Genomic DNA, 72089 nt, shown 5'->3' on the forward strand with positions numbered 1-72089 from the left:
AAAGCATGACAAAAAAATGCAGGTGATGTGTGCGTTACACAGAAATCGATCTCGTGACCCCATATTAGGAAATGGCAGCTCCTACGCTCCAACCAACAACTGTTGTTAACAATTAGTAAACCGGAAACATTTAAGAACATAGCACATCGTCCAGATTAGAAAACATGTTTGAATATATTTTTGGAACTTTTTTTACAGTTTGCGATTCTTTTTTTGAAATGCCCCATATTTTTTAAAACACAAACAATTTTGAAATTTTGAAAATTTATTTTCAAATGTGAATAACTTTATAATTCAGTTTTTAAAATAAGAACAAAATTTGGTATTCCGAACAATTTCTTCTCAATTTTTTTTAAACATGCACAATTTTTTAAAATCCCCGAACATTTTTTAGAGTTTGGACATTTTTTGGAAGACACGGATAAATTTATTCTATTTTCATTTTAGCAATAAAATTTCAATAAAAAGTTTGTTTGTACAATTCTAAAGATGTTGAAATTTTGAAATGTTCATGCATTTCAAAAAGTTGGGTTGGACTATGTCACATTTAGATGTGAGATAATCTAACTATGACATCATCCCACATTAGCAGATAAATAAAGCCTCACCATTGTATTGTATTGTTTGTTTGTTTTGTTTCGTTTTCTTAGTGTTTTTTTGTTTGTCGCCCACGAAAATGTCACGCACCCACTCTGTCGCAACTCGGACAAAAAAGGTCAGACCCCACTTACGAGTTGAGGGTGGACTTGCAATTGGGACAAAAAAGTCGGGCCTAGGTTGCGAGTTGAGGACGGACTTGCAACTGGGACAAAGAAGGTCGGACCCTAGTTGCGAGTGCAGGCAGGGATTGCAACTTAGACAAAAAAATGTCGGGCCCCTGTTGCGAGTCGAGTGTGGACTTGCAACTGAAAATAAAAGGTCGGATTCCAGTTGCGAATCGAGGGTGGACTTGCAATTGGGACAAAAAAGAATGGGGCCCAGTTGTGAGTCAAGGATGGACTTGCAATTGGGACAAAAAATATCGCACTCCAGTTGCGAGTCGAGGGTGGACTTGCAACTAGGACAAAAAAATGTTAGACCCAGTGGCGAGTCAAGGGTGGACTTGCAATTGGGACAATAAGAGATCGGACCCCAGTTCCGAGTCAAGGGTAGACTTGCAAGTGGGACAAAAAAGGTTGGCCCAGTTGCGAGTCGACGGTAGACTTGCAACCGGGACATAATGTTGACCCAGTTGTGAGTCAAGGTTAGACTATCAACTAGGGAAAAAGGTCGAGTCCAGTTGTGAGCCGATGGTGGACTTGTAATCGGGACAACAAAATTCGGGTCCAGTTGCGAGTCGAGGATGGACTTGCAATTGGGACTAAAAAAGATCAGGCTCCAGTTGCGAGTTGAGGGTGACTTGCAACTCGGACAAAAAAAGTTGGGTCTCAGTTGCAAGTCGAGGGTGGACTTAAAACTGGAACAATTTTTTTTTGTGTCCAGTTGCAATTTAAGGATAGACTTGCAACTAAGACAAAAAATATCAAAGTCTAATTGCGAGTCAAGGGTGGGATTACAACTATGACAAAAGAAGGTCGAACCTGAGTTGCAAGTTCAGGGTAGACTTGCAACTAGGAAAAAAAGATAACCCATGATTGATGGTGGACAACCAACTAACAACAATGAAAAAATCATGAATTTTAAAAAATTTAAAAAAAAGAAAAAATAACAAATAACAAATCATGAATTTTAAAAGCTTACGAATTTGAAACAAAAATAAATGAAAAACGAAGAAAAAGGAAAAAATAAAAATAAAATTGTTCACTTCTGGCTACAACAGCCAACGAGGCAACGCACGAGAGACAAAATCAGTCCATAAAACAGCGGCCTACTGCCACGACGGGCGCCTCACTAGTGACGTGTACAGAAACACGATAAATTAATAAAAAAAGCAAAGAAAATCTTGATGTCTAAATCATGTGGTTAGAAAGTTAGATGTGAGATACTATTTCAGATTTAGATGTGAAATAGCAAATCTGTAACTTTATTAGTAGATCTTTGTAATGAATGATAATAACCTTTTTATTAAGGGCAGCACTCTGCGCCGGCGCACCGGCCGAAAGTTTCGGCCGGTCTGGCCAGATCCGTTTGATCTACACGCGCAACCGTTAGATCTCTCTCTCTCTCTCTCTCTCTCTCTCTCTCTCTCTCGTCTTCTCCAGCACCCATCATCAACCTCCCGCACGGGGGAAAAGGAGAAGGAAGGAGAGCGCCGCCCCCGCACCCGACAGCGAGCCACACCACTAGCCTTCCCGCGTTGCGCTTGCAACCTCGTCGCCGCCGTTCGCATCCCTCATCGCCGTCCGTCATGTTCTTTGCAGCTCCTCGCCATGGCGGGTCACCGCTTCGACATCACGCCTATGTAGCACCGGCCAACAGCGGTTGCACCTTGCCGCACCCATGGTTGCAACACGGCGCCCTCGCCGACCCTCGCCGCCAGGTGCATGCCGCTCGCATCGGCGCCGTATCCCTGGTCGCCACTTCCATCTGTCGCCATTGAAGCAAAAAAACTCACCGGTGGAAGCTTTGCCGGTTGCCGGTTGCAACAAAATCAGAGCTACAGGGGTTGGTTGAAGCAAAATCGACGAACGCTTCCAGCAAAATTGAACACCCGTTCCAGCTTTTGTTTGGTCGGTTGTAACATTTTACGGCGTCGCCGGTGAGGGTGTCAAGAGCTCCGGTAGGCGGTTCAAGCAAAATCGAAAAACGCTTCCAGCAAACGTGAATGCCCGTTCCAACTTTTGTTTTCGCCGGTTGCAACATTTTACACTTGAAAACATCTGGTTGTAGCAAAAGTCAGGCGCCATCGCCGCTGGCGACGCTCGCCGTCGTCCTGGTTGCAACAAAATCGAGCGTCGGTGCTAGCTTCCTCAAGACCAGTTGCAGCAAAAACGCAGCATCGTTGTCGGCGGATGAGCGGGGTGGGGGTGGGGACGGAGCGCGGGGAGGCGGCGGTGGAGGCACGCAACTTGGCAGCGGTGAACGGAGGGTGAGCTCGCGGCATTGAGGTGAAAAAAGGGGAGATTGGATCAGGGGAGGAGGAACGATGGTTACATGGGCCCACAAAAAAGGAGACGCGGCCCACTACGCTCGCGCTGAGCGCGTGATGAGGCGTGTCGGCCGGTCGCACTGTCTGGAAAGGTTTCCCTTTTATTAATTAATTAATGTAGGGTTTAAAAAAAGAATTGGGAGATAGATTTTGAGTTTCAGATAAAATATCTAAAAAGTATTGTCCTCAACTAGTTTCCAGTTGGGAACGTTTACCATTTAAAAATTACATGAATCACATCGCAAATCTCTACTACCTAAAAGAAACGTAAGGTTCCCTCTTCCCTCTTACGTTTCGTCCAACCTCCTCTGGTCGTACGTCGTCAGCAATTTTGCAGAAAAGCCCCTGAAGTTTTAAGTAATCAACCCGCAATCCTCAACATAAGTCAGCCCGAATCGGTTTGGAGAGTCTCTACTACCTAAAAGAAACGTAAGGTTCCCTCTCCCCTCTTACTTTTCGTCCAACCTCCTCTGGTCGTACGTCGTCAGCAATTTTGCAGAAAAGCCCCTGAAGTTTTAAGTAATCAACCCGCAATCCTCAACATAAGTCAGCCCGAATCGGTTTGGAGAGAGAAAGGAAAAAAAATAGCCCAACCACCGCACGGCCTGCCTCCTCGATCCCATCTCGACCTCCAGCCCCACCCCGCCTTGTCCTTCGCTGCCGCTCGCCCCCCACCCCCGCAGCCGCCACCTCCTGCCCCGCCCCGCCCCGCGCCGCCTCACCGCGCGCCGCCCGCCGCCATCGCGCGTTGCCCGCCCCCGCCGCCGCAGCGTGCCGCCGGTCGCGCTCGCAGCCGGCCCGCTCGGCGCACCCACCTCGCTCGAGGTTGGGCGAGCGCGGAAGTAGAGTTCGGGACGGCGGATCGGAATCCATCGACCGATTCTCTCTTTCTCTCCTCTCCCTTGGATTCCTGTAGGCGGTGGATCAATCTTGCCTTCGTGGTGGCGGCAGAACGAGCGTCGTGAGATCAGGTGGACCTGCTTCTGGTAATCTCAGTTTTGTTAGTAGCAAGTGGTCAATTTAGTATTCATTGGCAACAAAAAGAAGTGAATGATATCATGCCATAATTTAGTGTTGCTTCCCGGTCCTGGATAGATGATGTATTGTATTTCTGCATAAGCTAGGAAATCTACAAATTGATTATCTGTAAACTATTTGTCCATACTTCTCCAAGATCTGAACATATACCATCTTTGCTGATCGATTTTATTACTAAGTAGCAGATTCCTCCTGGTGCTTGGGACGTTTTCGGCTAGATTGATTTACTAGCTACGTCCAAGCAGGCCACTGGATTGATTTCATGAGGCTTACTAGCTACGTCCCAATCAAGATAGCTAGACTTACTAGCTACGTCCCAAGCAGGCCACTGGATTGATTTCATGAGGCTTACTAGCTACGTCCCAATCAAGATAGCTAGACTTACTAGCTACGTCCCAAGCAGGCCAATCCAATATGTTGATCAATTTGATTGTTCTGGCTGGAGGTCAGGAGGTCAGAAGGTGCGTCCTTCACACTAAATCGTACCCGAAGTTCTACAATTAGGTATGATTACAACTAGGAAGCTACCCTTCCTGGATAACTATTTTAGTACCTGTTTTTATTTACTAATGAGAACTAAATAAATTGGCTACTGTCATGTTTATCCCTTAAAAAAGGATTCTGGTAGATGTGCTTGACAATAATAATGGTAATACCTAAAGGAGTTCTCTTGCTCCAAGTTAGCGCCTATATATTCTTAGCTACCATGTACTTGGGTTACTGGTTTGTGTTAAGGATTCCGCTACTGTTGCCAAGGTATCTACAGAATTTTGTTATAGTACTAGCTGAACAAAAAAAGAAATCGGCTATTAATTTACTAGACTCTATTTCAGTCTAATTAGTGGAGACTTAGAGAGTGGAAGAAATGTTTTAAAAACCTAATATAAAAATATGAAATATTTAGTTATTCTCTATATCCGAGAAAGCAATAAAGAACTTTGTGTTAGGCAGTGCACTGCGGGAGCGTGTACTGCGACTATTTCTGCACTGCCGAGGAAGGCTTGATCTTTCCCACAGGTCCACCTTCTTTACCTTTCCGTTCTTTGAACTGGATAAGTTCTGATATTCTAACATTGATGGAAAATCATTATCTTCTGTAAAGCCACATTTCATTTTATGATTTTTAGCAGAAGCTCGCTTCGAGGTCTTGGTGTGGGGCTGCTGGGGAAGGGAATGTCCTTCTACTTAGTGAAAGTCGTTGTTGCTGAGGCTGATTTTACCTTCTTTCTAAGTGTTCTATTTTATTAGTGCAATTGGTTCGAGTTAAACTAACATCCATCGTACAAATATTTGTGGGACATATTCAGGTAAATTTACCATGTTCTGTTTTCATTACCCAGCGCTAAAATGTAGATGTTATGATGACCAATGACCATAAACTATACAGGATTGGGCAAAGAATCACTCTGGTGACCCAGAGATAGATGAAGCTTTAAAGAAGGGAGAAGATGCTGGGCTTGCCTTGGTTAGCAGCAATTATCATTTCATTTTTGTGTTTATCAGCATAAGCTAATATCTAGAAGTAGGGCTTCTTTACTCTGTACTCCTGCAATTTTTAATGTTCCTGGTGTCACTTTCCCCAGTACTCTTCTATAGTTGTGTTTTGTGCTAAAAAGTGAAAAATTCAAACGCTTTTGCAGTCACTACCAGCAAGTAATAGCACTGACTATTATTTTAAATAAAATATGGAATCGAGCTTTCAGCTGCATCTTTTAGCATCCTAGCGCACTCATCAACTTCAGAGTTACCACTGGGGTCACTTTTCTCAAGAAATCTGGAAAGAAGCGAGGATTCTCAAGTAAGATAAGTCTGCTTACAAAAATTTGCCTACTGGAAAGTAGATAAGAGACTCATGAAGTAAGAATACATTCCTACATATTATACATAGCAGGCTTCTGACTTCTCTGATTCTGCAAGCCTTGAGGCTGTGAAACATCTATGCTAGGTCGCCACACTTCTGCCACCTTCATTTGATGAGGTACATTCAGATTCGGTTTGTTTATATTACTTTATGGATGCTTCTCTTCTCATTACAGTGCTGGGCAATTTGATGAGAAATTATCTTCTCTTTGATGGTCCAGGTTCAGCGTTCACTACTATGAAAGAAGGAGGCATATATTTTCCTTGTGGAATTTCCAGTAGAATGGCAGTGAGAACGAGTAAAAATCTACAACAGGTAATACATTATTTTGAAGCTACATGGAAAGCAAAGTAAGCACATGGATCGCTCATTTGAGAGTGGGGGTTAAACTTCCCTGGACTTCTCCCTTAATTCTTACTGCAGTCTTTTTATTCACATTTCCTATTGTGTAGTTGGTGACAATGATGAATTGTTATCCACTTGAGAAAATAAAGATTAAATCGATGATGCTCTCAAAAGTAAAATGACTTTCTGAGCTGGATAGAGGCAACCTTTTTCCTTGTTTGTTATAATGATATTTTCATTTTCCTGTGTATATTAAACTTGAGAATATTATTCTGCATTACTTCAACCGTTACTTTTTATGTGTTTGCAGTATGACTGTATGGTTCTCACTCAAAGTAGAGGCCCAACAAACTTTTTTGAAGTAGGAGTCGAAAACTACAAATCCATCTATTCCTAGAATGGAGCTGGTTGGAGTTGAGCCTAAAATTGAGCGGGTAGTTCGGTGGCACCGACATCCAGCTGAAAGTTTTATAGGAGGGTTAGTAAAGCAAATTTGTTCATGAGCAAATGTGCCAGCAAAACATTGAGTCAGAGTGCAAGACAAATGCTCTTAACAGTTTTTTGGTCGCTTTTCTTTAATTACAATTCTTATTATTTTTAGTTGGCATTGATGTACAAAAGAAAATCCTGTGCCTTTTTTGTCCTCTCATTGGCCATTGTATTTTTGAGTCATATCAGTCTATGTAAAAGAATTCAGTACCTTATGTTTTGTATATTTGGAAATGTCTAAAGGCGTGGTGTTATATAATAACTGTATGATATGCTTTGTGTGCCTTTCCTGTAGCCTTAGTATGGTCATCGTTTTCTCTTTCATGTCCTTCATCTTAAACTAAAAAATATGAACCATTGCATTGTGCTAAAGTTTATCATTATTATTTAATTTATTTATAGGCAATATTTCTTCTAGAAAAAAAATGTAAATTTCGTGTATCAAGCTAAAATAGAATCTTCTCTGTTGCAATTGGGAACATGCCACATGACTACTGAGCTGGCATTATTTGCAAATTCTATTAGTTGACAATGTTGATGTGTATTTGACACCATTCATTTGAACCACCAAATAATAGAAGTTGTTTGATTGGTAAAATAATTTTCAGGTTTGTAACCACACGCTTATTTATTTTGTATTCGCTGTAACGCATGGTCTTTTATGCTATAACACAATGTCAAACCACTAAAATTTATATGCCCCGTTGCAACGCATGGGCCTTGTGCTAGTAAAATAAAATCACATAAGCAAGCAAAGACGCGCAGCCGCAGGATCTTAGCCCTCTAATCTTCCGCAGCTCCGAGCCGTCGAGGCCGTCGGCCTCGAGATCAGCTCCCCACCGTACATCCGCTAGAACGTTCCAGCACGCACTCTCAGCCCTCATGCCTCCTGAACGGCCCAGATCTTCTCTCCACACTCGCGACACATTTTTCTCCGTCCACGTGTAACCGCCACAGAACGGGGCCTCCGAGGCACGGACTGCCACTGCCAGGCTCCTCCAGCCTGGCACGCATCACGAGGGCGTCGTCCACGAAGCAAAACTCCCACATCACCACATCACCTCCATTTTCTATCACCAGCAAATCCCCCATTTATATTAATAAAACGAGCACTATTTTATTTTTCTACTGTATTTTACTCCTGGTGTAGTGCTGCCAGAAACCGCTGCAGGTGGTAGCAGTAAAAGATCCAGCAAATATCCGATGGTTTCAGAGCGCCAGTGCGGCGGCGCCCTGTCAAGCGCGAGATAAAATCCGCCGGACCCCCGCGATTTCCCCCACTCCGCGTTTCCTCTCTCGATTTGTCCAAATCTTTTGTTCTCCTTCTCCACCGGCGATTAGTTTGTTGTTTCCGGCATCACTCCGCACTAGGCCGCCCCTCGCCCGCGCTGGCCTCGTCGTTTCCTTCCCCAATTCCGCCGCCCCACCCCGCCCGATATTTATTTCCTGCCTCGGTATCCATTTCCGTTGATAGATTTTTCCAGCTTTCGCTGCCTCGCCGTTGCTGCTAATATCCGCGCTGGGATATTTCTTCTTTTGCTTTCTTGGCCGCGCGGCTCGGCCCGTCCCCCTGGAGGCCTCCGGATCTTTCGATCGCGGCGAGCAGGCGGCTCAAGGTACTTTCTTGTTTTCCCGATTCTGGCAGCGGCAGAGGAAGTTCTGCTGGGCGATGGAATGATTGCCTGGTTGGGATCTAACCGTTTGATTCTTTTTTCTTGTTTGGGATGCTCTGTGTCTCTTTCCCGTCTTTCAGATAGTTCGTGAATAGGAAGGCTGATAGGTAGGTTAGGGTTTTGGGAGTTGTTTTTGTCTCTGCTCCAGTACATAGATGATGAAATCCGGGGAGGAAGTTAGTCAGGGTCAGCAAATGAACGGTTTTGTGGAGGAGAAAGCTGCTGGGGAATCTGGGGATGGTCGGAAGATCGAGAGGAGCCCTTCCATCAATCTGAATTCCTTGCCTGCAATTGCCCCTGCCACTACGGAGATTGGTGTCTTGCACTGTGCAGTGGAGTCAGAGGCCAACGATGCAAGCACTCAGAAGGGAGATGAGTCCAGTGGCACTGATCAGAAGAAGGTCCCGAAGAATGAGGAGGTTGATGAAGGTGAAGTTCAGGCCTGTGCAGATGTGAAGAGCCACTCGGTTGACCCTTTGAATAGCGAGAACCATGCCGGGGAGAAGGATGCTTTGGTAACTGTGCCAGAAAATGAGGGTTGTGCGGATGGTGGCGATAATTATAAGGGAGTTCAAGTTCTCAGCATTGTCAAAAAGGACGAGTCTGAGGAAATTGTTGATTCTATTAATCCTGTGACGGTTGCGGAGTATAGAGAGGAGAAGGGCACCGCCGGTTCTACTTCTGCAATTACTGCGGTGCGAGCACCTGGCTCCCGCTCATCTTGTTTCCATGGTGTGACCAGGTAAGCTTGGTTTTGTGTTCCTGTAATTAGTATTTGATCAGTGGAAACACAACAATGTGTTTCACTATATTAACTAAACAAATCATAGATGGCGATGCTTACCAAACTTAATCAATTGTGCAGGCATAGGTGGAGTGGGAAATATGAAGCTCATTTGTGGGACAGTACTTGCAGAGTAGAAGGACGGAGAAGGAAAGGAAAGCAAGGTATGCCTCTTTTATTTGGAGCTTCTAAGGGGCAGTTATATACATTGTATGTCTGTGCCGTGATCTATTTGTGAAGGATACATTTGTGATATTTGGCGGTTTATGCTTATAGCCTCGTCGGCGGCGGTCCATTGTAGAATGTGGCTAGGTCTAGGGCAGCATGCATGCAGGAGAGAGCCACAGCCCACGCGTAGGCATAGAAACACTAGAGATAAATAGGTAGATAATTCTTACTTTCCCTATTGATGGAGACCTTGCTATATGGATCACAAAGAAAATTTATGATGTGCAATTCGGCTGGCTAATAGTTAAACAAATACAAGGACAGAGTAGGACGTATAGTTTGATTAGCTCCGGAAGTATCATAAATACTACCTCCATCCCATAATATAAGAGCATTTTTGACACTACACTAGTGTCAAGACGGAGGGAGTAGTAGGCAATATATATAGTTCAAAGGGAAAAATTATGGAAGATTGTGTCTCACGTGTTTATCATTTTCGTTAAAAGAAAATGCCAGTTTACTGGCGGTTTCTTTGTGACGTTATCTTTTTTCCCGTAGTTTCTGTGTCAGCAAGGTAGTACTGTATCGTTTCTGCATGTCACGAAATTTTCTGTTTGTCCAAGTTTATAATTTGTATCATCATGCCTTTTTGCGCCATCTGATTCACTACACTTGGTAGTTAGTAGTGCTGACATTACATTCTTGGGTTGCATTAATGTTATCCTTTATTTAACCAATCTCCAGCAAAAGCGTACCGACTCAACATAGGTCTCGTGCAACTTCGAACTCCACTCTTAATTTTTTTCCTCAATAAAAATAAACAAAGAGACATAGCTTTGCAAGGAATTGTATCCGTGCGTAGGTTTTCTTGTTTTGGTTTAAGTGAAGACTATATTTGGCATGCATTTAGTGGGGTGTGAGATCCTATCGCACTGTGCCATGCAGAGGTACCTATTGAATTTGACTTATCTTCTATTCGACATGAGGGTAGTACATTATGCATTGTGCCTTGTTTTAGAATCAGGAACTTATAGTGATAAGTTAGCAAGGTTAAATTCTTGCTGAGTACATGGTGCTAAGAAAGCTGGGGCCTGGGACGCCTAGACACAAACCGGACTAGAATGCGAAGAAAATTTAGCTGTCAGATGCGCTACCAAGTTGGCTTCTTGCTTTACAAAGATGATATCAAAATCACTAAACACCATAGTGAGCTCCTGAATTTGCATGAGGACAGGAAGAATAATGTCCTGTTTGTCAACCTGGACTTCCATAAGTTTACTGTAAGAATTTGCATTATGCGTTATGGCTTTAGGAGTGCTTGTTTTGCTAACATATCATTCTGGAGTTTTGTGTCCCATAAGGCCATACTTTTAAAACTCAAACCGAACAATTAGCCGGTCAAATGACCAATTCACTGATTTACTGGTCGAAGATCAATTTAGTGGTTGACCAATCGGGTATAAGAAAATTATTTAGCATCTTCTTTTAGTTAGGAAGCAATTGCTAAAAATGTCAAGTGGTAATAGTTGTAACAAGATAATATACAAACTATGTTGCCTCTTACATCCCGTCCAGGAGTGTAGGTAGGTTGGCAGTGTGTCTCCCTTCCGACCATGAGGTGGGGGGTTTGATACCAACTTCATGAACTTAACTGGTTCTGGCACTACCGTACTACCCTGTCCCTCCTGTTTTGGCTCTTAGAGGCTGTTTGGATCCCGCCCCCGCCCGCGCCCGCCCTGCCAATAGCTGGTGTGCCAATATATTGGCGAGGGAATCCGCCACCAGTGTTTTGCCCACTCGTGGGCGTAAAAGCTGAACTGCCAGCCAATATTTTGGCATGGCTTCAAATTTTTTGCTTCCAACCAAGTGGCCGATCGCCCTAGCAATCAACGCCAAATTTTTGGTGCGGCAGCTCAGGACTATGATCCAAACGACCCCTTAAATCTATGTCTTGGACGTTATCTCTTAGCAAGTATAACATACTAGCTTTTCTTGAATTGTTTCAAAATTAGGCATAACATTTAATTGTCATGAGTTTTAACATATATCATGTTAACCTTTTCTTGTAGCTTTGTTATTTCCTGTTTCTTTAAGATATACTGTTATATTAGATATATATTCTGATTGGTTACTGATGGTTTCTTGCAATGGTGTTCAAATACGGCGGTGCTTCAGTTTATTTAGGTAAGCATTATTTATTTCAGTCCTGACATTATGTCTTTTGTTATTCTCAAGGAAAAAAGCGCTAGGCATTAATTGTGCGTTTTGCCACCGCCTAGCGCCTATTCGCCTAAGCGCACGCCTAGCATTATTAAGCGCTAGGCGTTCTGTTGTGGCCTAGGGCCTAAGGATCTGTGCTTAGGATCTGATTGTTTTCTCTCCAAATTTTCTACCACGCAGGAAGTTATGATACTGAGCAAAAAGCTGCCAGGGCATATGATGTTGCAGCTCTTAAATTCTTTGGACTAAATACAAAGCTGAACTTCTCAGTATGTTTTTTTTTTCTTGTTTTTGCTTCCACCGATATAGTTATGGACAAGTGGATCTCATGAGTCAATACTATTCCAGATTTCGGAATATGAGAAGGAACTGGCGGACATACAAGACATGTCTCCAGAGGAATGTGTGACATACTTGAGAAGGTAAATCAAGGGTATATTAATTCAGACTCTTCAGATCAGTATTCCAGTGAGATGATGACTTTTATAACAAGTCGATTTGTCCTGCAGGAGGAGTAGTTGCTTCTCAAGAGGGGCGTCTATTTACAGAGGAGTTACAAGGTGGCCTCCTTTTCATTTTGTTTAGCTTGTTCAAAAACCTAGCTTTTCTTCTTCAAAACAGCTCAAAACTCACATGTAAGCATGTCCCTATGACAGGAGGCAGAAAGATGGTCGATGGCAGGCACGCATAGGACTGATTGCTGGAACTAGAGACATTTACCTTGGAACTTTCAGTACGATGCACATCCCTAATTCTTGCCCCCTTGAACTCTCATCAATAGTTCATTTTTTAACTGAAAGACAGCATCCCATTTCAATTTCCTGATGTTCTGTTTTCGTGTTTGAACTAGAAACTGAGGAAGAAGCCGCAGAAGCTTATGATATTGCTGCCATCGAGATACGCGGCAAAAATGCGGTGACCAACTTTGACAGAAGCAACTACATGGACAGGGGCATGCATTGTATAGAAGGCGCAGGGTTGAAGCTGCTTGCAACCAAGCCAGAATAGTACCTGATTTGGTATCGTATATTGAACAGATTTGGTTGGCCGTATTTTGGAGCCTAGTGGTACATACAGATAGAAGAACTGGTCGCAGCCTGTCATTATCCGCTGCTGTATGATTCTTCAGATTATATATAGTTCTTTCAGAGAGAATTTCAGTAATTTAGCATGCTTTGTGTCCAGACAAGATTTTGACCATGCATTACTGTTATAGTGTTTGTAGGCTAGAGTTGCAGTGGAAGATGTTGCTTCATTTCACATGTCTAAATCGGAGAATACGTTTTACTTCTAAGTTTTGATGCTTGGTTTAATGAAATATTCAAGTGTATGTTCCCATGAGCCAGCTTCTTCAATCCATTTGCCTTCATTTTTTCCGTTCATTTGCCAGTGCTGCAACACATGTTGCTTGGAGAAATATTCTGACTGCCAGAATGATGCATACACAAATTTCAGTCATCCATGAGAAAGTCATAACCATTACATGGTCCAGATTCATACAACCATCCAGCAAGAACCTATTTACAAGATTTCATAATTGTTCAGCTATGTAATATATCAAATCTAAATACGATCCTCTAGAATTCTCCCCTCGACCTGGTCTGATCAATTCCTACATTAAAGGCACTGAAGGAGAAATCACACAAAATGCAGGGCTAAATATAGTATATAAGCTAAAAAGAACTAGCAGCACATCAGGTGAACATACATTGTGTCACCTGATGCCTGAACAGAAGAGCTTTCCAGAATCAGTAATTCGGGTGGAAGAATGGATTCACATCCCTTGCTTCCAGTTCTCGTTCAGCCCTGGCTCTCCTTTCCGCCTCTACCTCCTCCAAAATTGAGCGCCTTGCGTTTGTAGTCTTAAACTGTGAGTGAAAATTAGGTAGTGCCAAAGATTAATCCGCATGAACATATTGCACTGTTGCATTGAACAACAAAAACGATGCTAAACACGAAATTGAAAACATCTCTGGTGTCAACAAAAAAGATGCTAAACGCGAAATTGAAAACATCTCTGGTGTGAACAAGAAGGATGTTAATTGTAAAAGAAAAGGGGACTGAGTTGGGGCACTTATTTCCACTTTGTTTATATTCGTCCCTGAAGACATGATACTCCAACAAAAACACATGTAGAAACTGCGTTACCTCCCTTAATCAGGTCATACCACAAAAACACTTGCTACCTTGGGAAGTTGTATTCTCTAGACCATACTAATAAATGGTTACTGGAAATAGACAAAGGGACGGGTATGCAAGGGAAAACTTAGTGTAGAAGTTATGTCACAATGGAATATGTATTTTATGAACAAATTTTGAATGTTCAGTTGTTCACTATACTCAGGATGGACGGAGTACATCTTCTAAGCAAAGGGATAAAACACTTGCCGCAAGTTTAGTGTTAACTGTTGAACTTAATAAGCCAACTTACTAGGGCGAGTGGACCTACATTCTAAACCCACGACAAGCCTATAAAACATTAAACCTACCAATGGTCACTTTTCTGTAAAGAGTACCTTAGTGTAGAAGTTATGTCACAATGGAATATGTATTTTATGAACAAATTTTGAATGTTCAGTTGTTCACTATACTCAGGATGGACGGAGTACATCTTCTAAGCAAAGGGATAAAACACTTGCCGCAAGTTTAGTGTTAACTGTTGAACTTAATAAGCCAACTTACTAGGGCGAGTGGACCTACATTCTAAACCCACGACAAGCCTATAAAACATTAAACCTACCAATGGTCACTTTTCTGTAAAGAGTAGCTTACGGTATTGACAAAAACAATCTATTGTTTAGATGTGACATAGTCATTTTGATAGTCATTCTATGATCCAAATCTGAAGGTTCATAGGATAACCATGACATCTAGTGAATCAGATAACCATGTAAGATGCAGCAGTATAGAACCCTCGACACTTAATGCTAAAATTCTGTAATCAGTAATCACATTATCATGCATTACAAAAGTCAACTTTAATCGCTGAGGAAGTATCAATGGTGACACTTCTTACTGCACAAAGAACTGCTGGCCACTTGCCACCATATTCATAAACGAGTACTGTAAAATTTACATAAGATAGACCATACCTTGTTAACGAGAGTCTCAAATGCTTTTGATCCATTTTGTTCAATGTATTTCTGTGCAGCTGAAATTACATCGTCAGGTTTATCCGAACCTTCCTTTTTTGGAAGATACCAGATGTTTACAACTTGCTGGTTCACAATCATTGGCCGCACAAAATGCTCATAAACATGCGCAGCACCGTTAAAGTAGGGCAAGACCAACCAGCAATTGAAAAACAGCTTTCCATAAGACCAGAAAGGGAGCCTGCAAAGCGCAAACATTAGTCTGTAGTAACTAGTAAGCATATCCATCCATCTCATGATGTACTTAACATAAATCTATCCCCAGCCATGAGGATAGTAGCAAATCACAAATTATATTTATACTACCAAAGCAGAGAAGGTACGGGGAAAGAAATTTATTTAAAGAAATTGCAGGTCACAAATAAGGTTCCCCAGGTGATCATTACAGTAAGACACGCGCTCTACTAATCCCACTATATTAGACAGTATCATAGTAACAAGGAAGTACTGAAGGATTTACAAAAAAGAAAAGTCCAATGAGATAGGGAACTGCCTTTTACCATTCAATTACTGCAGCAAAAGTGAGCTCAAACAGAGTGATAAACGAGTACAGCACCCAGTAAGTGAGCCATTGCTGATCATCTATAGGAGATTTTGTTTCTATTGCTCGAACAGACGCATACCTGCAAACGTGTCAATTCGAGTCTTAAATAAAAAAGGGGAAAAAAAGAAACAATTGTGGCAAAATGGAAGGACAAGGATAAGTTTGTATCTGCTTGACGAGAAAACATTTACTTACAGAGGATAAGCGAGTGAAACTATGGGCCTGGAAGAAAAATAAAAGCACCTCATCAGTACTAATACAGGATGAGAACTGTTCTAAAATCCACAAGTTGACTGCATTAGCTGTTTCCCCAATTTACAGCACCCAAGTAACTAGTAAGTGCAACTTAACTAATGGAAATAACGCTAACTGCAGCTAGAATGCCATATTCTGTAGATGGCATATATGACATAGCCATGTCACGAATGTCCCATATAAACATAAAGATGTGTTATCTTGACTATTATGGTAGTATAATGTGGGGATATCCCAGTCTTACGGAACATCGTCAGAGGGCACTGGTAAGTTATGCAAAAGATGTAAAACCATAAACTCTAAATAGCAAGCCCTACTGGTAAAATGCTAGGGATTTTTTTTATCGAAAGCACTAACTGTATGTGGGGTTTTCACTGTATGTTGATCCTTCTGTGGAACCATACACGACGACATGTCTTGCCAAAGAAGCCGAGGAACGAATCTACATAATTGACCCACAAAAAAGGAAAAAAAAAAAGAATCTACATAATCTAGGCCGGAAGACAGGTCACATATGATGAAGTCCTAAGCCAGAAGATTACTTCATTACATCAATGTTCTGTAGGAACTTTCAGAGCTTCGTTGGCAGTCAGTCGTCTGAATTCTGTTGGTGTGTCGTAATGTCTGACGAACCAAAAACCCTGAACCCTGCCATGAATTTATTTGCCCAAATCCAACCATATATGATAAATTTCCCCACTATAAACTCTAACAATCGAGGTTCCTACCACAAAACCACTGAACATTTGAAGATTCGGGGCGAGACTGTCAGCGACACTACAGCCCGCGGCCCAGAAACCACGGCCACGGCTCGCGCACGCTCCCCCTCAGCCAGCCGTCACGACACAGCGCGCAAAACGACCACCCCGACCCGAGCGAAACAGCACCGCCCGGCACGCCATTGCTACCAAGAACACGAAGCTAATCCGTCCAAGGATAGAGAGGAACATGGAGCAGATCAGGGAGAGAGGCGGTACTGACCCGGCGAGAACGTCCAGGTTGCTGACGAGCACCTTGAGGAAAGATCCGGACCCCATTTGCCCAGCAATCCGCTCCCCCGAAGCTGCGAATCTGAGGAGTTGAACCTTGAAGCGTCAGTAAATCGCAGGGGATTGCCGATTTATTTCCGCCGCCCGGGGTTGGTTGGGTTAGGAAGGAGGCCACCTACCTTTTCTTGGGTTCCTCTGGTTTCTTCACCCTTTCCTTCCGCCGACCCACGCTTTCTTGTTGCCTTGTGTGTTTCTTTTGCTTCGTGGACCTGACCACCGTGCTTCCGGTGAGCAGCGGGCGGGACGCGTGGACCCAGATCTCTCCGCGGGAACTTTTTTTTCTGCTTTTTTTTTTGAGAAATGTTTTGACGAGCCCGCCAGAGAAAAGAGGCTGGGACGTGATATCTCGCCCCCAAGCGGAAGTCTATTTCGGAAACCTTCCATCCAGTTTTTGAAAGGCTCCGAGCATATTTTTCCTTTTTCCTTTTTTTGTGTGTTACTTTGTGGATTATTATTATTTTTATTTGTTTTATTTTTTATTTACAAATACATGTTGAACATTTTTCGTATGCATGCTGAAATTTTAGATACACGTTGATTTTTTTAAAAATACACATTGATCATTTTGTTTGAATACATATTCAGCAAATGCACATGAAATATTATTTATATATACAGGTTGAACATTTTTCAGATATATATTGAACATTTTCTAAATAGACATTGAGCATTTTTCTGTGAATACATGTTCAACATTTTGTCAAATGCACATTGAACATGTTCAAAATACACGGGGAACATTTCCTAACACATGCATGAAAGTTCAATCACGTCCTTAATCATATTTTAATGTTGATGACAATGTACTTATAGAGGACTAATACGTTTGCTAAGTAATTTTATACGTGTTAGTCGCATGGATATATCGTGTTGTGGATCATAGACCCCCCCCCCCCCCCCCCAAAACTGCCAATATCTCAAAGACGTGTGCGATAACAAAGTGAAGCATAGCTTTACTCTTTTCATCTCTGAGTTATAGGGGTCCTACACTACTAAGCGAGGGTCAGAGGGGTTTGAAAATGACAAGCTCAGGTCACAATCATCACTACATGCATATTTTCCCAAAAGCCTAAACGCACTCCCATTGCAAAATACCACAGCCATATGTACTTCCACCTAGCGAGTTTGTCCAGGGTTTTCCGAGCGATGGTCGGACTATGTGGCTAATTGGCTCCAGGCAACATAACCTCAAAATCATAGCCGGAAAGCCCAAAAGTTCCAGGCTACATCCGCACATTGCCTCTCTAGGTGGCGGATTATCCAGGGAAAAGTTGTCGGAGTGTCCGGGCCACTATTCTTCTCCGTCTTTGGTTGCTGACTTAAACAAAGTTCAGTGATCAGACTGTCCAAATGTGTAATTCCCGTACTAAAATGACTAGTTTCTCTCCCACCTATATATACGCCTTCCGGTGAGCAGCAGACCTGAAGACTGTGCTTCTGGTGAGCAACGGGCGGGACGCGTGGACCCAGATCTCGTTGCGCGTCAGCGTGGAATTGTTCTTTTTTCCTGCTATAAAGCACGAGCTAGAGTTGGGTCCGGCCCGGGTGGGACGAGCCCACTAGAGAAAAGAGGCTGGGAGGTGATACCGCAAATGCTAGAAATCGCCTGTTGCGAGATGAAACAGTGTCTCGCCTGAAAGTGGAAGTCTATTTCGGAAACCTTCCATCCAGTTCTGGAAAGGCTCCGACAGTTTTTTTCCTTTTTCTGTGCATTAATTTGTTGATTATTACTCCCTCCATAAACTAATATAAGAGTGTTTAGAACACTACTTTAGTGATCTAAACGCTCTTATATTATTTTATAGAGGGAGTATTATTTTTATTTGTTTCTTTTTTTTCAAATACTATTGTTTTTTTAATACAAGTTGAAGATTTTTCGTATACACGCCAACATTTTTAGATACATGTTGATTTTTACAAATACACGTTGATCATTTTATTTGAATACATATTGAACAAATGCACATGAAACATTATTTATATACAGGTTGCGCATTTTTCATATATATATATATATATTGAACATTTTCTAAATAGACATTGAACATTTTTCTTTGAATACATGTTAAACATTTTGTCATATGCACATTGAACATGTTCAAAATAGACGGGGAACATTTCCTAACACACATTTGAAAGTTCAATCACGCCGCCCTTAATCATATTTTAATATTGATGATAATGTACTTATAGAGGACTAATACATTTGCTAAGTAATTTTATACGTGTTAGTCCCATGTATACATCGTGTCATGGATCATAGACCCCCAAAAGTGCTAATGACTCAAAGACGTATGCGATAACAAAGTAAGCATAGCTTTACTCTTTTCATTTCTGAGTTATAGGGGTTCTACACTACTAAGCGGGGGCCAGAGGGGTTTGAAAATGACAAGCATAGGTCACAATCATCACTACATGCATATTTTCCCAAAAGCCCAAAAGCCTAAACACACTCCTGTTGCAAAATACCAAAGCCATATGTACTTCCACCTAGCGAGTTTATCTGGGCAGTTTTTTGTCAAACTGTCCGGCTAACTCTTATCACACAAAAAAAGCCAAAGAAAACCTAGCAGGATTGTCCAGGGTTATTCATGCGATAGTCGGACTATCTTGCTAATTCGCTCCGGGTAACATAACCTCAGAATCGTAGTCGGGAAGTCTACCAGAAGGTCCAAGCTACGTCCGGACATTGCCTCTCTAGGTGGGCAGATTATTCGGTCAAAAGTTGTCGGACTGTCCGGGCCACTCTTCTTCTCCGCGTGTGGCTGCTGACTTAAGCAAAGTTTGGTGGCCGGACTATCCGACTGTGTATTCCCATACTAAAACGACTAGCTTCTCCCCCTCGCCCAATATATACCCCTTCACCACCTGCTAGGGAGATTGACCAACACATGTACATTTACTAGATCTAAGAAAGGCACCCTCTCATATCCCGACATCAAATCAAAGATTTCTAGATAGATTAACCCGAACATAGATCCATTCCCCCCTCTCTCTTTTGACCAAAGTAATTCGTGATTTGAGTTGGTTTTGAGCTTTTCCCCTTTGCTCTTGCTACTCTTGGAAATTGAAGACTCCTAGGTGGTAGGTGTTCTTCGGTGAGAAATCAACTAGTGTTTTACCCCTAAAACGACTTGCGAGTATTTGAAGGTCACCTCAAGGTCTACCACTAGTGATTGGGAATCGCCTTGGTGGTGATATATTAAGAAGAATATTGTGACCCTTTGTGGTGTTGGTGTGCCTCTGTAAAAATACTCATCCCTTCAACGGTGATCCTCCAAGGAAGTGAACATCAGAACACATCATCGTCTTAGGTGTCTTCGGTTACCCTAAACCTTAACTCCTTGTGGTTTATTTTGGTCATTTGACCTTGCAAGCATCACATAGATTGTTTATCTCACCATAATTGCTAGTACTAAATTAAAATTTGTAGTTGTCCCTATCCACCCCCTCTAGCTACATCTTGATATTTTTAGTAGTATACATCTTTCATAAATGACATGGACACATTTTAAGTGTTTAATGTCATAATATTTCTCTGAATGATACGAAACATTTTTCCAAATTTACGCAAACAGGATTTTACATTATATAAACATTTTTTAAAGCGAGGTCATTTTGGGAATGATATAATTTTTTTTTCAAATTACATGAACAACGTTTTACATTATATGAGCATTTTTAACCTGCGGCAATTTTTTTTGAAACATACCTAAAGAAATATTAAGAAATGAATATATTACAATATTTTGAAATGTAAACACAAATTTAAAAATAAAAAGGAAAAACATGAACGAAATATAAAATTGTCTACAAAATGAACAAAATTTTTATACCATGTTTGCGTAGTAAAAAAATGTTTATTGCTATTAAATAAATGTAAGACGAGCATTTGGAAAATGTTACCATGCATGCAAAAAAGTGTTCGAAACATATTTTTTTAAATATACATCACATATTCGATAATGTCCAGTGTGTATCAGAAAAATATTTCATGTGTGTTCTAAAAATGTTCATTGTGTACTGAGAAAAGGTAAACATGCGTTGAAAAGAAGATAACCAATAAACACTGACAAAGAAGCAAAAAAGAAAAGCAAAGAAAATAGAAAAAAAACATAGTATAGCAAAGAAAGAAAGAGAAAAGAAAAAAAACCATTGAGAAAATAAATAAAATCAAAGTAAAATAAAGATAGAAAATGTGAAAAACAAAGTAAACCAGAGCGAGCGAACCTAATGTGACAACCATGAGCGGCAGCGAGCAACCGTGCTAAATGGGCCGGTCCGCTGGTCATTGCCCATAGGCAATTTTAATTAGGAACTGGTATGGGCGACACATAGTTGTCGCGCCTGGTGGTACGGTATGTCCTGATATCCATCAATCCATGGGCCCCGAGGATTGTGACAACGGGATAAAAAAAGATTTTGCCATTTCTGAAAAGAAAAGGTTTTGTCAGTGATGTGTAGTGGCTTTGTTCAGAGTAGAGGGCACAAATATTGGAAGAAAAGTTCCACTCTTCTTCTTAAAAAAAAGAAAAAAAAAGTCTATGTTTGAACTATGATTTGAATTCCTTTCTCATTTCCACAGGAAAACAGTCTGAACTAAATTACCCCCAAAATGTCCCCGTTTTCACCACCAAAAATAGCCTGAATTCCCCACTTACAAAAAGCGTATAGAACTGAGTAGTTGCGCTGTCACGTGTGTACGGTAAAGCCCGCCTACAGCTTCTGATTTGGTGACCCAGCACGTTGACCCCTGTTACCACCGGGGACGACGGGCGGGCGGCCAGTTCCCCCAAGGCCCTCAAGCTAAAAAAGAGCGAGATTTGCTAGATCATCCGCCAACAGCGACCGGATGGATGCCTTTGGATGCTCTCACTCCCACGCGCAACGTACTACGAGTACGACCTCTAGCTAGGCCCTAGACTCCGACCGACCCTCCGTTCGTTCGGGCTGGGCGCGCAGGAGGGAGGAGGAGCAGGCGGGACGTATCGGACCCCGAGGCGGGCGGGCGGATCGAGGAGGTAGGCAGGCAGACGTGGACAGGTGGGAGGCCGAATCCCCAGGCGGGAGCGGCTGGATAGAATGATGCATGCATGCATGCGCGCGCCGCGCCGCACAGTGCCGCCGGTCCGCCATGCCGGAACTGCTCGTCAAATCCCGCGGATAAGGCTAGCCATAGTGAAAGTAACTTAGCCGGTAACATAGCGCACTTCGATTTTTTTACTTATGTGTCATATAGTTAATGAGAAGTGATAACATAATATGTTACTGTAATATAGTGCTTTCCAAAACAATACCGAAAAAGGCTTTCGCCCCGCTTTGTATATAAATCACCAATCAACAAGCATCCAGTACAAACACACGCCACGCCACCGCAACACACACACATCCATGGCACGATACAAGGCGCTGAGCGCGGCAACACCATCCCTAGTACTACCACCATGCAGAGGTGAAGCTACATATGACGAACCATGTGCTCCAAGGCTGCGCTTTCAGGAAGGGTACGGCATCGGAGCGCCACCACCACCCAATCCAAGGATTAGAGTTTCCCCTGGAGCCGCCTGACGGGTAATGAGAGCCGCGATGACGCCTTCAAGAAGGGAACGATCTTTGCCATCGCCGGTCCGTCCGAAGATAGAACAGGTTTTCACCTCGGCCAACACTCACCGGCACCGAACGCCACACCCCGGCAACCACGCCGCCCACACGGTCATGGTGACCGGGCAACACCAAGGCACGGGCTCTGCCCACGAGCACCGCGCTATCTCCACTAGGGCCGCCGCCCCAGCATCCACTAGTAGAAAACAAGGCTTTGGTCCAGGCCTGGCCAGCCCATTAGTCCCGGTTCAGTCATGAACCGGGACCCATGGGGGCATAGGTCCCGGTTCGCGAGCCCAAGGGGCCGGCCGGGCCTCGTGGGGCATTGGTCCCGGTTTCAGACCCGAACCGGACCAATGGGCCTCGCTCCTGGCCCACAATCATTGGTCCCGGTTCTTGGCTGGAACCGGGACCAAAGGGGGCTTTTAGTCTCGGTTCCAGCCACGAACCGGGACCGATGAGGTGCCTATATATACCCCCTCGCCCGCGAACAGAGCACTCCACTGCTCAGTTTTTTCTGGCCGGCGAGGGGAGAGCTTTGTGGTGCTTTAGCTCACCTCCTATGCACATGAGGTGTTCGATGAAATGTCCGAGCCATACTACTTAAGCTTTCTCCTCTCCAAGCTCGACCTCCAAGCTCCATATTCCTCAAGATTTGTCTAGGTTTACCGGTCCGTCATGTCCCGTCCCCGGCTTCACCGCCGTCGATCGCCCGCGCCGATCTCGTCGCCGGCACCACCGTGGTGAGCCTCTTATTCTTATCTTCTTTCTAAAAGAAAAAAATTCTTACTTGTATGATTTAGATAGATACTTGTATAATTTTCTTACTTTTATTATTGTTTGTTATTATATAGTGCACGCAGATGAACCGGCAATGGATGTACGGTAACAGACGCACCTCCGAGTACATTGAGGGCATGCATAATTTTCTCGCAGTGGCTGAGGCAAACAAACAGAATGGTTTTATGTGTTGTCCATGCCCTAGCTATGGGAATACGAAGTCTTGCTCTAACTCGAAAACCCTTCACACCCACCAAGCACGGAGAAAGAGGGGTTATGATGGAAGACAGCGAAGAAGAAGAGGATGATGACAACCATGTGCCCCCTGAATACGGTGATGCTGCAACGGGGGAAGCTGAAGATCAAGAGGAACTAGACGATGTGCCCGATGATGATCTCCACCGGGTCATTGTTGATGCAAAGAGACAGTGCGAAAGTGAAAAGGAGAAGCTGAAGTTCGATCGCATGTTAGAGGATCACAAAAAAGGGTTGTACCCCAATTGCGAAGATGGCAACACAAAGCTCGGTACCGTACAGGAATTGCTGCAGTGGAAGGATAACGAATTGCCCGACAAGTACGTACGCAACAAAGAAGGTTGTATGCCCTCTAGGATTGGAGGTGCAGAAGATACATGCATGCCCTAATGACTGCATCCTCTACCACGGTGCGTACGAGGATTTGAACGCATGCCCGGTATGCGGTGCATTGCGGTATAAGATCAGATGAGATGACCCTGGTGATGTTGACGACGAGTGCCCCAGGAAGAGGGTTCCTGCCAAGGTGATGTGGTATGCTCCTATAATACCACAGTTGAAACGTCTGTTCAGAAACAAAGAGCATGCCAAGTTGATGCGATGGCACAAAGAGGACCGTAAGAAAGACGAGAAGTTGAGAGCACCCGCTGACGGATCGCAGTGGAGATAAATCGAGAGAAAGTACTGGGAGGAGTTTGTAGGTGACGCAAGGAACGTATGGTTTGGTTTAAGCGCGGATGGCATTAATCCTTTTGGGGAGCAGAGCAGCAATCACAGCACCTGGCCCGTGACTCTATGTATCTATAACCTTCCTTCTTGGCTGTGCATGAAGCGGAAGTTCATTATGATGCCAGTTCTCATCCAAGGCCCTAAGCAACCCGGCAACGACATTGATGTGTACCTAAGGTCATTAGTTGAAGAACTTTTACAGTTGTGTAATGGAAACGGTGTATGTGTGTGGGATGAGCACAAATAGGAGGAATTTGACCTGCACGTGTTGTTGTTTGTAACCATCAATGATTGGCCTGCTCTCAGTAACCTTTTAGGACAGACAAACAAGGGATATCACGCATGCACGCACTGTTTAGTTAACACCGAAAGTATATACCTGGACAAATGCAGGAAGAATGTGTACCTGGGGCATCGTCGATTTCTTCCGACCAACCATCAATGTCGAAAGAAAGGCAAGCATTTCAAAGGCGAGGCAGATCACTGAAAGAAGCCCGCCATCCGTACCGCTGATCACATACTTGCTATGGTCAATGATTTACAAGTAATCTTTGGAAAGGGTCCCGGCGGACTATCTGTTCCGAATGATGCTGAGGGACGTGCACCCATGTGGAAGAAGAAATCTATATTTTGGGACCTACCCTACTGGAAAGACCTAGAGGCCCGCTCTTCAATCGACATGATGCACGTGACGAAGAACCTCTAAGTGAACCTGCTAGGCTTCTTGGACGTGTATGGGAAGACAAAAGATACACCGGAGGCACGGGAGGACCTGCAACGTTTGCACAAAAAAGACGGCATACCTCCAAAGCAGTATGAAGGTCCTGCCAGCTACACTCTTATCAAAGAAGAGAAGAAATCTTCTTTGAATGCCTGCTCAGTATGAAGATCCCGTCTGGCTTCTCGTCGAATATAAAGGGAATAATAAATATGGCAGAGAAAAAGTTCCAGAACCTAAAGTCTCATGACTGCCATGTGATTATGACGCAACTGCTTCCGGTTGCATTGAGGGGGCTTCTACCGGAAAAAGTTCTATTAGCCATTGTGAAGCTATGTGCATTCCTCAATGCAATCTCTCAGAAGGTGATCGATCCAGAAATCCTACAAAGGTTAAGGAGTGATGTGGCGCAATGTCTTGTCAATTTTGAGCTGGTGTTCCCACCATCCTTCTTCAATATCATGACACACGTCCTAGTTCATCTAGTCGACGAGATTGTCATTCTGGGCCCTTTGAGAGGTTCATGGGAGTCCTAAAAAAATATGTCCGTAACCGCGCTAGACCAGAAGGAAGCATCTCCATGGGCCATCAAACAGAGGATGTCATTGGGTTTTGTGTTGACTTCATTCCTGACCTTAAGAAGATTGGTCTCCCTCAATCGCGGTATGAGGGGTGATTGACTGGAAAAGGCACACTAGGAGGGGACTCAATAATATGTAGGGACGGGCATTCTTGGTCTCAAGCACACTACACAGTTCTATAGAACTCTACCTTGGTGACCGCGTATGTCGATGAACACAAGAACATTCTGCGCTTCAAACACCCGGAGCAGTGTGACGACTGGATTACATGTGAACACATCAGGACTTTCGGCAGTTGGTTGGAAACACGTCTCAGAGGTGACAACACTGTTTCTGATGAGCTATACTCGTTGGCCAGGGGACCATCTTCGACTGTATTGACTTACAAAGGATACGAGATAAATGGGAATACATTTTACACGATCACCCAAGATCAAAAGAGCACCAACCAAAACAGCGGTGTCCGCTTTGATGCAACAACCAAGAGGGGAAAGAACACATATTATGGTTACATACACTGGTACGCGTCGGTCCTAAACAAACAATTTTTAATCCCTTTCTGCGACGGCATTTGGAACCGTCGCCAAGTGAGTGTGGGCGATAGGGGGGTCCTTCACACACGACCCAGAAACCGTCAGGGATAGGGCCCCTACAGTACTCCTACTCGTTTTTGCTCGCATTGCCATCGCAGTCAGTATTCTGTGGTGCTACGTTTATGATGCGCGGCCCATCACAAATGGTTCACTATTATAGAATGTGTATGATGCGCGGCCCATCACAAACGGTTCACCGTTAAGAAGATTAGCTAATCGTCGTACGAGTGTCGGACAGGATTACGAAATGTGGGACCGTCGCAACATTGTCGTACACGACAACTGTCGCACACGCTATTCTGTGGTGCAACATTTACGATGCATACTTCATCAGAAATAGTTCATGGTTGCGAATCGTGTACGATAAGGCAACTAACACAAATGTTTAGTTTGCCCGCACCGTTTGTGATATTGTCTGACATCGCACACGCTTTGCAAACGACAACTGTGTGCATGCTTGCACACGTTTCCTCTCTGTGAACCGTCTCGGATTATGGTGCATATCACAAACGTTTGTGTTTTACCAACCGTGTGTGCCGTAACAACCTGGAGAGCGTAATTTCACCATAATTTAATTGCTGTTTTTCCAAATTGTACCTGATTTGGATTTGAATTTGAATGTATGCTACAGCTTTATTCATATCCATCAGGTTCAAACAACCAATGCATTATTCGATTCATAGGTACATATGTTCAAGAATTACATAAGAACTAAATAAAGAATGATGAACCACAGTTGTATACTTGTACTATTAAAGACGGTAAAGAAAGAGGCGAAATATATTCTGGTTGCTGAACAAGGTGAAGCGGAATGCCCATATTGTGCCCTCCTCCATGCAGAAGGCACACACGACTCTAGTCCAACCCCTTGTGATGGCCGACCGCCCATCCTCCACGGTCTTCATGAAAACATCCAGATAATCATCGTGTTCTGGTAGAAATACTTTAACCTTTGCATGCCCACCAATCATGTAGTTTGAGAGATAATCTTGAGTAAACTGCTTTGGCAACCACTGCAAAGGAAAAAGATCCAGACGTTGTCATCTAACACAACTCATTATGGGCAGTAAAAAGAAGGTTGCAGAGTTCTTACTTACCATCCTGCAGTTCGCTGTTGTCTTAGATAAAGTGTAAACAAATAGTTTAATTGCCATCTTTGGACCCATTTTACTAACAATCTTTATCAGCTTCCTCACTTGATGCTGGTTCATCGATATCTCATTGCCCCATACGCAGAAAGGGTCGAAACACGGATCTTTACCAATGACATATGTACCTAAAAGCACCAAGTTAATATTAGAAGCTAAACAACAATTGCACAATGATGTAGTACAACACTCATTTATAATATGTCTATATACATCCGTATGTGGTAGTCCATTTGAAATCTCTAAAAAGACAAATATTTAGGAACGGAGGGAGTATCTTATAACATCCAATATACTCACATATTAGATGAATAACATCTTATATTATGGGCCGGAAGGAGTTTAGTTCATTCTTACAAATTATTGGCTGATTAGCTACTGCTGTATCCATGGGTTACAGTTAGTTTGAGCTAGTTCAGGCTCAAATAGCCCTAAAGTATATCTAAACATGAGGGCTAGTTTGAGCTAGTTGCATCTATAACCCACCCAAAAAACTATCCAACCCAAGAGGTGCTAATTGGAGCTAGTTCTCCTAGTGCATTTATTGTCAATCTAACCTTGCCATTCAGACAACTCTTTGGATGGAGTTAGTTCAGGGTTAGTAATGAGCTAGAAACTAACTCTAACCTCTAGCTAAGTTGAGTATCCAAACAGGGTTGTGTTGTTGCTGTTGCTACTGCTGCTCTTCTACGTATATCTAGACATCATTAGAACATTAATGTAACACTCTTCCTTGTTGCTATGTAGCCTAGGATTGCATATTTAGACATTAAGTACAGTGCATGTTGCTATGTAGCCTCAGATATATTACATATGGCCCTAGTTAACCTAACGAAAAAATGGGTTGCAGATATATTCAGTTAAAAGTCCGATTCACCTATTAGTCCCTTATCAGCCGCCGGCCTATATGGTACCAGCTACCGATATCCTGAACAGTGAGCAGATATAAGCCACGGGATGAAACTAACCTCGATGGAAAACAACAGTCGTTCCCAAAATTGTCCTGTGTAGGTACATCGAGAAGCATGTTAAGCACAACAGGCTAAACATCAACCAAAATTATACATGGCAGACAAAATAATCTCCAAAACATAGCTTCAGTGTGCAGGTTTAAGCACGCTAGTAAAGCAAAACAAGTGGAAAGGTGTGCTAACTGCAACATGCCTAACATTTAACAACAAGCAAACATAGTCATTCAAATTGGTATTGTGCCGGTCTAAGTACACTGGTTATGGCTAAATAAAAATGAAAAGGCGTGTTAACTACAAGATGAAGCAACCAGATGTAGTCATTCATAGTGGTATTGTTGAAACTGGTACTGATGAAATTGAACTGCACAGTTCATACTTGCACATATAGAACATCACGTTGTGAATAACTGGAATAAACTAGGCATACTACGAACAACCAAAGATAGCATTTGAAACTGAACATATGCTAACTACAAACAACCGAACAATCAAAATACTTTAAAAGAGGCATATGCTAGCTATAACAGGCTTAACATCAAGCAAATATATGCATTCCTATCGGTATGTTTAAAACTGGATTGATGAAATGTACTGCACAGTAAATAATTGCACATATAGAGCATCACATTGTGAACAACTGAAATAAACAAGGCATACTGCAAACAACCAGTTATAGCAATTAAAATTGGACATATTCTCACTACACTACAAAAGGGACTCGACAAAACAAATCATGGGTTTCCCCCTGTGAAGAGGCACGGCAAAACAAATCATGGGTTTCCTCACTTGTCACAGATGGGCTCGTTCCCGTGGGAAGAGCACGGACCCTGGATGCACTCCATGTTGTCGCAGATGGGCTCCTTCCCCTTGGAAGAGCACGGCTGTAGGGTGCCCTCCCTGATGTCGCAGACGGGCGCTTTCCCCTTGGAAGAGCAGATGGGCTCTTTCCCCTTGGAAGAGCCAGAGAGGGTGCCCTCCTCGTGGCCGCCGTCGATGAGGTCTGACTTGGAAGCTGTGGATCCCAAGCCAGCGTCGCAGAACGTGTCCTTCAGAAATGACAAAAGGGGCTCGAGGCGATGTAGAATGGCAAATTGTTGACAGCGAGCCAGAGGAGATCAGCGGTGGGGCCATGGATGAGATCAACAGCGGTTGAACCCGAGGGGTTGGGGGTGGGCCACTTAACCTGTGACACAGCCCGCCTCCAGCCGTCGCTGTCGATGACCTTGATGTCGTAGCCGGCGGCCGAGACATGCCCACATACTCTAGCCTGCTGCTTGAGTGCCTACCGCCAGTAATGGTCGTCAGCTTCCTCAGCGACGTCGGGCGAAGAGACCGCTATACACCTCTTTTGGGCCAGTCGCTCCTCGAGCTCCACGGGAAGCGTAGCCGGGCTTAGGGTGCGACGCTCTGGAGTGGGGGATGGGGATCTGTGGGAAAGGGGGCGTTTGGTAGGCGTCATCTAAGAAACTCAGGGCGGCCTGGGTATGGAGATCGGTGGGTAAGCTGCACGGGCAAACCGGCAGATGTTGACAATGGAGGCCTTGCGGCGGCGGGGACCTTGCTAGGGTTTTGAGCGAGGGAGGGTGTGTGTGTGTGCGCGCGCACGCCCGAGGAGGTTTTGGTGTGTGTGTGGAGGGGGGCGCGAGGTGTTTGAGGAAATGACGCGGGTACTGAAAATTTTACTACGCGGGATTCAAATGCCGGGTTATTGAAAATTTTGATGATAGTGCATCGCACACGGTCCGGAGATAACAATTGTGTGTTACGAAATAGAAAAAACCCTCGAGGCGGGTAGATATTTTCTAGGGATGCAGGCGGGATTGGGAACAAGAAACATCGCGCACGGTCCGGAGATAACAACCGTGTGTTATGAAATAGAAAAACCCTCGAGGCGGGTAGATATTTTCTAGGGATGCAGGCGGGATTGGGAACAAGAAACATCACACACGGTCCGAAGAGAACAACCGTGTGTTATGAAACAGAAAAACCCTCGAGGCGGGCAGATATTTTTGAGAGGGGGAGCCTCGTGGAGCCCAATGTACTGTGCGGATGTGTGCGTGACAGGTGCACCGGCATGGCGCGCGTTTAGTTTGAGTGAACCGTGTCTGTTCGTCATCTGACTTGTCTAATGTTTATAAATTTGGCGAAAAATGACGCGGGAGAGGGTCAGAACACGAACACACTTGCATGTGGACCAAATTTATGTATCAAAAGGGTGGTTTGATTTTCAAATACCAAATGCAACTTCGATGTGGCACCTCTCTCGCAAAGCGCACGGTATTGCTTGCCCCCACCCCCCTCGTGTCGGCACGAAGGGAATCCTAAGCTATGAATGCATGCCCCCTCCCCCCAATCGAGGTTCACCTAGCAAAGTGCGAAGTAGCTAGCAGCCCCCCTCCCTCGTGTCGGCACGAAGGGAATCCTAAGCTATGAATGCATGCCCCCCCAACCGAGGTTCACCCTAGCAAAGTGCGAAGTAGCTAGCAGCCCCCTCCCTCGTGTCGACACGAAGGGAATCCTAAGCTATGAATGCATGCCCCCCAACCGAGGTTCACCCTAGCAAAGTGCGAAGTAGCTAGCAGCCCCCTCCCTCGTGTCGGCACGAAGGGAATCCTAAGCTATGAATGCATGCCCCCCAACCGAGGTTCACCTAGCAAAGTGCGAATTAGCTAGCAGCCCCCCTCCCTCGTGTCGGCACGAAGGGATTCCTAAGCTATGAATGCATGCCCCCCAACCGAGGTTCACCTAGCAAAGTGCGAAGTAGCTAGCAGCCCCCCTCCCTCGTGTCGGCACGAAGGGAATCCTAAGCTATGAATGCATGCCCTCCCCCCAACCGAGGTTCACCCTAGCAAAGTGCGAAGTAGCTAGCAGCCACCCCTCCCTCGTGTCGGCACGAAGGGAATCCTAAGCTATGAATGCATGCCCCCCCAACCGAGGTTCACCTAGCAAAGTGCGAAGTAGCTAGCAGCCCCCCTCGTGTCGGCACGAAGGGAATCCTAAGCTATGAATGCATGCCCCCTCCCCCCAACCGAGGTTCACCTAGCAAAGTGCGAAGTAGCTAGCAGCCCCCCACCTCCCTCGTGTCGCCACGAAGGGAATCCTAAGCTATGAATGCATGCCCCCCAATTGAGGTTCACCTAGCAAAGTGCGAAGTAGCAACCCCCCCTACACACACACACTTTCAGTCGGCGGGCCAGAGAGGCATATATCTCACCAAGATGGATCGTAAAACGGACCAAGAATAATCCACCTTGGTCGTACAACCTCTCTCTTGTTGTTGGTCAAAGTGATGGCCGTCCATGCGACCCCGGAGATGGGCTAGCTCGCCAATAATCACGCAAGTAGCTAGTCCCCGAACACAACCACTGCATGCATGTGGCCCAAACATATGTCTGGAGAGGTGTGCTTTTGAGTAACAATGGAACAACTTTGATGTGGCACCGTGATTTAGAACTAGAAATCCCCACATTGAGTGAGGGTTAGGTTGACGATGCATATGTATGTTACACCACACTTCAAGCCAACAACGGGGATTCATGCATGTATGTGTGCATAGTATATGCGCTCAAACTTAACTAGGTCTGAATCTCACCATGACCTATACTACGATAACACGAACCAAATGAAGAATCCGCCATGGTAACCTATCTTGTTGTTGGTCAAGGTGATCATGGATGTCCACGCGGGCCCATGAATATATAGGCTTGTCATTGATAACCACGCGAGGGAGTGTATCGTTCGAAGGCAACCACTACATGCATATGTATGGAGGTGATGCGTGCATGCATGTTTGAATACACAACATTGATGTGGCGCGTGTGTCAAAAATCGTACACTAGCTCCCCACACAGAGCGAGATCGGTTCATGATGTGTCGTTGTACTAGCCACTTCGACTCGATGGGAGGGATTTTTGCATACACATGCATGTGTGTGTGCTCAAACTGTATCATGCTTGTCATCCCAGAGCAAAAATAATAATCCCCTCCTAAGTCAAATTAACCTCTCTTGTTGTCAGGCAAAAAGTAGTGATGGACCAAGCGGGCCCACAGATGGAAAGCATCGATATCACTAATAACCGCTTAAGTGGGTGCGAGAGGACAACCACCACCGCTTTGCATGTGCGCCAAACATATATATGTTGAATACCCAAAATGCACAACTTTGATGTGCCACATGCCTCAAAAACCGTAAACCATGCACCCACATAGAGTGAGGTTCATACCAAGCGTACTACATATGATGGTCCCCTTCCCCCCTCTTCACCGCATACTATATGCTCCTGCCGTAATATATGTATAACCCAAAACAATCCTCATCAATGGTGAAATTAGTTAACCTCTCCCGATGTAGGTCAAATTGATGCATGCATGCATCGACGATGGCCTCATGGGCCCACAGATGGAAGCGTCACACATGAGTGTCCTAGCTAGGATATGCATGTGGCCCAAAAAGGTGTTGTGTGATGTTTGAATAACCAATTTCACAATTTTGATGTGGCACGTGCCTCGGTAACGAAAAAGTCTCGACACTAAGTGAGGTGTACTTGTTCATGGACGCGTACGTATAGTATATATGCTAGCCCTCCCACCTCTTCGACGCGTACTATATACCACCATAACACAAACAAAAAAGATTCTACCTTGCTGGTCAAATTAACCTCACTGTCGGCTGTTCGTCAAAGTGATGGACGACGACCTCACGGGCCCATAGAAAGCGTCACATGTAAGTATCGAGTGTCGTGTAGGACAACCATCGACTGCATGTGGCCAAAACATTTATGTATGAAAGGGTTGTGTAATGTTTTAAATAACGATTTCACGACTCTGATGTGGCACCGGCCTGCCTAACAAAACGTCCAACCAACACGGTGGCTCACAACTCGTAGTGTACTGCGAGCCATCCGCCACCCCTAGACGCACACACCCACACACACACACACCGCGAATCCACCGCAACTACGATGCATGTTAAATTAATTATCCTGCGGTGAACATACATGTTACCAAAGGAGGGACGTTTTAATTTCGAAAGAATCACAGAGATCATCAAAATGTTTTAGTACATTGATTGATTGATTTTCTATGGTTCTAATGTGCAAAAATCAAATTTGAGCTACATGCACACGTGATAGTGCACCTAAATGGATTGCAAAAACACATGTGTCTCACTGGGTGCCTGTTTACTCCCGGTGCAACAAATTTCAAACACTGACAATCTTGATTTTTAAATTCTAGTACATCCAAAACTTATTTGAAGTTCATGAAACTTATCGTGTTGTCATATGGACACCAATACAAAGTGGCATTGTGCTTTTTTTTGTCAAATTTGAGACCAGTTTTGATGTAATCTTTATCTAATTACAGACAAGAGATTATTAATAATTGGGAACCAATATCCCAAATGGATTATTTATTCGAACCATGAGTGTTAGACCAACAATGGATATGTGCCATGCTTCGGTTAAGCAATAAAGCGGCAGCATTAATCATCCAAATAGAAAAACAATATACGTTCCACCGCGCGACCCGTGTGCCGTGCGAGCAGGCGTGAGTTGACGGGACGCATCCGAGCAGTCCACCGCGCAGGCAGACGGGGAGGCGTGCGTGCAGGTGTGTGAATTGACGGAGGCGTTCTCGCTGTGCAGTGTCATTGGGAGGCGTGCAAGTAGCTGTGTGAAACTTTGGTAGGCATACCAGCAGTCTGGTGCGCAGGCTCACCGGGAGGGGAGCCATCGGTTTGACCGCCGCCCGCCTCTCCCGCACAACTCCCACTACTCCATATTAATGGTGCGCCCGAGCGGCCGCACCCCCCATCCTCGCTACGCACACGCAATCCTCTCTCCCCGCTTGCATCCTTGACGCCGCTCTCAGTCCTCAAAGCCGTTAGTGTATGAGGATGGCGCTGAAGCACCCCATCAGAGGGAGTGGCGACGCCGGGGCAGCTAAAGCACCGGAGCACGGCGTGGAGATGGAGACAGAGGTTGCCATCACCGCCGGCAAGTTATCGCTGCACCCTGACGTCGTCGACAGCGTCGAGCTTCCAATCCGGAGGCGGAGTTCCACACGGACTCCGACGACCACTCCGGCGACGACGGACAGCTGGTTAGTCATCTATACCCATTTATGTGTCAAATAGATCATAGGGTTTCTCTGGTTACTCCTGCCTCCCCCTTTTTGGAATAGAAATCCTATGGTTATGTTCTCCCAATCCATGAAATCTGAGTAAGTTTCGTTAGATCCGTGTAGTGTATTGATTGTTTGAATGGCACAGGTGATAAGTGATTAGTTGTTTCATCTGTGCAAATGATTTCTGCTAGTCATCTGACTAGGATTAGTGTTCGTGCTAATAATTCCTAGCCAGGGCTTGACAATTGATTTTGAATGACCTACATATGTTTGTGCCATTATTTTCTTCAAGATTGGTCTATACATAGACGAGTGTGCTTAAAAATCGAACCATAATCTCTGGATATGTATAAATAAATAGGCATAAATTCCTAATCCTACTTCACGGCATGTAATCATTGATTTGATGCCCAATTTGTTTTACTATTTGTATAGGTGCTGTCTGACGATGTGGACAGCGAGGATGAAGATGGCCAGAGGAGGTACAAGAGGCAAATCCTGAGGGAGCTTTATGCAGGAATGCATAACAGGCGTATTAGGACCTGGAACGGCGGCTATGGATGCCCATTTTGCAACCAGAAGCTTCATGACGTGTATCTAAGTGTTCTGGCACATGCAAGAGGACTAGCTGTTGGCTCCTTCAATCAGAAGTATTCTCGCAGGGTGGCGCACGACGCGTACGCCAAGTACCTGGAGAAGCTTCAGGATCGTGCCGGCCGCATGTGAGATGAGATGTGGGATGGATCGAACTATGTACGCTTGAGTATGCTTAATGACGGTTGAACTATGTACTTATGGTTGAACTATGCTTATGTACGTGTACGCTTATTATCTATGTCTGAGTATGTTAAATATTTTGCCAAATTTTGGTAAAAAATACAACGGGGGACCAATAAACCAGGACAGAGGTAGTACACCAATCACACACGGTTCCCAAAATTGGAACCGTGTGCAATGACTTTCATTTTGCCTGCTGCATCAATCACACACGGTTCGCTCTAGCAAACCGTCGCACCCAAAATTCTTTGTGGGACAGAAAACCCTCACCACCCAATTCCAAAAAGAAAAAAGAAAACCCTCACCATCCCCACGTCACAAAAACCCTCACCCCGCCCGCCACCCCTCGGCCCCTCCAGTACGTTCCCCATTCACACCTGCACAAGCTCCTCCACGTCTATACCATGGCACCGCCTATCGCGGTGGTAAACACTTAGCTCGCCGCCTGTCGCCGCCGCCAGGCTGCCGGCAAAACTCACCGCATTTTGCCACTTCCGCTTGCCGCCGCCTATCGCCATCGACTTTCTTGACGCTGCTCGCGGTCGACCCAGCTCCGCTCGGTTGGGGAATCTGCCGTACTGAAGGTTCTTTCTCATGGATGACAAGGTAACTAATTTAACAAGATATTATCTCATCTCTTATCCCAGTTCATCTGCCTCCTTTAATCACCCAACGGAAATCGCCGTGAATTCATTTTTATTCGAGCTGATTTGACGGTTTTCTTTCATTCATAGAATGTACAGTGCACCGACACTTCAGGACTTTGCGACCGCCGCCAGAGATTCCATCTCCCTGTACCAGATAACTTGAGGACGCATGCGGTATATTCAATCTCACCCTAAATCGGTTGGCATGGCCTACTTTCCTGAACATATTCTAAATATTGCTACATTTGGATAAAAGGTGCCACATGCACCATATACGTCAAAGGGGATTTTCCCCCTCTTCTTTCTATATTAGGAAAATTAATGATGTATTGTTCTTTCGATTACTCTCACATTTCCATGATATCATGTTTACCCTATCTGTTTAATTATAGATTTTTGTCCTTCGATTTCAACTGTTGTACAGTTCTTTCAATTTGGGCCCATATTTGCATGTTACCATATTTTCTTTAACAATCCTACCATTTTCTGCAGAACATCCCTTGTTATGCAATAGGTTATGTAGTGCACAATTTTTCCCTTTACATAGATCAAGGCTCCACGGATGTCATACTGGACACAAACCATGGATTTACAATCGTTGCTACTGTAAGACTTGATGAACGTGGCGACTCCTATTTTGGCACTGGCTTTTGGAAAGAAATTGCAAAGTTTTATGTACTGAAAGCTGGCACTAAAATTGCACTGCACATAAAAGGGCCTGGTCATGAGATATACGCTAACTTCCCCGACAAAATCATCCGTCCAGACTTTGTTCGAAGTAAGTTTTCTTTTCAACTATCTGCATGTTGACTTACCCGGCAATGTCAAATGAATTATGTAGTATTTAAGCAACCAATTGTATTCCCTTTTCTTACTATATTCCTACCTAATAACTTCTAGTTACCAATACACTTTTCTATTGCCCTGTTTTAACTAAATATTCCCTGTACTCCCATTTCTCTCAGAAAGCGCCGCTGACAAGGAGACTCCAGAGGTGGAGAACGGGGCTGCCAACAAGCGGAGGCGGGGCGAGCTAGAACCGCAAGCGACTCCAGCAGGCCTAGACTTCATCAGCAGCCTCCCCGATGATATGTTGAAAGTCATCATCTCCCTCCTCCCAATCAAATATGCGGCGCAGACAACCCTCCTTTCCCGGCGGTGGCGCCCCCTATGGAACTCCAGCCCTCTCGACCTCATCGACACCCATGAGCTCTGCCATGGCTATCGCAAAAGCTTGGATGCGTTCTTCAAGATCCTCGACAGTCACGTTGGCCCAACCAAAGGCCTTAGAATGGGCAAGTTCCGTTCCAACGGCAAGGACCGAGCCAAGCTTGACGACTAGTTCCGATCCCCCACCCTAGATCAGCTCGAGGAGCTCAATTTTGATGATGGGCATATGCGGTCACTGCCAACGTCCGCACTCCGTCTCGCGCCCATGCTACGCGTTGCGAAGTTCAAGAACTGCCATTTCCCGCCCCTTAATACGCGCCTGCTCTTATTCTACCACGACTGAAGCACCTCGAGCTCGTCGCCGTCTGCCTCTCAAAGGGTGACATGGAGCGCCTGCTCCGTGGCTGTACTGCACTCAAGTACCTTTGTCTTCAGGCGATCAATGGGTTGAGTACCTTCCACATCACCTCCATGACTCTCCGGACTATTTATGTGTGTTGCTGGTGCGGCTGGAAGACATCACAAGATGTGTACCACGGTATGGTCATTGAGGACACACCTGCACTTGAGACATTACTTGTAGTTGATCAAGAAGGTCCAACAAGAATCAATTTCATTTCTGCGCCGAAATTGACAGTGGCGGGCAACTCGTGTGACAAATACTCCGAACTTGTTATTAGATCCACACCCGTTCAGGTACAACAGCCGCCTTCTACCTCTCCTTATACAAATTAACATTATTTCTAAGTTTGAAGATGTTTGTTCGTCTGTCATCCAGAAAATGATTCCGACAAGCTTGACCCCGAAACTGCGCACACTGAAGGTCTTGGCACTAGAATCTATCGGCCCCGACCTAGAGCAAGTTGTCAGTTTCCTAAGATGCTTTCCGTGCCTGGAGAAGCTATATATCGAGGTGATGTTCCTTTCCTGTTAAATGTTAACCATAAGGGAGTTCAATTTGTGACACCTTTTTCCAAGTTTACAATGACAATGTACTACGATTTCTGAAGGTTCTTTTGGAGGATTTCAGTACATACATGTCCCCCCCATATTGGTTGCTTGATCCATATGGTTACAATCAATAAGCATTTCTCCTTTGGATTCATCTGTACTAGTTTTCTTAGGGAACTTTTCATCCACTCCAACCTCTTGTGAAGAAGGCTACATTTTTCTAGAATGTAATCAAATGCCCATTTTAATCAATGTCAGATCGAAGATGGCATGTTAGTGCATTTTACAAATCCTGCAAACCAAATAGCTTGGCCTATAGTAATGTTCAAAATTTCATGTAGACACTAACACATTTTCTTCTTTTGCAGATAAGATTAGGCCCAGTGGTGGATAATGTGATACAATATAACAATCACGTCGAATGCCTAGATCTACATCTCTCAGAAATTACTTTGAACTCCTATAGAGGGACCTTACCGGAGATTATATTCGCCAGGTTCTTTGTTCTCAGAGCAAGGGTGCTGAAGGAAATGAGGTTTGCCCTACATTTATTTCGCAAAAATGAATGGTTTGTTGATCAACGCCGGCGCCTGCGGCAGAATGGAGTAGGCTCCAAAAATGCTGAATTTCATTTTGGAACTTCAGATGACAGAGTAATCGGAAGTCATCGTGTCAACCCCATACATGACTTCTCAGTGGCTGACCCCTTTGCAAAAATTGTGAGGTTTCGAAACCAGACTTAGAAGCGGTGATATTAGTTTGAACCTCTCTGATATCCATGTTTAGCGGATCAACGTGAGCGTTTGCAGCTGATGAGCTGAATTTCATTTCTAATATCAGTTTGAACCTTGTAATCTTCGAATTTGAGCCATATAACTCTGGAATTTGAACCTTGTAACATTTCGAGCTTTTGTGGTACAATCGTTGAAATGGCATCGTATGAGACTCGTATATTGCTAGCACTATTTTGACCTTAATATGCAATGGTCTTAGATTTTATTAACCATTCTCGAATCAGTTTACCTTGTCGATCTCACAGCACATGATCTGTATAGCTAACTCGACTGCGATCTTCGACATTATTGCACACAGTTGGTTTCTTCCACCGTGTGCACTGTAGAGCGCATAATTAATTATCGCACTCGAGTGTCCATCATCACCCTTCTGTGTAACTTTGACCTCATCACCCAAGGGTAAACTTATGGCCGAAGTCATTCCACACACTTCGTTTTTACAAAGCTTTTCACTACTGCAGGATGCTGCTAATGCGACACTACGATCAGAGAACCTTTCACGAAACTGTGTGCGATGCACTAATCGCAAACGGCGATGTAAAAAACCCGTCAAAAAAGGTGCAAACCGTTTGCGATGGAGGATGCATCAAACACGGTTCAGATTTTAGTTGCGTGTGGGATGCAGGGCATATGGTTCAGTTCAATGAACTATCTATGATGATGAGGAACAAAAGAAACAGGTAGCCAGATGAAGGTGTGTGCGATATACAACATACGGTTCACTCGGATGAACTGTTTGTGATTAGGCAACACAAAAGAAACGGTCAGCCAGATGAAGGTGTGTGCGATATACGGCATGCGGTTCACTCGGATGAACTGTTTGCTTTGAGCCGAGAGAACAGAAACGGTTCGATATAACAAGATGTGTGTGATACGCGGCAAACAGGTCTGTAATCAGAAATGTGTGCGAAGATCCATAATAACACAGACAATTGCTGCTAATAAGCCGTGTGTGTTGTGGGCAAACGCTTGGTGGTATACAATTGTCAGCGATTGATCAAATCATCACCGACGGGTTCCCTAGGAGGGTCCGTGTGCGATGTCATTGCACACAGAACAACATCACATGTACTTATACCTTATAAGGACTTGATTCCATAAACAGATTGAACATCGAATTACATATGTGGCTAGTACACACATGACCTTTGCACACACGAAAGTATGTTCCAAAATGCCTAGGAAACTCAAATAATGTATAAAAAAGAAAAACAAACCATGAATAATTTCATATTTTTAGGACGACACTACTATATATAGTTGCATGTTGCCTCTGTAAAATAAATCAAGGCGGGAAGAGACAGCGTATGTCGTTTCGCACACATAGGTGACAAGGTCCCTCTCGGAACCATGAGCCTTTTTGAGAGAAGCTCTGGTTTGTAAGAAGTTTGTACCAAAACTTGTCACAAATTGGACAAACAGTAACAGTGATGTTCTTTCCCTATGTTGTGAATGCTTATAATATTTATGTCTTAATGAAAGAAATGGCAAGCCATTGGCCCAGTATGAAAGAAAATATGGGTCAAAACTGAGTTGAAAAGGGAAACAATATCTAACTCCAGCTTACAAACAGTACAAAAGCACGAGGATTAATTGCTCATCAGGTTTAGACAAAATCTAGATTGAACTGACAATGACATCTAACTCAACCAAAGTTTTCGGCAGTCACAATCAAATGGATCGGTCTGATCCATAAAATCAAGATACCCGGCCAGAAATTCTACTGGTACATGATGACAAGCTGTTGTAAATAGAAGCCGAGCATGATCATAAGCCCTTTGGTCCACCTGAAACTTCTTTTTATGTTGTTCAACACTTGCAGCCGTAAGAAATTTCTTGTCGAAAAACTTAATCCTCACGGACAATAGTGCCCTCACATTCAACATGAAGAATGTGACAAAGCTAGTGTTTGCATTGTTGGATGCATATCCTTCCAGTGTTACTGTCTTCAAACGAATGTCATGAGATCTGAGAAAATCCCGGTGCTTCTTGAACCATCGATTGGTTATACCTTTTTCTCCATGTGTTAGTGCCTAAATAGAGATGAAGATTGAAAACAGTTAATGTCTAAAAAGATTATGTTGAAAGAGTGATAGCTCAATGATTAATTATAGTACATTATATATGGGCTTTCAATGTGCGTGAAATCATCACCTTTATATACAAATTCTCCAGACATGGAAAGCATTGCAGCAAGCCAATAATCGTGTTCAGATCAAAACACCACATACTGATATGTAAGGTCTTGACAGAATTCACCACCACTCATAGGACAGACAAGCTCTTCATTGAGCATAGAACATAATATTATTACCAAAAGTGTACTCCAAGATGATACTTAACTTATGCACACAAATGAAAAAGGCAGATTACAAAAGTTTACGTGAATAATATATAGTACCTCAATAGGTGTGGAGCCAAACACCATTTTGAACCATCTAAAAGGATCACGAATTGCACCCAAGGTCTCCAGTTTAGGCGCAGAGACTATAGTTATTTGCGAAGGTACTATACCAGAATCAAGGATCAACCTTTGAAGTGAAGGGGCATCTTCGATGATGAGATCATGTCCAAAAAAATTTCCCATGCTTACAAGGTGGGGCGACTTTATTTTGAGACAACGGATATGAATTTCCATTGCAAAAACAAGCAGCAAGCGCTCCAGGGCAGGGCAGCTGGAGTGGATGATGCTGTGCAGTGCGGCCTCCGACAGATCAACCACCACAAGTGCAAGTTTTTTTAGCAGTGGGAGTCGAAGCATTTGTACCAGATTGTCTACTAGATGGCATCGGGAAAAGGTGGCGGTGTTGAGAGAGGAGGAAAACCACGTGATGGACATCGGTGGTGAGGGCACAGATACATCGGTTCGTGGTATGTTACATACATAGTCATGGTAGAACTCAAGCTGCTGGAGTTTATCGAATTGACGGGATGTCTGCCAGGCGGCCACCGTGCAGGGTATGTCTAGCAGGTAGCATGCCGGGATGCAGATGCGTTGAACGGAGCCCCCGTGGGAGGAGATGATGGCTCCGGGGAGTTCAGAATCATCATCGACAGATAGCTGACGATAGTCGAGATTAAGAGGCGCGGTGCACCACAGAGTGCGCCACCAAGATGCAAGGACTTGTGTGTGGCAGCCATCCTTGGTGGGGAGAAGGGAGATGATCTCCCCAAGGATTCCGTCCGGGAGATCGCTGATGCGGTCCGCCGGAGATTCTACTGGTTCCTCAGGTCCAGGGGGGCGCTTCTAGCCGCACAGTCGGGTCCAAGATCTACATCCAGCGGCGGCGCTGGTCGGAGCCTCGTTTGTGTTCATACCAATCTGAAAGAAAAAATTGGCATAACATGTAGGACATTCGAAATCAATTCCCAAGATCAGGAAGAAAAAAGGCACAAACATATATGTAGGTGACTAACCGGTTTTCCGTCGGAGTCGCAGTTGTTGCCGGAGTTGCTGTTGACCTCCGGCTCCAGCTGGGGGGGGGGGGCATGACGGCGCCGACGAATTCAAGGTCATGCTGCTACCCGCATGAGACATCGTCGGCGGCGACGGAAACCTCTGTGGCCAGCTTGACGCGTTGTGCGGGTGCTTCACCAGCCCCGGCGTCGCCACTCCCTCCGACGGTGCGCTTCGGCGGCATCGTCATACACTCCAGAGTCCAGACGTCGGTGACCACTGTGGACCAGGGGTGTGGCCGCCTATTATGGCCGGCGGCTCGGGCGCACAATTAATACGGACTAGTGGGAGCGAGGCAGGTGCGGTCAAAAGTTGTCTCGCCTCCCGGTGAGCCTGCGCGGCGGACGTCTGCCATTCCTACCATCATTTCACACATCTACTCGCACGCCTCCTCGTCGATACACACACCTGCACGCATGCCTCTCGGTATGCCTGCGCGGCAGACTGCTCGCATGCGTCCCATCACCTCACGCCTGCTCGCACGACACACAGGGCGTGTGGGAGCACGTATATTTTTTGGTTTATTTTTTGTCGCTTTACTGCTTCACTAAACCTTTGCGTTGAAGAGATGCACAAATCCTGCGTTGAACATATCGCACGCTTCCCGGTGAACCTGCGCACCGGACGAGTTTTGGATTTACTAGAATTTAAAAACTAGGCATCTAAATGTTTTTGCCGGCAATCAACAGTCCCCTAGTGTTTGAAATCCATTCTCATTTCTTGCATGGGACCTAAGCATGCACATAAGGACACAGATTTGATTTTTCAACCAATTTATAGTCACTGGAGCATGCGCATGTAGTTCAAATTTGAATTATACACATAAATGCATTGAAAACTCAGTTAATGGATAAAAATGTCCAAATGAACCCCGAAAAATCACAAAAATTGACACAACACTCCTGTTGTTCTATGTTGGCACGAGAAAAAAATTTGAAAGCAATAAGAGGCAATGGATATCATTTCGTCCACAAAGGTGGGACGTTCCCTACCGAAAACCATCATGCTTGTTGTGAGAAGCTCCAGTTTATGAGAAGCATATATCCAAACCTGCCCCAAATGGGACAAAATTTGTACCACGGCATGTTGATGCCGCTCCATGATAGCATGCCAAGTTTCATGAATTTCAGACGAGTTTTGGATTTACTAGAATTTAAAAACCAGGCATCTCAATGTTTTGCCGGCAATCAACGGTGCCCTGGTGTTTGAAATTCATTCCATTTCTTGCATGGGACCTAAGCATGCACCCAAGGACACAACTTTGATTTTTCAACCAATTTATATGCACTGGAGCATGCGCATGTAGTTCAAATTTGAATTATGCACATAAATGCATTGAAAACTCAGTAAATGCATAAAAATATCCAAACGAACCCCGAAAAATCACAAAAATTCACACAACACTCCTGTTGTTCTATGTTGGCATGAGAAAAAAACTTGAAAGCAATAAGAGGCAATGGACATCGTTTCGTCCCCAAAGGTGGGACGTTCCCTACCGAAAACCATCATGCTTGTTGTGAGAAGCTCTGGTTTGTGTGAAGCATATACCCAAACCTGCCCCAAATGGGACAAAATTTGTACCACGGCATGTTGATGCCGCTCCATGATAGCATGCCAAGTTTCATGAATTTCAGACGAGTTTTGGATTTACTAGAATTTAAAAACCAGGCATCTCAATGTTTTACCGGCAATCAACGGTGCCCTGGTGTTTGAAATTCATTCCCATTTCTTGCATGGGACCTAAGCATGCACCCAAGGACACAACTTTGATTTTTCAACCAATTTATATGCACTGGAGCATGCGCATGTAGTTCAAATTTCAATTATGCACATAAATGCATTGAAAACTCAGTTAATGCATAAAAATGTCCAAACGAACCCTGAAAAATCAGAAAAATTCACACAACACTCCCGTTGTTCTATGTTGGCACGAGAGAAAACCTTGAAAGCAATAAGAGGCAAGGGATATCGTTTCATCCCCAAAGGTGGGACGTTCCCTACCAAAAACCATCATGCTTGTTGTGAGAAGCTCTGGTTTGTGAGAAGCATATACCCAAACCTGCCTCAAATGGGACAAATTTTGTACCATGACATGTTGATGTCGCTCCATGATAGCATGCCAAGTTTCATGAATTTCAGACGAGTTTTGGATTTAATAGAATTTAAAAACCATGCATCTCAATGTTTTGCCGGCAATCAACGGTGCCCTGGTGTTTGAAATTCATTCCCATTTCTTGCATGGGACCTAAGCATGCACCCAAGGACATAGCTTTGATTTTCCAACCAATTTATATGCACAGGAGCATGTGCATGTAGTTCAAATTTTAATTTGCACATAAATGCATTGAAAACTCCGTTAATGCATAAAAATGTCCAAACGAACCCCGAAAAATCACAAAAATTCACACAACACTCTTGTTGTTCTATGTTGACACGAGAAAAAAACTTGAAAGCAATAAGAGGCAATGGATATCGTTTCGTCCCTAAAGGTGGGACGTTCCCTACCGAAAACCATCATGCTTGTTGTGAGAAGCTCCGGTTTGTGAGAAGCATATACCCAAACCTGCCCCAAATGGGACAAATTTGTACCACGACATGTTGATGCCGCTCCATGATAGCATGCCAAGTTTCATGAATTTCAGACGAGTTTTGTTTCGGCGTTCTGGGAACGGGGGTCCCCAGACTTGCCTGCCTGCGGCCTACGGCGTGGCCCCACCAGCGGCCCTGTACGACCCATCTTCACCAGCAAACACCCAAGACCCTCGCGAGGGGCCAAGCCTCGCGAGGCGGACGACACAAGACCGCCTTGGGAGCAGCCTCACCAGGGTGGCTCGCGAGGGGTGGAGAGGTCAAGGCAAAGGGGAACCTCGCAAGCTTCTCGTGACATAAGCCATGACGACCAAGGCCAGGCGGGCGCCAGCGCGCACACTGTCCTCGTTTCCTCTTTGGTGCTAAAGGGGCAAGCGCGGGCGAGGAGTCCCGAGGCATCAGGCAAAGGTTTCCATATTGGTGCAACGTGACCAAGACCAGAAGGACGACAAGACGGAGGTCACCGTGGAGCCCAAGGCGGCGTCACAACCAGAGCCTTTAGCAGGCGAAGACCACCTTTAGTCAGGATAGCTTGTACTACCTGTTCCCCTTCAAACTGGCCATTGTGGAATCCCTTCCCGCTCAATATTTGGGAAGAGGACTCGGGCCTCTATAAATAGGACTAGCCACCACCGTAGGAGGCAACTCATCTCGGATCGGAGCCATTCCATCCTCAACCACCACACAAGCTCACCAAGCACAAGAACACCTTTCCTCGCGAGGCTGTTCTTCCCTTGTAACTGTTCATCCTCAGCCCAAGAGACAATCCACCACACCACACTGGAGTAGGGTATTACACCACAATGGTGGCCCGAACCAGTATAAATCTTGTGTCCCTTTGTTCTTCGGGTTCGTCGAGCTAGGCCGTGAGATCGTGGAGTGTGTGAGCTTAGGGGGAGGAGAGATCTTCATGCGCACCCCAGTATTCGAACCTTGAGGGTTTTGCCGGAACCCATGATCCGACATTTGGCGCGCCAGGTAGTGGTGCGCCGAAATCTTCCTTCCATCGATCCACGCTCCTCCACCACCTCGCCTCACCCCCATGGCCACCGCCGCTCTTCCGGCTGCAAGGACTGATGCCCATGGCGAGGCCAGGGGGCTCCGAGCCTTGGCCCCCGCCTTACAGTAGGTGCAGTGGCCGCCCAAGTTCAAGCCGGAGATGCCACCGTGCTACGACGGCGCGGCAGACCCGTCGGCTTTCTTGCTGGCATACGAGGAGGCCGTCCTGGAGGCCGGGGCGACGAGAAGGTCATGGCCAACTGGCTCCCCATGGCCCTCGCTGGTGTGCCGCGCGCCTGTCTCCTCCATCTGCCGGGATCTTCTGTGGCCTCCTGGGGGGAGCTGCGCGACCTCTTCATCGTGCGCTTCGGGGGACCCGCACCACCCGTCGTTGCGGCTCTCCTCGGCGGCTCGCAGGCGCCGCCCTCGGACCGTCACGCCAAGCCGTTCTTCCGCCAGATCGGCGCCGCCTCCACGCGGCAGGGGGCTCCCCCGGGTTACGCGGCGCCCAAGGCCGACCTGACCTTCGACTCGGGGGATCACCCGGTCTCCACCGTCGGCTCGGGCGTGCTCCCGATGCTTTGCACGCCCACCATCTGCAGCGTAGCCGTTAGGAAGACCCTCATCGACGGTGGCGCCGGCCTCAACGTGCTCTCTATGGAGGCTTTTAGCCTCCTTCACGTACCGCTTGAGCGGCTCCGCCCCAGCAAGCCCTTCTCCGGGGTCGACGGCGGCTCCTCCAACCCCCTGGGGCAGATCTGCCTCCCTGTGACCTTTGGCACCCGCGACAACTACCGCATTGAGCTAATCGACTTCGACATCGCCCGCATTGACTTACCGTACAACGCCATCCTCGGGTACCCGGCGCTGGCGCAATTTATGGCAGCTACTCATCCCGCCTACAACCTCATGAAGATGCCAGGGAGCAAGGGCGTCCTCACTGTGGCCGGGGACACCGAGGAAGCCTTGGCTGCCCTCAAAGTCGCTTTCAGGGCCACAGCGGCAGCTTGCCCGGCCGACAAGGTCGTGCCCCGGGCCAAGGGGGCTACACCGACCAAGAAGAAGCATCAATTTACTCAAGGCCAGGCCAAGACGAAGCAAGTACCAGTCGACGAGGACGGGGCTTCAGGCGCCACCTTTACTATAGGCGCCGACCTCGCCCCAGATCAGGAAAGGGAGCTGGTGGACTTCCTCAGGGCGAACAAGGAAGTGTTCGCCTGGGAGCCCAAGCAGCTAGTTGGGGTCCCGAGAGAAGTGATTGAGCATCATCTGAAGGTATGCCCCAACGTGCGCCCTATGAAGCAGAGGGCGAGGCGACAGTCCGTAGAGAAGCAGTCCTTCATCATTCAGGAAACCCGCAAGCTGGAGGTGGCAGGCGTCATCCGCGAGGTCCGGTACCCAGAATGGCTGGCGAACCCCGTTGTCATGCCGAAGAAAGGAGGAAAGGAGCGCATGTGCGTTGACTTCACCAACCTCAACAAAGCCTGCCCACAAGACCCATTCCCGTTACCGCGCATCGACCAGATTGTTGACTCCATCGCAGAGTGCGACCTGCTATGCTTCTTGGATGCGTTCTCAGGCTATCACCAGATCAAGATGGCGGTGGAGGATGTGGAGAAGACGGCCTTCCTGACCCCGTGCGGGGTGTACTGCTACACATGCATGCCATTCAGACTGTGCAATGCAGCAACAACCTTTCAGCGGCTGATGCACATCGCCTTGGGGCAGCAGCTCAGCAGAAACACTGAGGCCTACGTCGACAACATTGTGGTGAAGTCTCGGGAGGCGGGAACTTTGATTCAAGACCTGGAGGAGACCTTCGCGAGCCTACGCCAAGTGGAATTGCGGCTCAACCCGGAGAAGTGCGTGTTTGGTGTCCCTTCCGGCAAGCTGCTTGGTTTCCTCGTGTCCCACAAGGAGATCGAGGCCAACCCGGAGAAGGTTAGGCGATCAAAGACATGAGCCCACCGCAAACCCTCAAGGAGATGCAGAAGCTTGCCGGCTGCGTAACTTCGCTGGGGCGCTTCATCTCCAAGCTGGGGGAGTGCGCCCTACCATTCTTCAAGCTGATGAAGAAGAAAGGCCAGTTCGAATGGACCCCGGAGGCTGACCTGGCATTTCAAGACCTCAAGAGATACTTGACCAGCTCGCTGGTGATGGTGGCAGCTCGTCCTCTTGAGCCCTTGGTACTCTACCTGTCTGCCACACCCCACTCCGCTAGCGCGGCACTGGTGGCCCTCAGAGAGGAGCGCCAGGTCAAGAGCCCGCCAAAGGGAGCCGCCAAGCCGGACGAGGAAGCACAACACCAAGGCAATGCTCCTGAGACAACGGCTGCCCCAGCAAGTCATCAAGCCCCTGAAGCCGGAAATCCACAGGAAACACCTCAGCCCCGAGAACCAAAGACTCCACCAGCTCTTCCGCCCTCGTTGACCACCCGGTGTACTTCGTCAGCATAGTGCTACGGGATGCGAGAGCACGATACCCCATGCCTCAGAAGCTCTTGCTCGCGCTCCTGGTAGCCTCGCGTAAGCTGCGCCACTACTTCCAGGGTCATCCCATCAAGGTCGTCTCAGCTTATCCGTTGGAGAGAGTACTCAGGAGCCCCAATGCCGCAGGAAGGGTTGCCGAATGGAACATCAAGTTGCAAGCGTTTGACTTGGAGTTCAGCACAACCAGGGTTATCAAGGGGGCTGCACTCGCTGACTTTGTGGTAGAATGGACCGATGCCCCGGAACTCGAAGCGGGCGAGAACTAATCCCTCACGCCAGGGAGCGAGGCGCCGGATGGCTGGGTCATGTACTTCGACAGCGTGTTCGCGCGCCAGGGCGCGGGGGCTGGAGCAGTGCTTATCTCGCCCACCCAGGACAATCTCTACTACGTCGTGCAGCTCTGCTTCCAGCAAGGCGAGAAGGTCTCCAATAACATTGCTGAGTACAAAGGTTTGATCGCCGCATCAAAGCAGCAGCGGCCTTGGGAGTGAAGCGCCTCACCGTCAAGGGTGACTTTTAGCTCCTCGTCAACTTCTCCAACATGGTGTACGAGCCAAGGGACGAGCACATGGAGGCGTACCTCGCGGATGTACGCAAGATGGAGAAGCAGTTCCTGGGTCTGGAGTTGCAGCATGTGCCCCGCGACACGAACAAGGAAGCTGATGAGATCGCCAAGAGGGCGTCAAAGCGTCAGCCCCAGGAACCAGGTGTCTTCGAGGAGCGTCTCTTTAAGCCCTCAGCGGCCCCACCAACCGCTGAACCTGCACCGCCTCGGGAGGAACTCCCCTCGCCGCCGACTTCAAGAGCCCCCGCCTGTTGCCCGACCTCAGGAGCGCGTCTGCTCCCTGAGCTCGAGCCTCACGAGGGGTGCTAGATCGAGGAGTTCAAGGCATACCTAACGCAAGGCACGTTCCCAGAGAAGGAAGAAGACGCGGAGCGTGTGGCCCGGCAGGCTACGGCGTACTGCATCCAGGACGATGAGCTATACAGGAAGCGGCCAAATGATGTTTCTCTGCGATGCATCTCCAGGGAACAGGGGAAGGATTTGCTGGCTGACATACACGGCGGAGACTGTGGGCACCACTCGTCATCGCGCACCTTGGTTGGCAAGGCTTTCTGCAGTGGGTTCTACTGGCCCACGACACTCAGCGACGCGGTCGAACTGATAAAATCCTGCGAGGCCTGCCAATTCCACGGCAAGCAGATCCACCAGCCAGCTCAGGGCCTCCAGACTATCCCGCTCGCATGGCCGTTCGCGGTCTGGGGGCTGAATATCCTGGGCCCATTCCCTCGAGCGCCTGGAGGCTATCGCTACCTCTATGTCGCCATCGACAAATTCACCAAGTGGGCGGAAATGGAAGCCGTTCACACCATCCCAGTTGGGTCAGCAGTCAAGTTCATCAAGGGCCTCATAAGCCGATTTGGGGTCCCTAACCGCATCATCACCAACAATGGCTCATAGTTCACTAGCAATCTCTTCAAAACATATTGCACTAACCTTGGAACACAGATCTGCTACGCCTCCGTGGCGCACCCCAGGAGCAACGGCCAGGCCGAACGCGCCAACGCGGAAGTCCTGAGGGGCCTCAAGACCAGGACCTTCAAGAAGAAGCTCAAGGCCTGCGGCAGGGGCTAGCACGACGAGCTCCAGTCCGTGCTGTGGTCCATCCATACTACCGCCACCAAGCCGACAGGCGAGACCCGTTCCTCCTCGTCTACGGAGCAGAAGCGGTTCTCCCACTTGAGGTCAGGTATCGCTCCACACGGGTCCTGGCGTTTGATGAAACGCAGCAGGATGCCATGCAGGGGATGGACCTCGTGCTGGGGGAGGAACGCTGCCGTGAAGCCTCGCTCCGAGCTGTGAAGTACCAGCAGGCGCTGCGGCGGTACCACTGCCGCAGCGTCTGCTCCAGGACGCTCGAGGTGGGTGATATCGTCCTGAGGCGGGTGCTCTCCAGGGAAGGGCTGCACAAGCTCTCACCCATGTGGGAGGGTCCGTTTCGGGTCGCCCATGTCTCCAGGCCTGACGCCGCACGCCTGGAGACGCAGGACAGGATCCCCATCCAGAACGCCTGGAACATCCAGCACCTCCGGAAGTTCTACCCATGAAGAAAGGCCCAGTGCCTGTGAAGACGGCCCAGTGCCTGTGAAGGTCTCCGCTCGTGACACTCTCACGTAATAATGAGTGGGGATGTACATGCCCCGGAGTCTCAGGAGTGCCGCCCTCGGGCCTCGGGGGCTCCCTCCCACGTCCTAGTGGCAGCACTTAGCTCCGCGCTCGTGAGAAGACAGAAGACTAGACTAGGTGCCGGACGCGGCTTTTCATTTGCTTTCCGCAGTTGGCTTGCCCCTCTTTAATGAGAATTTGCTTTCCGGTGTTCCTTGCTTGCTTGGTTTCCCTGCCCTTTTCCCCCCTTGTCTTCTGCCCTCGGTTCCTCGTTTTGACCCATTCTCTCCCTCGCATGCCTCGCGAGGGGGCTGGACAGGTGCCTCGTGAGCGTTTTCCTGTTCTTCGCAAGGCACCCTCGCTCGAGCTCGCAAGCTGGTGTACCTCCCTTAATCCGTGCCCCTCGGGTACCGTGATGCGAGGCGCTGGGTCATGGTCGGCCGCGCCTGCGACCAGGGCTCGGAAGAACTCAGAGAGTAAGAGTTTCCTAATGAATTTTTGTAGTCCCCAAACGCCTCCCGAGCCATGGAGGACTCGTCAGGTACTAACACATGCTTCACTAGGCGGAAACTACCACTTCGAGCGTGTCGAGCTAAGTTATTCCTATGCACCTACATAAAACGTTGATGCTGCAACATAACATAGGAAAGATAAACATAGCATAGCCACTTGGAAATCATAGTTGTTACACGCCCCAGCGGGGCCCCATACTTGTCTCTCTCTTAATGTAGGAAGGAAGGAAAAAGCGAAACAAAAGTGGCACATGCTCCCGCGGCAGTTCGCGAGGATGGGCCTATGGCGCTCTCCCGAGCTCAGCCAGACCCCTCCTCGCGCTTCACTGGAGCGCGGCGATGGGACGACCCGCTGCCACCTTCGAAGCGGGTACGGCAGCGCGGTGGATGGTCGTAGCCGCCGCTGCTGGAGCTGTCGCCGGAGGAAGAACCGCCGTAATTGGATGAGCAGCGGCCTGCTCCGAGGGCAGGGCCATCCTCACCCTCGCTGCGACCGTCGCCAAGACCGAGCACCTCGTCGCCGTCATTGACCTCGGGGAAGCACCCGAAGCGCCGGCCGTCTTCTCCGAACACCCTCACGTAGAGGGTCGCGTTGCCATCGTATTTGAAGTGGAGGGTGCACTGCCTGCCCAGGCCGCGCGCGTAGGCAAACGTCTGCCAGCCACGGGCCAGGGCTGCGTTGCCCGTGACGGAGACCTCAACCGTGACCCAGGAAGCTTTGCTGCAGCAGCCGTCCGCTTGCTGCCAGAGCCCGCCTGGACCTGTGGCCGGTAGCTCGCTGCTACCTCTTGAGCACTGCGTTGGTTTTTCCCTTGAAGAGGAAAGGGTGATGCAGTAAAGTAGCGTAAGTATTTCCCTCAGTTTTTGAGAACCAAGGTATCAATCTAGTAGGAGACCACGCTCAAGTCCCTCGCACCTACACAAACAAATAAGAACCTCGCAACCAACGCGATAAAGGGGTTGTCAATCCCTTCACGGTCACTTACGAGAGTGAGATATGATAGAAATGATAAGATAATATTTTTGGTATTTTTATGATAAAGAGAAATAAAGATGCAAAGTAAAATAAAAGGGAATAGAAATAGCTAAGTGTTGGAAGATTAATATGATGGAAAATAGACCCGGGGGCCATAGGTTTCACTAGTGGCTTCTCTCAAGAGCATAAGTATTACGGTGGGTGAACAAATTACTGTCGAGAAATTGATAGAATTGAGCATAGTTATGAGAATATCTAGGTATGATCATGTATATAGGCATCACGTCCGTGACAAGTAGACCGACTCCTGCCTGCATCTACTACTATTACTCCACACATCGACCGCTATCCAGCATGCATCTAGAGTATTAAGTTCATAAGAACAGAGTAACGCTTTAAGCAAGATGACATGATGTAGAGGGATAAACTCATGCAATATGATATAAACCCCATCTTGTTATCCTCGATGGCAACAATACAATACGTGCCTTGCTGCCGCTGTTGTAACTGGGAAAGGACATCGCAAGATTGAACCCAAAGCTAAGCACTTCTCCCATTGCAAGAAAGATCAATCTAGTAGGCCAAACCAAACTGATAATTCGAAGAGACTTGCAAAGATAACCAATCATACATAAAAGAATTAAGAGAAGATTCAAATATTGTTCATAGATAAACTTGATCATAAACCCACAATTCATCGGTCCCGACAAACACACCGCAAAAGAAGATTACATCGAATAGATCTCCACGAGAATCGTGGAGAACTTTGTATTGAGATCCAAAGAGAGAGAAGAAGCCATCTAGCTAATAACTATGGACCCGAAGGTCAGAGGTAAACTACTCACACATCATCGGAGAGGCTATGGTGTTGATGTAGAAGCCCTCCGTGATCAATGCCCCCTCCGGCAGGACGCCGGAAAAGGCCCCAAGATGGGATCTCACGGGTACAGAAGGTTGCGGCGGTGGAATTAGGTTTTCGTGGATGCCTCTGATGGTTGGGGGGGGGTACGTAGGTATATATAGGAGGAAGAAGTACGTCGGTGGAGCAACATGGGCCCCACGAGGGTGGAGGGCGCGCCTGGGGGGGGGGGGGGGGGTAGGCGCACCCCCTGCCTCATGCTCTCCTCGTTGCTTTCTTGATGTGGACTCCAAGTCCTCTAGATCACGTTTGTTCCGAAAATCACGTTCCCGAAGGTTTCATTCCGTTTGGACTCCGTTTGATATTCTTTTTCTGCGAAACACTGAAATAGGCAAAAAAATAGCAATTTGGGCTGGGCCTCCGGTTAATAGGTTAGTCCCAAAAATAATATAAAAGTGTATAATATAGCCCATTAAACATCCAAAACAGAATATAATATAGCATGGAACAATCAAAAATTATAGATACGTTGGAGACGTATCAAGCATCCCCAAGCTTAATTCCTGCTCGTCCTCGAGTAGGTAAATGATAAAAAACAGAATTTTTGATGTGGAATGCTACTTGGCATAATTTTCAATGTAATTCTCTTAATTGTGGTATGAATGTTCAGATCCAAAAGATTCAAGACAAAAGTTTAATATTGACATAAAAATAATAATACTTCAAGCATACTAACTAAGCAATTATGTCTTCTCAAAATAACATGGCCAAAGAAAGTTATCCCTACAAAATCATATAGTCTGGCTATGCTCTATCTTCATCACACAAAATATTTAAATCATGCACAACCCCGATGACAAGCCAAGCAATTGTTTCATACTTTTGATGTTCTCAAACTTTTTCAATCTTCACGCAATACATGAGCGTGAGCCATGGACATAGCACTATATGTGGAATAGAATGGTGGTTGTGGAGAAGAGAAAAAGGGAGAAGATAGTCTCACATCAACTAGGCGTATCAACGGGCTATGGAGATGCCCATCAATAGATATCAATGTGAGTGAGTAGGGATTGCCATGCAACGGATGCACTAGAGCTATAAGTATATGAAAGCTCAACAAAAGAAACTAAGTGGGTGTGCATCCAACTCGCTTGCTCACGAAGACCTAGGGCATTTTTGAGGAAGCCCATCATTGGAATATACAAGCCAAGTTCTATAATGAAAATTTCCCACTAGTATATGAAAGTGACAACATAAGAGACTCTCTATCATGAAGATCATGGTGCTACTTTGAAGCACAAGTGTGGTAAAAAGGATAGTAGCATTGTCCCTTCTCTCTTTTTCTCTCATTTTTTTATTATGGCCTTTCTCTTTTTTTTAGTCCGAAGTCTCATCCCGAATTATGGGGGAATCATAGTCTCCATCGTCCTTTCCTCACTTGGGACAATGCTCTAATAATGATGATCATCACACTTTTATTTTCTTACAACTCAATACTTAGAACAACAATATGACTCTCTGTGAATGCCTCCGGCGGAATACCAGGATATGCAATGAATCAAGAGTGACATGTATGAAAGAATTATGAACGGTGGCTTTGCCACAAATACGATGTCAACTACATGATCATGCAAAGCAATATGACAATGATGGAGCGTGTCATAATAAACGGAATGGTGGTAAGTTGCATGGCAATATATCTCGGAATGGCTATGGAAATGCCATGATAGGTAGGTATGGTGGCTGTTTTTAGGAAGGTATATGGTGGGTTTATGATACCGGTCAAAGGTGCACGGTATTAGAGAGGCTAGCAATGGTGGAAGGATGAGAGTGCGTATAATCCATGGACTCAACATTAGTCATAAAGAACTCATATACTTGTTGAAAAAATCTACAAGTTATCGAAACAAAGTATTACGCGCATGCTCCTAGGGGGATAGATTGGTAGGAAAAGACCATCGCTCGTCCCCGACCGCCACTCATAAGGAAGACAATCAATAAATAAATCATGCTCCGACTTCATCACATAACGGTTCACCATACGTGCATGCTACGGGAATCACAAACTTTAACACAAGTATTTCTCAAATTCACAACTACTCAACTAGCATTACTCTAATATTACCATCTTCATATCTCAAAAAAATTATCAAACATCAAACTTCTCATAGTATTCAATACACTCATAAGAATTTTTTTACTAATCTTGAATGCCTATCATAATTAAAGCAAATTACCACGCTGTTTTGTAGGACTCTCAAAATAATCTAATTGAAGCATGAGAGAACAATAGTTTCTATAAAACAAATCCACCACCGTGCTCTAAAAGATATAAGTGAAGCACTAGAGCAAAAACTATATAGCTCAAAAGATATAAGTGAAGCACATAGAGTATTCTATCAAATTCCGAATCAAGTGTGTCTCTCTCAAAAGGTGTGTACAGCAAGGATGATTGTGGCAAACTAACAAATAAGGAATCAAATAATACAAGACGCTCCAAGCAAAACACATATCATGTGGTGAATAAAAATATAGCTCCAAGTAAATTTACCGATGGATGAGGACGAAAGAGGGGATGCCTTCCGGGCCATCCCCAAGCTTTGGCTTTATGTGTCCTTATATTATCTTGGGGTGCCATGGGCATGCCCAAGCTTAGGCTCTTGCCACTCCTTGTTCCATACTCCATCAAATCTTTACCCAAAACTTGAAAACTTCACAACACAAAACTTAACAGAAAATCTCATGAGCTCCGTTAGCGAAAGAAAACAAAACACCACTTCAAGGTACTGTAATGAACTCATTCTTTATTTATATTTGTGTTAAACCTAATTTATTCCAACTTCTCTATGGTTTATAAACTATTTTACTAGCCATAGATTCATCAAAATAAGCAAACAACACACGAAAAACAGAATCTGTCAAAAACAGAACAGTCTGTAGTAATCTGTAACTAACGCAATCTTCTGGAACTCAAAAAATTCAGCCAAAATAGGAAGACCTAAATAATTTGTTTATTGATCTGATTCAATTGGAATCAATATTTTATCACGTTCTGGTAATATTTAACAATTGTTTTCGTGAACAGAAAGTTTCTGGAATTTTCAGCAAGATCAAATAACTATCATCCAAGAAGATCCTATAGGTTTAACTTGGCACAAACACTAATCAAAACATAAAAACAAATCTAACCAGAGGCTAGATCAAATATTTATTCCTAAACAGAAGCAAAAAGCAAAAAAAACTAAAAATAAAATTGGGTTGCCTCCCAACAAGCGCTATCGTTTAACGCCCCTAGCTAGGCATAAAAGTAAGGATAGATCTAGGTATTGCCATCTTTGGTAGGCAATCCATATGTGTCTCTCATAATAGATTCATAAGGTAATTTAATTTTCTTTCTAGGGAAATGTTCCATGCCTTTCCTTAATGGAAATTGGAATCTAATATTCCCTTCCTTCATATCACTGATTGCACCAATTGTTCTAAGGAAAGGTCTACCAAGAATTATAGGACATGAAGGATTGCAATCTATATCAAGAACAATAAAATCTACGAGCACATAATTCCTATTTGCAACAATAAGAACATCATTAATTCTTCCCATAGGTTTTTTAATAGTGGAATCCGCAAGGTGTAAGTTTAAAGAGCAATCATCAAATTCACGGAAACCTAACAAATCACACAAATTTTTTGGAATCGTGGAAACACTAGCACCCAAATCACACAAAGCATAGCATTCATGATCTTTAATTTAAATTTTAATAGTAGGTTCCCACTCATCATAAAGTTTTCTAGGGATAGAAACTTCCAACTCAAGTTTTTCTTCATAAGATTGCATCAAAGCATCAACGATATGTTTGGTAAAAGCTTTATGTTGACTATAAGCATGCGGAGAATTTAGCACGGATTGCAACAAGGAAATACAATCTATCAAAAGCAATTATCATAATTAAATTCCTTGAAATCCAAAATAGTGGGTTCATTGCTATCTAAAGTTTTAACTTCTTCAATCCCACTTTTATCAATTTTTGCATCAAGATCTAAAAACTCCGAATTTTTGGAACGCCTTCTAGGTAAAGGTGGATCATATTCAGTCCCATCATTGTCAAGATTCATATTGCAAAACAAAGATTTAATAGGGGACACATCAATAACTTTTAGATCTTCATCTTTATTCTCATAAAAACTAGAAGAACACACTTTCACGAAGCAATCTTTCTTAGCACGCATCCTAGCGGTTCTTTCTTTGCACTCATCAATGGAAATTCTCATGGCTTTGAGAGACTCATTGATATCATGCTTAGGAGGAATATATCTAAGTTTCAAAGAATCAATATCAAGAGAAATTCTATCAACGTTCCTAGCCAATTCATCAATCTTAGGCAACTTTTCTTCAAGCAAAGCATTGAAATTCTTTTGTGAATTCATAAATTCTTTAACACTAGTATCAAATTCAGAGGGCATCTTATTAAAATTTCCATAAGAGTTGTTGTAGGAATTACCATAATTATTAGGGGAATTACTAGGATACGGCCTAGGATTAAAGTTTCCTCTATACGCGTTGTTACCAAAATTATTCCTACCAACAAAATTCACATCCATAGATTCATTATTATTCTCAATGAAAGTAGACAAAGGCATATCATTAGGATCAGAAGAAACACTCTTAGTAGCAAATAATTTCATAAGTTCATCCATCTTTCCACTCAAAACATTAATTTCTTCTATCACATGCACTTTTTTATTAGTGGATCTTTCGGTATGCCATTGAGAATAATTAACCATAATATTATCTAGGAGTTTAGTAGCTTCTCCTAAAGTAATTTCCATAAAAGTGCCTCCCGCGGCCGAATCTAAAAGGTTTCTAGAAGCAAAATTCAATCCGGCATAATTTTTTTGTATAATCATCCAAAGATTCAAGCCATGTGTAGGGAAATTACGTATCATTAATTTCATCCTCTCCCAAGATTGTGCGACATGTTCATGATCAAGTTGCTTAAAATTCATAATATCGTTTCTAAGAGAGATGATCTTAGCGGGAGGAAAATACTCAGAGATAAAAGCATCTTTGCACTTATTCCATGAATCAATACTATTTTTAGGCAAAGACGAAAACCAAGCTTTAGCACGATCTCTAAGTGAAAAAGGAAATAGCTTCAATTTAACAATATCATTGTCCACATCTTTCTTCTTTTGCATATCACACAAATCAACGAAGCTATTTAGATGGGTAGCGGCATCTTCACTAGGAAGGCCGGCGAATTGATCTTTCATCACAAGATTCAACAAAGCAGCATTAATTTCACAAGATTTAGTATCGGTAAGAGGAGCAATCGGAGTGCTAAGAAAATCATTGTTGTTGGTATTGGTAAAATCACACAATTTAGTATTGTCTTGAGCCATAGTGACAAGCAAGCAATCCAACAAACGAGCAAACAGGAAGCAAGCGAAAAAGAGGCGAACGGAAAAGTGAGGGTGAATAAAACGGCAAGGGTGAAGTGGGGGAGAGGAAAACGAGAGGCAAATGGCAAATAATGTAATGTGAGGGATAAGAGTTTGTGATGGGTACTTGGTATGTTGACTTTTGCGTAGACTCCCCGGCAACAGCGCCAGAAATGGCTCGTTATTGGGAAATCAAATCTTGACTTGACTTGGCGCGAATCTCCCCGGCAACGGCGCCAGAAATCCTTCTAGCTACCTCTTGAGCATTGCGTTGTTTTTTCCCTTGAAGAGGAAAGGGTGATGCAGTAAAGTAGCGTAAGTATTTCCCTGAGTTTTTGAGAACCAAGGTATCAATCCAGTAGGAGACCACGCTCAAGTCCCTCGCACCTACACAAACAAATAAGAACCTCGCAACCAACGCGATAAAGGGGTTGTCAATCCCTGCACGGTCACTTACGAGAGTGAGATCTGATAGAAATGATAAGATAATATTTTTGGTATTTTTATGATAAAGAGAAATAAAGATGCAAAGTAAAATAAATGGCAATAGAAATAGCTAAGTGTTGGAAGATTAATATGATGGAAAATAGACCCGGGGGCCATAGGTTTCACTAGTGGCTTCTCTCAAGAGCATAAGTATTACAGTGGGTGAACAAATTACTGTCGAGCAATTGATAGAATTGAGCATAGTTATGAGAATATCTAGGTATGATCATGTATATAGGCATCACGTCCGTGACAAGTAGACCGACTCCTGCCTGCATCTACTACTATTACTCCACACATCGACCGCTATCCAGCATGCATCTAGAGTATTAAGTTCATAAGAACAGAGTAACGCTTTAAGCAAGATGACATGATGTAGAGGGATAAACTCATGCAATATGATATAAACCCCGTTTTTTTATCCTCGATGGCAACAATACAATACGTGCGTTGCTGCCCCTGCTGTCACTGGGAAAGGACACCGCAAGATTGAACCCGAAGCTAAGCACTTCTCCCATTGCAAGAAAGATCAATCTAGTAGGCCAAACCAAACTGATAATTCGAAGAGACTTGCAAAGATAACCAATCATACATAAAAGAATTAAGAGAAGATTAAAATATTGTTCATAGATAAACTTGATCATAAACCCACAATTCATCGGTCCCGACAAACACACCACAAAAGAAGATTACATCGAATAGATCTCCACGAGAATCGTGGAGAACTTTGTATTGAGATCCAAAGAGAGAGAAGAAGCCATCTAGCTAATAACTATGGACCCGAAGGTCTGAGGTAAACTACTCAACATCATCGGAGAGGCTATGGTGTTGATGTAGAAGCCCTCCGTGATCAATGCCCCCTCCGGCAGGACGCCGGAAAAGGCCCCAAGATGGGATCTCACGGGTACAGAAGGTTGCGGCGGTGGAATTAGGTTTTCGTGGATGCCTCTGATGGTTGGGGGGGGGGGTACGTAGGTATATATAGGAGGAAGAAGTACGTCGGTGGAGCAACATGGGCCCCACGAGGGTGGAGGGCGCGCCTGGGGGGGGGGGGTAGGCGCACCCCCTGCCTCATGCTCTCCTCGTTGCTTTCTTGACGTGGACTCCAAGTCCTCTAGATCACGTTTGTTCCGAAAATCACGTTCCCGAAGGTTTCATTCCGTTTGGACTCCGTTTGATATTCTTTTTCTGCGAAACACTGAAATAGGCAAAAAAATAGCAATTTGGGCTGGGCCTCCGGTTAATAGGTTAGTCCCAAAAATAATATAAAAGTGTATAATATAGCCCATTAAACATCCAAAACAGAATATAATATAGCATGGAACAATCAAAAATTATAGATACGTTGGAGACGTATCAAGCATCCCCAAGCTTAATTCCTGCTCGTCCTCGAGTAGGTAAATGATAAAAAACAGAATTTTTGATGTGGAATGCTACTTGGCATAATTTTCAATGTAATTCTCTTAATTGTGGTATGAATGTTCAGATCCAAAAGATTCAAGACAAAAGTTTAATATTGACATAAAAATAATAATACTTCAAGCATACTAACTAAGCAATTATGTCTTCTCAAAATAACATGGCCAAAGAAAGTTATCCCTACAAAATCATATAGTCTGGCTATGCTCTATCTTCATCACACAAAATATTTAAATCATGCACAACCCCGATGACAAGCCAAGCAATTGTTTCATACTTTTGATGTTCTCAAACTTTTTCAATCTTCACGCAATACATGAGCGTGAGCCATGGACATAGCACTATATGTGGAATAGAATGGTGGTTGTGGAGAAGAGAAAAAGGGAGAAGATAGTCTCACATCAACTAGGCGTATCAACGGGCTATGGAGATGCCCATCAATAGATATCAATGTGAGTGAGTAGGGATTGCCATGCAACGGATGCACTAGAGCTATAAGTATATGAAAGCTCAACAAAAGAAACTAAGTGGGTGTGCATCCAACTCGCTTGCTCACGAAGACCTAGGGCATTTTTGAGGAAGCCCATCATTGGAATATACAAGCCAAGTTCTATAATGAAAATTTCCCACTAGTATATGAAAGTGACAACATAAGAGACTCTCTATCATGAAGATCATGGTGCTACTTTGAAGCACAAGTGTGGTAAAAAGGATAGTAGCATTGTCCCTTCTCTCTTTTTCTCTCATTTTTTTATTATGGCCTTTCTCTTTTTTTTAGTCCGAAGTCTCATCCCGAATTATGGGGGAATCATAGTCTCCATCGTCCTTTCCTCACTTGGGACAATGCTCTAATAATGATGATCATCACACTTTTATTTTCTTACAACTCAATACTTAGAACAACAATATGACTCTCTGTGAATGCCTCCGGCGGAATACCAGGATATGCAATGAATCAAGAGTGACATGTATGAAAGAATTATGAACGGTGGCTTTGCCACAAATACGATGTCAACTACATGATCATGCAAAGCAATATGACAATGATGGAGCGTGTCATAATAAACGGAATGGTGGTAAGTTGCATGGCAATATATCTCGGAATGGCTATGGAAATGCCATGATAGGTAGGTATGGTGGCTGTTTTTAGGAAGGTATATGGTGGGTTTATGATACCGGTCAAAGGTGCACGGTATTAGAGAGGCTAGCAATGGTGGAAGGATGAGAGTGCGTATAATCCATGGACTCAACATTAGTCATAAAGAACTCATATACTTGTTGAAAATATCTACAAGTTATCGAAACAAAGTATTACGCGCATGCTCCTAGGGGGATAGATTGGTAGGAAAAGACCATCGCTCGTCCCCGACCGCCACTCATAAGGAAGACAATCAATAAATAAATCATGCTCCGACTTCATCACATAACGGTTCACCATACGTGCATGCTACGGGAATCACAAACTTTAACACAAGTATTTCTCAAATTCACAACTACTCAACTAGCATTACTCTAATATTACCATCTTCATATCTCAAAAAAATTATCAAACATCAAACTTCTCATAGTATTCAATACACTCATAAGAATTTTTTTTACTAATCTTGAATGCCTATCATAATTAAAGCAAATTACCACGCTGTTTTGTAGGACTCTCAAAATAATCTCACGGGTACAGAAGGTTGCGGCGGTGGAATTAGGTTTTCGTGGATGCCTCTGATGGTTTGGGGGTATGTAGGTATATATATAGGAGGAAGAAGTACGTCGGTGGAGCAACGTGGGCCCCACGAGGGTGGAGGGCGTGCTTGGGGGGGGGGGAGGGGGGTAGGCGCACCCCCCGCCTCGTGCTCTCCTTGTTGCTTTCTTGACATGGACTCCAAGTCCTCTGGATCACGTTTGTTTCGAAAATCACGTTCCCGAAGGTTTCATTCCGTTTGGACTCCGTTTGATATTCTTTTTCTACGAAACACTGAAATAGGCAAAAAAACAACAATTTAGGCTGGGCCTCCGGTTAATAGGTTAGTCCCAAAACTAATATAAAAGTGTATAATAAAGCCCATTAAACATCCAAAACAGAATATAATATAGCATGGAACAATAAAAAATTATAGATACGTTGGAGACGTATCACTCGCCGATGAAGAAGAGCAGGAGCTGAAGCCAGGCGCCGGCCGGGTTCTCCGACCACACGACGAACTCCGGCAGCACCTCCGCCGAGTGGAAGAAAGGCCGGGGAGGCCGTGCGACCATGGCGCGCCTCCCTTCATCGACGGGGCTGCCACAACTTGGGCGACTCCTACCACGAGAAGGGGCGCCGCTGCGGCCGCGGGGGGCTACGGCGTGGGTCGCGGTGTGCTTCTGGGGGCGGCCGCGCCCATGCTCGGGCGGCGGAGAGCCGGGCCCCTCTTGGCAAGCCTTCCCCTTCTCCGCGGCCGAGAACCTCCCCACAGGCGCCATGGGAGTGGCTACTGGCAATGGAGCAAGGGAGAAGGAGCAAGCGAAACGGGAAGAGACGGGCGACGGGGGCTCCGCCCCCTCCTCATTTATAGTAGGAGAAGGCCAACCAGTGATCCCCATGATCACAGGTAATGATGGTTTTTCCTTGTATGCAGTAGGGACTCGTCAAGTCGGGCGGTTGCCGAGGCAGTGTGGGGAAGCGGAGACGCCCACGTCCAATCAATCGCCACGCGTCAACCAAGGCCGTAGGCTGTTGGGGCCCGCGGCGCTCCGCACTTGCCCTTTGGCTTCGCCTCGAAGCCAAGTCCGAGCACGCCTTGGGCCCGGGGGCTACTATCAGCGTTCTGGGAATGGGGGTCCCCAGACTTGCCTGCCTGCGGCCCACGGCGTGGCCCTGTACGGCCCATCTTCACCAGCAAACACCCAAGACCCTCGCGAGGGGCCAAGCCTCGTGAGTCGGACGACACAAGACCTCCTCGGGAGCAGCCTCACCAGGCTGGCTCGCGAGGGGCGGAGAGATCAAGGCAAAGGGGAACCTCGCGAGCTTCCCGTGACGTAAGCCATGACGACCAAGGCCAGGCGGGCGCCAACACGCACAGTGTCCTCGTTTCCTCTTTGGTGCTAAAGGGGCAAGCGCAGGCGAGGAGTCCCGAGGCATCAGGCAAAGGTTTCCATATCGGTGCAACGAGACCAAGACCAGAAGGACGGCAAGAAGGAGGTCACCGTGGAGCCCAAGGCGGCGTCACCACCAGAGCCTTTAGCAGGCGAAGACCACCTTTAGTCAGGATAGCTTGTACTAGCTGTTCTCCTTCAAACTAGCCGTTGTGGAATCCCTTCCCGCTCAATATTTGGGAAGAGGACCAGGGCCTCTATAAATAGGACTAGCCACCACCGTAGGAGGCAACTCATCTCGGATCGGAGCCATTCCATCCTCAACCACCACACAGGCTCACCAAGCACAAGAACACCTCTCCTCGCGAGGCTGTTCTTCCCTTGTAACTGTTCATCCTTAGCCCAAGAGGCAATCCACTACACCACACTGGAGTAGGGTATTACACCACAACGGTGGCCCGAACCAGTATAAATCTTGCGTCCCTTTGTTCTTCGGGTTTGTCGAGCTAGGCTGTGAGATCGTGGAGTGTGTGAGCTTAGGGGGAGGAGAGATCTTCGTGCGCACCCCAGTGTTCGAACCTTGAGGGTTTTGCCAGAACCCGTGATCCGACATTTTGGATTTACTAGAATTTAAAAACCAGGCATCTCAATGTTTTGCCGGCAATCAACGGTGCCCTGGTGTTTGAAATTCATTCCCATTTCTTGCATGGGACCTAAGCATGCACCCAAGGACAAAGATTTGATTTTTCAACCAATATGCACTGGAGCATGCGCATGTATTTCAAATTTGAATTATGCACATAAATGCATTGAAAACTCACTTAATGCATAAAATGTCCAAATGAACCCTGAATAATTCCAATTCTTTTATGATCACTGCAGATAAAAGGTCTAGCAATTCAAACACCGTCCATGGCCGCTGTGACCCCATTATGTAATTCAAATCAAGACGAAAAATCAAGTACATCCCACACAATTTATTATAACCAACAGTGTGAGATGCATCACAAAATATCTTCGGACCGTGCCTGATGACACTTTGCGCGCCCGTTTTTTGGCTGAAGCGATTCCAAATTTTCGGCTTCCGCGGAAATATCTACCTCCCCGCCCCCTTACCAAAAGCCACATTTCCCCCCTTTCCGCCTTCTTTTCCAAGTTGAAACCTTCACTCCTTGCTTGCAGCGCCGCCGCCTCCTCGCCGGCGACCCTCCTTCATGCTGCTCGGCCTCGCCTATCCAGGCAGGTAATCCACACCCGACCCCCATCCTCGTCCTCCTTCCACATCCCACATGCCCCGACCGCCGGCGTGAGCGCGACACCTTCCACCCAAATCACCGACCCCACCACCAAATAAGTGTCGGCCTAAGCCATGGTGCACGAAGTATAGCCAGGACCTCAAGGAGCATTTGGCAGCGGAGAAGCAAATCGCGGCCGCACGCGCGGATGAGGTCGCGATGGCTGCCATTCGTGACGACCCCCATATCTTGGAGGAGCACCTCGCCGTCGAGGCCACCGTTGACGCCTCGCGTGCCGATGCCGTGACGCGGTTGGCTGCTTTAAACGACAGTTCGTGGCGTTTTTTCGAGGCCACAGTCGGTGCCTTCGACGAAGACTACGAGGTGTTTTCTCAGCGTGCACGTGCTTACCTCATCTCGAGAACCAGCAGGTTGGTGCCCGGAGCGGCTCAGGCAACTCACCACTACAATGAGGGCACCCACGATGCGGAGGCCTCGCCCTCTTCCATGTCCAAGGAGCCAATCGTCATCGATATCTCCGACAATGAGGAGTAGCTTGTCTTATTAGCTCACTATAAGGACCCATGTTCAGTTTGCTAGCTACTGCCTTTCCTTAACAAATTCTAGTGAATTGTGCTATCTACTTTCACCATGCAATCTTCTGCTATAGTGTATATGTTCTATATGTCGTGCAATGTGGTGTTCAATTAACTGCTTGGTTCAATTCTGCAAATGTGATGTTCAATTCTTCAGGGTGCAATATTTCCAAGTTATTAAGCATGCTTGGTTTGGTTAACTGTCTGATCTTCTATTAGGAGTATGTTATATTGTTCAATTGGTGTTTAGTTAACTACTTGGTTCATTTGTTGTGGCTTGGTTCACTTGTTGTGGTGTTTAGTTAACTGCTTGGTTCAATTCTGCAATGCGATGTTCAATTGTTGTGGCTGCATTATGTTATTGAGGAATAAATCGAATTTGGCTGTACTAAATACATGAGAAACAAATATAATTTCTATATTTCCAAGTTGTTAAGCATGCTTGGTTTGGTTAACTGTCTGATCTTCTATTAGGAGTATGTTATATTGTGCAATGTGGTGCTCAGTTAACGTTTGGTTCATTTGTTGTGGTGTTTAGTTAACTGCTCGGTTCCATTATGCAATGCGATGTTCAATTGCTGTGGCTGCATTCTCTTATTGTATAGCATGTGAGGAATAAATCGAATTTGGCTGTACTAAATACATGAGAAACAAATACAATTGCTATATTTCCAAGTTGTTAAGCATGCTTGGTTTGGTTAAATGTCTGATCTTCTATTAGGAGTATGTAATATTATGCAATGTGGTGCCCAGTTAACGTTTGGTTCATTTGTTGTGGTGTTTAGTTAACAGCTTGGTTCATTTCTGCAATGCGATGTGCAATTGCTGTGGCTGCATTCTGTTATTGTATACCATGTGAGGAATAAATCGAATTTGGCTGCACTTAATACATGAGAAACATATACAAGTGTTATATTTCCTAGTTCCTAATCATGCTTGGTTTGGATAAATGGGTTTTCCATGTGGCTTGAATTAATCTGATGAATCTGCAATGTGCTTATTTATCATCAACATATTTTACTGATAGCATGCGAACCCTTACTTAACCTGATGACTAACTACCTTATATGTGTTGCAGGGAAACAATGGGAAGCACTGAGGTTTACAAGTGGTACTAACTATTATACCTTGCCTATTTGTATTCCTTTGCCCCATTTCCAATATAGAGAAGATATTTATGCACATCCTTGTTTTCAGGCTTCACTGATGATTACCTCTCAAACCACCTCTGTGGTCAGGAGGCGAGGAAAGTTTTCATACAACACCCACGGTTCAATATTGAAGTGTTCCTGAAGTGGTCGAAGGATGGACGGTGAATCATCCACATGCACTGGCCTAAAGTTGCAAAGACCTTCAACATGAATGAAGGCTCAATATTCGCCTTCCGCTTCAGCAGTTTTCCAGATGAGATGCATCTCTCTATGTACAGTCTATGATGCTAATTTCAAAAGGTTCTAGATGTTGCATGTGAAACTTGCTACTGGTGCAGTTGTGTAATGGGGTAGCTGAGTGCTAAAGCTATATCATGTTGTACTCCGATGTATTTCAATTATGAAATCCTGCTTCCTTAATATTGAAATGGAATATATTATGTGCTTAATATGAATGTCAATTAGATTAGTAAATGGATTATTAATAATAGGACAATTAGCCCGCTAATTGGTCAATTAGCTTGCTAATTGGGTTTTCCTATTGCAAACAGTTAATGAGGAAACACCGTGGGCGATGACCTAAGGCAACACACACAGTTTCTAGGAATAAACCGTGTTGGATCAATGAACAATCACACATGGCATTTTCTTCAAAACTATTTGCGTTACGCCACCTTGCGCACACGTTTTCCTTGTAGTGACTGTGTGGGATGTATATACGAACGGAAACGTTTAGTGGTGACTGACTGTGTGGGATATACTTACGACCAGAAATGATTTTGCCTGTATAATTGTATATTTTTGAGCACTACTGTACGTATTTCTGTATTTGAGTGCTCGTCGGTCGCACACGACCTCATTTTGCTGAGCGTGTGTGCCAGGAGGGCATATCCCCAATGGTTTCTGGGTCGTGTGGGAAGGACCCCCCTATCGCCCACACTCACTTGGCGACGGTTCCAAATGTCGTCGCGGAAAGGGGTAAAAAACCGTTTGTTTAGGACCGACGCGCACCAGTGTTTTGCCAATGAACGCCCATGATTTGTCCCTCTTCTAGCCGACGTGTGGCCAAACTAGCCGGGTGGGAAGCTTGCGCGGTAAACAGCGCGGTAGCGCGGGAACAGGCTCACCGACAATACATTTGGCACCCCTTCGAGCCCACGCGTGCGGTGCGGTGTTGTCAAGCATGCACTGGAATCCCCCGCTATGATCGCCGTGACAAGACATGACGATTGTTGGCCGGCCAGCCCCCATTTATTACAGCGGCCATTTAACCTACCCTTGTGTCTCTTCAACCTTTCGATCGCGCCCCACCATTGCAAGAAGCACACCCACCACGAGAAGTTCTTAGAGGGTATCCCGCGCGGCTCCAATGGCGCTCTGAGTGGCTGCCGACGATGAGCAGCAGTTCACCATGCGTGCTGAGGTGGACACCCACAGAAGGTTCATGGACCTCTCGGTGGTGTACACCAACGACCCGGTCTGGGTGGAGCACTCCATCCACATCATGGAGTTGTTGCTTTCGGCGGAGAAGTACAAGGTGGTCAGGTTCGACCTCGAGTACACCCGCGCTCATGCCGGGTCTCGTCCCAAGGTCGCCGTCGCCCAGATGTGCGTGCGCCACCACGTCCTCGTCTACCACTACTGCCTGGCCACAAGGCCTTGTGAGCGTTTCGCCAGGTTTGTCAACAGCCCTCACTACATGTTCGCTATGGTGGACATCACCAACGATGTAAAGGCGCTCTAGAATTCGGGCATCGCCTGCCAGAATCTTGTCGACATCTAGGGCCAATACAAGATCTGGGGCAGCAAGGAGCATGATAAGGACTCACTGGTTCACCTCGCCGAGGCCATCATCGACCCCTACTACAGAGACATGAAGGATTCGTGCAACAAGGACAAGCGTGCCTGGCACTCGGCCTGGATGGAGAAACTCGACAAGGCTCATGTCGTGTACGCGGCCAAGGAGGCGTACATGAGCTACGACATGTACAGGCGGATCGTTGACATGAGGAAGTGCCTCCTTCCCCAAAACGGCCAGGGATCCAACGGGAAGCAGAGCAATGGCAAGCATCATCGCAACAATAAGTAGATGATTAGATCCTCGTTTCTCCTACTTTAGTATGCATGTAATTGCTTTGTTTGGTGTGTGGAAATGTTATGTGTGTAGTCACTTGTGTAATTGTATGCTTAATTTGGTTATGCAATGCTGTCTTTTTAAGTATATATGTTGATGCTCTGTAGACAGAGCGTAGATGTTGTGCAGACAAACAAAATCACATCGCACACGTTCTAAACAATGGAACCCGTCAGTGATGTTTTCATCAATCACTCACAATTGTATACCAACAATTGTTTGCACAACACACACGGCTTGTTAGCAGTAATCGTCTGTGTTGTTATTGGTCTTCGCACACGTTTCCGATTACATACCTGTTTGCCTCGTATCACGCACATCTTGTTCATTTGAACCATTTCTGTTCTCATGTCTCAACGCAAACAGTTCATCCGAGTGAACTGCAGGCCGTGTATCGCACACACCTTTGATCTGGCTGACCGTTTCTTTTGTGTTTCCTAGTCACAAAAAGTTCATCCGAGTGAACAGTATGCTGTACATCGCACACACCTTCATCTAGCTGCCCGTTTCTTTTGTTCCTCCTCATCGCAAATGGTTAATTGAGCTGAACCGTATGCCCTACATCGCACACGCAACTAAAATCTGAACCGTGTTTGATGCATCCTCCATCGCAAACGTTTTGCACCTTTTTTGATAGTTTTTACACCATTGTTTGCGATTATGGCATTGCACACTGTTTTGTCGAAGGGTCTATAATCGTAGTGTCGCGTTAGCAGCCTCCTACAGTAGTGATAATGGACATATGGGAACTTGACTACAGACATGATTTTAAGGTCCCTTTGTTACAGTGCAAATGGGTCAATCTGTCAGGAGGCGGGGTACAGGTAAACCCACAGTACGGAATGACAACAGTGCATCTGAACAATCTTGGGTACAAAGACGAACCATTCGTCCTAGCCAATGATGTGGCGCAGGTTTTCTATGTGAAGGACATGTCTACCAAACCGAGAAAAAGAAAAGATTAGGAAACGAATACATCATACGATGAGCCAAAGCGCCACATAGTTCTTTTAGGAAAAAGAGACATCGTGGGATTGGAGGGCAAGACAGACATGTCTGAAGATTATGAAAAGTTTCATGAAATTCCTCCCTTCAAAGTCAAGGCTGACCCAAGCACCCTGTTAAATGATTAAGATTATCCATGGTTACGGCGCAATAAGCAAAGGACACAAGCGAAGACTTTCTCTCCACAACTATTATGATGATGCCTTTGATCTAGAATATCATTGCAGTTTGAAATGCCTTTTGTAACAGATGAGTTTTCGTCAGAAACCCTGATACTTCAAAAGAGATTGTCCATTTTGTACACGAAGTGCATCCAGTTTTTGCCATAACCCTCTCAACTTTTTAGCACATGCTATGTGGGTGAAATGATGATACCATGCCAACTTTCAACCTTTTTAGAGTTCATTTGTGGTGCTTTTCAATTTCAGGGTTATTTAGCTTAAAAAATCAGTAAATGCATGAAAAATAACAAATGAAGTCAGAAAGCGTTGAAAATTGATGATGTGGCTTTGAATGGTGCATTTTTAACACACAAAAAGTCTGGAGTTCAAATAAGTTCAAAAAAATGAAATGCCTTTGTAACAGATGAGTTTTCATCCGAAACCTTGATACTTCGAAAGAGATTGTCCATTTTGTACACGAAGTGCATTCAGTTTTTGCCGTAACCCTCTCAACTTTTTAGCACATGCTATGTGGGTGAAATGATGATACCATGCCAATTTTCAACCTCTTCAGAGTTCATTTGAAGTGCTTCAATTTCAGGGTCATTTAGCTCAAATAATGAACTAATGTAAAAAAGAATGAACCAGAAAACTTTTATGAAACTCTAATAGCAAAAATAATAAACTAAAAGAATGAATAAGAAAACTTTAATGAAACTCTAATAGCAAAAAGAATGAACTAGAAAACTTTAATGGAACTCTAATAGCAAAAGGAATCAACTAAAAAGCTTTTACAAACCTCTAGTATTTTTGAAACTAAAATTATATAAAATTTATGCAACTAAAATTATCAAAGTATTTTTTGTTCAAAACATTAATAGCAAAAATAATTTGCATAAAGAAATTTTTTGTTTGAAACTTTAATAGCAAACTAAAATAACAAAATTTATTTTTGATTAAAATTGATATTTCAAATAACCTAAAAATTACCAAATTAAATATAATGATAAAACACAGTAATATTAAATAGCAGGAAAAAGAATCACTCAAAAATCTATTTTTATAGTAAAGTTATTCACAAACTAGTGATTCACACAAATTGCAAAATATTCAAATTTAAACTATTCAAATTGGGAAACTAATGTAACAGAAAGTTTATAATTTGTATTACCTAAAAGAAAAAAGGAATCACTGAAAAACAGTAAGTATTTTGCTGTAAGTAGAAAGAAAATGAAATAAATAAAGCAAAAAAGAAAACAAAAAAACTGGAAAAAATTAATAAATGCCACCTACTAGGCCACCACGGCCTGAATACGACTAGAAACCCAACCATGGGCCAGGAATCAGGCCCGCAGAAGGCCCAGTAGGCCCACAGGCAGCATAGCATGAGATTAGGCCCATAAGCCTGCATTTGAGAGGAGCTCGAGAGGGCAGCCGCTATGGGGCTTATAAACCACTTTGAGCCCCTCCCAACTAGCGAGGTGGGACTAAACTTTTGGCCACGGGCAGCACAAGGCCTTTGGTCCTCGTTGGTAGCACCAACCGGGACTAAAGGGGTGCATTGGTACCTGTTCGTGGTACCAACCGGGACAATGTCTGCTTCCCGCCCTTTGGGCTGCTGAAAAGAGACCGTTGGTCCCGGTTGGTGGCACGAACCGGGACCAAAGGGTGGCATTCGTCCTGGTTTGTGCCACGAACCGGGACCAATGCTCTGTGTATATAAGCAGGACTTAAGAATTTTTCAGTTTTCATCGACCATTTGCCCCCCGAGGATGCCGAGCTCATCGACGCCGCCAGGCTACCCGTGCTCGCCGTCGCTGCCCCGAGGCCACCGGTGCCGCTCGCTCCTCGGCGCCGTCGCCGCCCGCTCCTCATCACCGTCGCCCCGCGCCCTTGCCCTGCCCTGACGCGCCGCCCCGTGCCCCCTGCCTCGTCGCCATCGCCCCGTGGCCCCTGCCTCGACGCCGGCCGCCTCGTGGCCCTGCCCCGACGCCGCCCCGCGCCCGCGGCCTGCCCCGACCACGACGCCGCCACCTTCGGTCCGGCCGGCCTTCTATATATATGATGATTTTTTTCCAGATTATATGTATATGTGTGATTATATGTATGTGTGTATATATGATTATATGTCCTATTTTTTTCCAGATTTTTTGTTCATATATATATGATGATTTGTTTTTTGCATTTTTAGAAAAATGTATATATGTATGTATGTTCTCTGTGTATATATGTTCATATATGCAAAAGTTACATTTTTAGAAAATTATCTATGTATGTTCTCTGATTTAGTGCATTTTAGGTTAGTTTCATTTTTAGAAAAGTTTTATATATTAGGAAGAAGGAAGAAGGAAGAAGAAGAAAAAGTTTTATATATATGCAAAAGTTACATTTTTAGAAAAGTTTTATATATCTAGCTAGGAAGAAGGAAGAAGGAAGAAGGAAGAAGGAAGAAGAAAACCTTTTATATATGCAAAAGTTACATTTTTTGAAAAGTTTTATCTAGGAAGAAGGAAGAAGGAAGAAGAAGAAAAAGAAGGAGAGGAAAAAGGAAAATAAGAAGAGGAAGAAGGAGAAGAAGAAGGGGAAGAAGAGGAGAGGAAGAAGAGGAGAAATAAATAAGAAGAGGAAAAAGAAGGAAAAAGAAGAGGAGAAGAAAAAGGAATAGAGGAGAAGAAGGAAATATTATTCTATTTTTTCTTCTTCTCCTCTATTCCTTCTTCTTCTCCTCTTTTTTTTCCTTCTTTTTCTTCTTCTTCTCCTCTATTCCTTCTTCTTCTCCTCTTTTTTTCTTCTTCTTCCTCTTCTTATTTTTTATCGGGTATGTCGTTGTTGATATACC

The 72089-nt window shown here is 45.2% G+C and overlaps 2 protein-coding genes and 1 long non-coding RNA gene across 14 annotated transcripts; 2 read left to right on the top strand and 1 right to left on the bottom strand.

Annotated features, from left to right (window-relative positions):
* Window positions 1-3866: 3866 nt before the first annotated feature.
* Window positions 3867-7083, top strand: LOC120966574 (uncharacterized). 12 transcript variants are annotated; one of them, XR_012188043.1, is made up of 8 exons: window positions 3867-4074; window positions 4312-4630; window positions 5078-5433; window positions 5514-5591; window positions 5767-5924; window positions 6018-6104; window positions 6208-6302; window positions 6643-7083. It is a non-coding gene; the product is annotated as an uncharacterized lncRNA (long non-coding RNA). The 12 variants fall into 12 exon arrangements; XR_012188044.1 differs by having other exon boundaries at window positions 3867-4059; XR_012188048.1 differs by lacking the exon at window positions 3867-4074 and having other exon boundaries at window positions 4081-4630; window positions 5074-5143; window positions 5257-5433.
* An 892-nt stretch (window positions 7084-7975) lies between these two features.
* On the top strand, window positions 7976-13007 carry LOC109759995 (AP2-like ethylene-responsive transcription factor BBM2). The gene is made up of 8 exons (XM_073502353.1): window positions 7976-8437; window positions 8575-9236; window positions 9360-9442; window positions 11847-11935; window positions 12015-12088; window positions 12176-12226; window positions 12323-12399; window positions 12517-13007. The coding sequence occupies exons 2-8, from the start codon at window positions 8650-8652 to the stop codon at window positions 12672-12674; spliced, it is 1119 nt and encodes a 372-aa protein (XP_073358454.1). The 5' UTR covers window positions 7976-8437; window positions 8575-8649; the 3' UTR covers window positions 12675-13007.
* A 93-nt stretch (window positions 13008-13100) lies between these two features.
* LOC109760080 (HVA22-like protein a) lies at window positions 13101-16899 on the bottom strand. Its single transcript, XM_020318948.4, has 6 exons — window positions 16786-16899; window positions 16599-16688; window positions 15558-15584; window positions 15319-15441; window positions 14759-14999; window positions 13101-13534 (listed from the first exon to the last, which is right to left on the bottom strand). Exons 2-6 carry the CDS (start codon window positions 16652-16654, stop codon window positions 13415-13417), a joined length of 567 nt encoding a protein of 188 aa, XP_020174537.1. The 5' UTR covers window positions 16655-16688; window positions 16786-16899; the 3' UTR covers window positions 13101-13414.
* Between the last annotated feature and the right edge of the window lie 55190 nt (window positions 16900-72089).

The sequence above is a fragment of the Aegilops tauschii genome, chromosome 6, assembly GCF_002575655.3.
Source record: "Aegilops tauschii subsp. strangulata cultivar AL8/78 chromosome 6, Aet v6.0, whole genome shotgun sequence".
Taxonomy (NCBI): Eukaryota; Viridiplantae; Streptophyta; class Magnoliopsida; order Poales; family Poaceae; genus Aegilops; species Aegilops tauschii.

Bases quoted from the DNA above. Each gene is read 5' to 3' on its own strand.
- LOC109759995 (XM_073502353.1), top strand. From the start codon at position 8,650: ATGATGAAATCCGGGGAGGAAGTTAGTCAGGGTCAGCAAATGAACGGT. The intron at 12,089-12,175 runs GTAAATCAAGGG...TTTGTCCTGCAG, and splicing joins TGTGTGACATACTTGAGAAG to GAGGAGTAGTTGCTTCTCAA. The intron at 12,400-12,516 runs GTACGATGCACA...TGTTTGAACTAG, and splicing joins CATTTACCTTGGAACTTTCA to AAACTGAGGAAGAAGCCGCA.
- LOC109760080 (XM_020318948.4), bottom strand. From the start codon at position 16,654: ATGGGGTCCGGATCTTTCCTCAAGGTGCTCGTCAGCAACCTGGACGTT. The intron at 15,585-16,598 runs GTCAGTACCGCC...TTTTTCTTCCAG, and splicing joins AACCTGGACGTTCTCGCCGG to GCCCATAGTTTCACTCGCTT. The intron at 13,535-14,758 runs GTATGGTCTATC...TTTCACTCACAG, and splicing joins TTGAGACTCTCGTTAACAAG to TTTAAGACTACAAACGCAAG.